This window comes from Triticum urartu, chromosome 7A (genome assembly GCF_056163025.1).
Source record: "Triticum urartu cultivar PI428250 chromosome 7A, HENAU_Tu73, whole genome shotgun sequence".
NCBI lineage: Eukaryota > Viridiplantae > Streptophyta > Magnoliopsida > Poales > Poaceae > Triticum > Triticum urartu.
The window spans coordinates 426,058,698-426,130,786 of record NC_141879.1 but is presented as its reverse complement, the minus strand read 5'-3'; the positions used below and the strand labels follow the sequence as shown (position 1 = coordinate 426,130,786).

The window sequence follows — 72,089 nt, the reverse complement described above, 5'->3', positions numbered from 1 at the left end:
ACATCTCTATGTTGATCATATATACTATATGATTCATGTTCGACCTTTCGGTCTCCAATGTTCTGAGGCCATGTCTGTACATGCCAGGCTCATCACGTTTAACCCAAGTATTCCGCATGTACAAAACTGCCTTGCACCCGTTGTATGTGAACGTAGAGTCTATCACACCTGATCATCACGTGGTGTCTCAACATGATGAACTGTCGCAATGGTGCATACTCGGGTAGAACACTTATACCTTGAATTTTTGTTAAGGGATCATCTTATAATGCTACCATCGTACTAAGCAAAATAAGATGCATAAAAGATAAACATCACATGCAATCAAAATATGTGACATGATATGGCCATCATCATCTTGTGCTTTTGATCTCCATCTCCAAAGCATCGTCATGATCTCCATCGTCACCGGCTCGACACCTTGATCTCCATTGTAGCATTGTCTTCTACAACTATCGCTAACGCATAGTGATAAAGTAAAGCAATTACATGGCGTTTGCATTTCATACAATAAAGAGACAACCACAAGGCTCCTGTCGGTTGTCAGATATCTTACAAAACATGATCATCTCATACAATAACGTTCATCACATCATGTCTTGACCATATCACATCACAACAAGCCCTGCAAAAACACGTTAGATGTCCTCTACTTTGTTGTTGCAAGTTTTACGTGGCCGCTACTGGCTTCTAGCAAGCACAGTTCTTACCTACGCATCAAAACCACAACGGTGATTTATCAAGTTTGTTATTTTAACCTTCAACAAGGACCGGCCGCAGTCAAATTTGATTCAACTAAAGTAGGAGAAACAAGCACCCACCAGCCACCTTTATGCAAAACTAGTTGCATGTCTGTCGGTGGAACCAGTCTCATGAACGTGGTCATGTAAGGTTGGTCCGGGCCGCTTCATCCAACAATACCGCCGAATCAAAATAAGACATTGGTGGTAAGTAGTATGACGATCACCGCCCACAACTCTTTGTGTTGTATTCGTGCATATAATCTACGCATAGACCTGGCTCAGATGCCACTTTTGGGAAACGTAGCATGCAATTTCAAAAAAATTCCGACACTCATGCAAGATCTATCTAGGAGATGCATAGCAACTAGAGGGGGAGAATGTGTCCACGTACCCTCGTAGACCGAAAGCGGAAGCGTTTGACAACGTGGTTGATGTAGTCGAACTTCTTCTAGCTCCGACCGATCAAGTACCGAACATACGGCACCTCTGAGTTCTGCACACGTTTAGCTTGGTGACGTCCCTCGCCTTCTTGATCCAGTAAGTTGTCCAGGTAGTAGATGAGTTCCTTCAGCACGATGGTGTGGTGACGGTGATGGTGAAGTGATCCGCGCAGGGCTTTGCCTAAGCACTACGAAGATATGGCCATGGGAGTAAACGGTGGGGTGCGCACACGGCTAGGCAATTGTCTGGTGTGTGCTAGGGGCGCCCTCCCTGATACGTCTCCAATGTATCTATAATATTTTATTGTTCCATGCTATTATATTATCAATCTTGGATGTTTTATATGCATGTATATGCTATTTTATATGATTTTTGGGACTAACCTATTAACCTAGAGCCCAGTGCCAGTTTCTGTTTTTTCCTTGTTTTTGAGTTCCGTGGAAAAGGAATATCAAATGGAGTCCAATTGAACTGAAACTTTACGACGATTGTTTTTGGACCAAAAGAAGCCCATAGAGTACCGAAGTTGGGCCATAAGAGTCCCGAGTCATCCACAAGACTGGAGGGTGCCCCACCCCCTAGGGCGCGTCCTTTGACCTTGTGGACTCATGGACCCCCCCCCTGACTTGTTATCGATGCCAACAACTCTTATATATCCCCAAACCTCCAGAACAGAACCTAGATCGGGAGTTCTACTGCCGCAAGCCTCTGTAGCCACCAAAAACCAATCGCGACCCTGTTCTGGCACCCTTCTGGAGGGGGAAATCATCACCAGTGGCCATCTTCATCATCCCGGCGCTCTCCATGATGAGGAGGGAGTAGTTCACCCTCGGGGCTGAGGGTATGTACCAGTAGCTATGTGTTTGATCTCTCTCTCTCTCTCTCGTGTTCTTGATTTGGCACGATCTTGATGTACCGTGAGCTTTGCTATTATAGTTGGATCTTATGATGTTTCTCCCCCTCTACCTTCTTGTAATGGATTGAGTTTTCCCTTTGATGTTATCTTATCGGATTGAGTCTTTAAGGATTTGAGAACACTTAATGTATGTCTTGCATGTGCTTATCTGTGGTGACAATGGGATATTCATGTGATCTACTTGATGTGTGTTTTGGTGATCAACTTGTGGGTCGTGTGACCATGTGAACTTATGCATAGGGGTTGGCACACATTTTTTCTCTTGACTCTCTGGTAGAAATTTGGGGCACTCTTTGAAGTTCTTTGTGTTGGTTTGAATAGATGAATCTGAGATTGTGTGATGCATATCGTATAATCAAACCCGTGGATACTTGTGGTGACATTGGAGTATCTAGGTGACATTAGGGTTTTGATTGATGTGTGTCTTAAGGTGTTATTTTAGTACAAACTCTAGGGTTGTTTGTGACACTTATAGGATAGCCCAATAGATCGATCAGAAAGAATAACTTTGAGGTGGTTTCGTACCCTACAATAATCTCTTCGTTTGTTCTCCGCTATTAGTGACTTTGGAGTGACTCTTTGTAGCATGTTGAGGGATAGTTATATATCCAATTATGTTATTATTGTTGAGAGAACTTGCACTAGTGAAAGTATGAACCCTAGGACTTGTTTCCAATCATAGCAATACCATTTTTCCCTCTTTTACCGCTTGTTACCTTGCTGTTTTTATGTTTTCAGATTACAAAAACCTATATCTACCATCCATATTGCACTTGTATCACCATCTCTTTGCCGAACTAGTGCACCTATACAATTTATCATTGTATTGGGTATGTTGGGGACACAAGAGACTCTTTGTTATTTGGTTGCAGGGTTGTTTGAGAGAGACCATCTTCATCCTACGCCTCCCACAGATTAATAAACCTTAGGTCATTGATACGTCTCTAACGTATGTATAATTTTTTTCATTGTTCCATGTTATTATATTATCAACCTTGGATGTTTTAAATGCATTTATATGCTATTTTATATGATTTTTGGGACTAACCTATTAACCTAGAGCCCAATGCCAGTTTCTGTGTTTTCCTTGTTTTTGAGTATCACAGAAAAGGAAAACCAAACGGAGTCCAATTGACCTAAAATTTCACGGAGATCATTTTTGGATCAGAAGTAGTCCACGGAGTACCGGAGATGGGCCAGAAGAATCCCCAGGCCACCACGAGGGTGGGGGCGCACGATGGGGGACGGGTGATGGTCTTTTCCTACCAATCTATCCCCCTAGGAGCATGCGCGTAGTACTTTGTTTCGATAACTAATAGATTTTTGCAGTAAATATGTGAGTTCTTTATGACTAATGTTGAGTCCATAGATTATACGCACTCTCACCCTTCCACCATTGCTAGCCTCTCTAGTACCGCACAACTTTCGCCGGTACCATAAACACACCATATACCTTCCTCAAAACAGCCACATAACCTACCTATTATGGCATTTCCATAGCCATTCCGAGATATATTGCCATGCAACTTTCCACCGTTCCGTTTGCTATGACACGCTTCATCATTGTCATATTGCTTTGCATGATCATGTCGTTGACATCGTATTTGTGGGAAAGCCACCGTTCATAATTCTTTCATACATGTCACTCATGAGTCATTGACATCCCGGTACACCGCCGGAGGCATTCACATAGAGTCATATTTTGGTCTAAGAATTGAGTTGTAAGTAAATAAATTGTAATGATCATCATTATTAGAGCATTGTCCCATGTGAGGAAGGATGATGGAGACTATGATTCCCCCACAAGTCGGGATGAGACTCCGGACGAAAAAAAGAAAAAAGAGGCCATAAAAAGGAGAAGGCCCAAAAAACAAAAAAACAAAAAAATCAAATGAGAAAAAAAAGAGAAGGGGCAATGCTACTATCCTTTTACCACACTTGTGCTTCAAAGTAGCACCATGATCTTCATGATAGAGAGTCTCCTATGTTGTCACTTTCATATACAAGCGGGAATCTTTCATTATAAAACTTGTCTTGTATATTCCAATGATGGGCTTCCTCAAAATGCCCTAGGTCTTCGTGAGCAAGCGAGTTGGATGCACACCCACTTAGTTTCTATTTGAGCTTTCATACACTTATAGCTCTAGTGCATCCGTTGCATGGCAATCCCTACTCACTCACATTGATATCTATTGATGGGCATCTCCATAGCCCGTTGATACACCTAGTTGATGTGAGACTATCTTCTCCTTTTTCTCTTCTCCACAACCACCATTCTATTCCACCTATTCTGCTATGTCCATGGCTCACACTCATGTATTGCGTGAAGATTGAAAAAGTTTGAGAACATCAAAAGTCTGAAACAATTGCTTGGCTTGTCAACGGGGTTGTGCATGATTTAAATATTTTGTGTGATGAAGATAGAGCATAGCCAGACTATGATTTTGTAGGGATAGCTTTCTTTGGCCATGTTATTTTGAGAGGACATGATTACTTTGTTAGTATGCTTGAAGTATTATTATTTTTATGTCAGTATTAAACTTTTGTCTTGAATCTTTCGGATCTGAAAAGTCATGCCACAATAAAGAAAATTACATTGAAAATTATGTTAGGTAGCATTCCACATCAAAAATTCTGTTTTTATCATTTACCTACTCGAGGACGAGCAGGAATTAAGCTTGGGGATGCTTGATACTTCTCCAACGTATCTATAATATTTTATTGTTCCATGCTATTATTTAATCAACCTTGGATGTTTTATATGCATTTATATGCTATTTTATATGATTTTTGGGACTAACCTATTAACCTAGAGCCGAGTGCCAGTTTCTGTTTTTCCTTGTTTTGAGTATCGCAGAAAAGGAAAACCAAACGGAGTCAAATTGACCTGAAATTTCATGGAGATCATTTTTGGACCAGAAGAAGCCCACGGAGTACCGGAGATTGGCCAGAAGAGTCCTGAGGCCACCATGAGTGTGGGGGCGTGCCCTACCCCCCTGGGCGCGCGCCCCTACCTCGTGGCCACCTCGGGGACCCCCCTGACTTGTTCCCAACTCCAACACCTCTTATATAACCCCCAAACTTCCAGAAAGAAACCTAGATCGGGAGTCCCACCGCCATAAGCCTCCGTAGCCATCGAAAACCAATCTTGACCCGTTCCGGCACCCTGCCAGAGGGGGGAATCCCTCTCCGGTGGCCATCTTCATCATCCCGGTGCTCTCCATGACGAGGAGGGAGTAGTTCTCCCTCGGGGCTGAGGGTATGTACCAGTAGCTATGTGTTTGATCTCTCTCTCTCGTGTTCTTGATTTGGCACAATCTTGATGTACCGCGAGCTTTGCTATTATAGTTGGATGTTATGATGTTTGAGTAGATGAATCTGAGATTGTGTGATGCATATATGATAAGCATACCCACGGATACTTGAGGTGACATTGGAGTATCTAGGTGACATTAGGGTTTTGGTTGATTTGTGTCTTAAGGTGTTATTCTAGTACAAACACTAGGATAGATTGAACGGAAAGAATAGCTTCGTGTTATTTTACTACGGACTCTTGAATAGATCGATCGAAAAGGATAACTTTGCGGTGGTTTCGTACCCTACAATAATCTCTTCGTTTGTTCTCCGCTATTAGTGACTTTGGAGTGACTCTTCGTTGCATGTTGAGGGATAGTTATATGATCCAATTATGTTATTATTGTTGAGAGAACTTGCACTAGTGAAAGTATGAACCCTAGGCCTTGTTTCCTAGCATTGCAATACCGTTTATGCTCACTTTTATCATTAGTTACCTTGCTGTTTTATATTTTTAGATTACAAAAACCTTTATCTACCATCCATATTACACTTGTATCACCATCTCTTCGCCGAACTAGCGCGCCTATACAATTTACCATTGTATTGGGTTTGTTCGGGACACAAGAGACTCTTTGTTATTTGGTTGCAGAGTTGTTTGAGAGAGACCATCTTCATCCTAGGCCTCCCACGGATTGATAATCCTTAGGTCATCCACTTGAGGGAAATTTGCTACAGTCCTACAAACCTCTGCACTTGGAGGCCCAACAATGTCTACAAGAAGAAGGTTGTGTAGTAGACATCAGTCATCCACTTGAGGGAAATCTGCTGTTGTCCTACAAAACTCTGTACTTGGAGGCCCAACAACGTCTACAAGGATAAATTTGCATAGTATACATCACCCCCCACATATATATAGGTGGGGGCAGAGGGGAGGCACCCAAGTAGGCTAAATTCTACTTGGGGCCTTCCTATGGCCGGCTGTCGGTGTCAAAACCGGCGGATCTCGGGTAGGGCATCCCGAACTGTGAGTCTAGGATCGATGGTAATAGGAGACGGGGGACACGATGTTTACCCAGGTTCAGGCCTTCTATGGAGGTAATCCCCTACTTCCTGCTTGATTGATCTTGATGAATATGAGTATTACAAGAGTTGATCTACCACGAGATCGTATGGCCAAACCCTAGAAGTCTAGCCTATGTGGGTATGGTAATGAGTATATGTCTTGTCCTCTTCGGACTATCCCCTTCGGTTTGTATGGACACCAAGGGGATCTAGGGTTTACACGGGGTCGGTTACATAAGAAGGAATCTTCGGTCGTCAAGCTTGCCTTCCACGCCAAGTAGAGTCCAATCCGGACATGGTGCAGTCTTCGGTCTTCATAGCCCATCAGTCTGGCCCATAGATAACAGGCCTGACGTCCGAGGACCCCTTAGTCCAGGACTCCCTCAGTAGCCCCTGAACCTGGCTTCAATGATGAGGAGTCCGGCGCGCAGATTTGTCTTCGGCATTGCAAGGCGGGTTCCCTCCTTTCGAACTCTAGAATAGTCTTCGGACGAAATAAGTGCATCTGGACCTGTTACGCACACCATACACAACCGCAGAGAGAATATGATATTTGCACGAATCCAATCTGTTGACAGCGTCTCTCCAACACGGCATCGTGTCTGTCCAGTTATAATTTTGAACCGTTTTTCTTCTGACATCCCACATTTCGAGACACGGTTGCTATTGGGACGTCTTGTCGAAACAGAGATCGTGTCTCCTTATCGTGGGATTCCCATCAATGCGGTCATGGGTAACTCAACCGTGCCGTTCATACAGCCCTAGGGAACAGGTGAATCCTAAGGCGAGTGAGGAGGCATTTAATATCTGCTGCCTTTATAAGGGGATAAGGATTCCCCCTTCCTCTCCTCGCGCCTTCTCCCTATCTTCGCCCTTCCGATCTCAAGCTCCAGCGCCCAAGTTCCCATCTTCTTTCCACTCAAGCAACCATGTCCGGATTTAGTGGCCAGGGCAAGTGTGACAGCGTGGTTTTTGCCCTCTCTTATTTGTTTGAGTTTTCATTTGAATTTTTTTGAAACTTGGAGTTTTTGAGTCTTTTCATTTGGACTTAAGCACTTGAGCATCCTTGGCTTTCACCCAAGTGTTTCACTTTTCTCCCAAACCATCATTTCACTTCTGATCCACCTCAAAATAATCTTTGGAATATTTTTCTTAAATGAAAAATATTCATTTTCTCTCTAAAACCCTAAGCCAAATCTGTTTGCTCCAAAGCAACCCTAATTTTTATGGCTCGGAAAATTCTAAGAAAATTCACAAATATTCTAGGGACCCTAGGGCACCTCCCTGAGAAAAATATTTCATCACTTTTTGGAATATTTTTGCTACAGAAAATCTTTTCTGTTCTGGACAGAAATGGGGGTTTCTACAGCAACTACCATTTTACTTGCTCCATTTGACCTGGTCTTTCTTGTGCTTATTTACCTTAGTAACTCTAAGCTAGCCTCCAAAGCATAGCTTCAAACTCCCAGCCATTTGACCATAGTAACATCACAAAGTTACTGTCCAGAAACTTACCAGACTTGTAAAACTTTCTCTATTGCACCTGGATCCAAACCAAACCGTGGTAAACTTCAAAACCACCACGAACAACATGCTAGACATGAATTTTGGACGAAGGCTGGCCTGTGGAGAGAGTTTGCGCGGTGACCACGTGTGTCCATGATGCCAGGCATGCGTGTCGACGCGCTCTGGGAGCCGCCGAGCGCTCTGTTCGCGCTTGCTCGCTTCCCCCGACTGCCAAACCTAGCCAAAACTCGCCACCATCATCGTATCGACACCCTTAACTCCACCCTAGCACTCGCCGACGTCGAAGCTCGCCGCAGCGAGCATGGGCAGGGTCCGGCCAGCCCAACAGTGTGGGCGCACTATGCTTGTTGTCACCCCCTTGATCCTGTGCTCGTCTCTGCTCGCCCACAGTGGCCGCGTGACCTCCGTCGCCTTCTCCCCCTCTCACTGACGCCGCTCGTCGCCGGGCGCCGTGGACAGGTGTCCACTGGCGGAGCCCGAAGCACCCTCACCGCTCGCCTATATATAGAGCCCTCCCCAACCTCTCCGAGCATCCTCCAGCACTCACACACACTCCACGGTCAAGTAGGAAGCCGTATCCCGGGCGGGCAGGCCTCGGGCCGCCGCCCCCGAGCTCGAGCTCGCCGGCGATCCCCTCTGGTAGTCGCGGTAGCTCTAGCCCCTCCCAGGCCTGGGAGACCTCTCCAGGGCCTCCGCCTCTCTCCGGTGAGGCCGTCTCGCCCACTTGGAGCCCCTGGAGCGGCCTCTGCTCGCCGTATTCTTCAACTCCGGCGACCTCCTCGTTCTTCCTCCGCTCGCGAGCTCGATTCCAACGCCGTCTGACCACCCAATAGCCACGCTACGGGTATGGGCAGGTGCGCCTCGACCTCCTCTTGCCATCCCTCCCTCTCGTTTTGGCCGAAGAGCCCTCGTCGCCGACGAAAGCTCCGGCGAAGCCGCGGCCATCTCTGTCTCTCTCTCCCTCTTCCCCACCTGACTAGCGGGGCCCGCTAGTCAGCCACTTAGTACGTGCGTGAAGCGGTACGAGTGGTGGCGCCCCTGGGCTTTACGCCTTCGACGTCACCCCCCAGCCTTTTTCTTTTATTCAAATTCATTTGAATTTACAGAACACTTCAAACCGTTATAACTTTTTAACCATAAGTCCAAATGAATTGATTCTTTTTGCATTGTGTTCTTTGAAAGGAAATCTAACAGCTCAACAAAGATGAGATTTTTCTGAGCTATTTAGAATTTCTGGTGAATTTTAGAAGTGTTCTTGATATTTTCTTTTTGTGTTCAAAATTATTTTCAGAGGGCGAGGCTTGTCTTGAGGATCACCAGGAGGCTTGTGAACCTCATCTGCACTAAGGCAAGCCACAACAACATTTTTATGATGCCATTGCAATATTTGTAATTTTCCCACTTGAATGAAATGATTAATCCATGAATTTAAATAATTATTGAGTAATTTGTATTCTGTTAAATGTTGAATAGTTGTTTGATTTACAGAATAGTTGAAACTAGTTTAGTGAATAAAGCAAGCTAAGATTTATTTGAGGTGATGTTAGAAATAATTTTTATGCATGGTAGTTATATTGTTACCTTCCTGAAATTGATAAAATTTGTTAGAGGATATTCTGTTAAATATTTTGTTAGATCATATTACTTTTTTTACAGAAAGTTTGAACTTAATTTAGTGATAAAGAAAGTAAGGATTGTTGATAGAAAAATCTTTTTCTATGCATATGAAAAAGTTATCGGGATTGCTTTCTTGCGTCAGAAATTAATGAAACTTGTTACAAAACTATTTTGTTTAAGTTATGAGTCATTTGAGCTAGTAAAGTAACGTGAGTTGTTGACGGTCATGCTTGGTGTATAGATGACATCGGTCATTTTCATGATGCATGTGTTGTTTTTCTTTTCATGGCATGCTATGACACCGGTCATTGTTAGTTAAAGTTGAAACTGAAAATAACTCAACTTGAATACACCGTTGACTGGGTCATGGTGCCGCTGAATCGAGTTCTTTCCAGTGCAACCACATTTGCCTTTATGGGGGGCCTTGATTCGGTCCATTGTAACGGCCTTTGGTCGGTGCCTCCATCTAGGGAAGGTTATGTCGTGTTTGCCCTGGCCCGGCAAGGAGGCATAATCTTGTGTGCTCGTTAATGAGATTATGGTACCGATTTCCCCAAGTGGGAGTTTCCCCAAGTGGGAGTTTCCCGTAGTGGGAGTTTGGCCACGATGGTGGTCGGGGTGTCTTTGGTAGACACGGGGCCACCCAGGACCAGCCCGTTGGGGCTTTGGGTCGGAGTGGCCGGGAGAGTGCTGTGGCAATGGAGGGGTTTCGTCGGAATGTCGTTGGTCCACCCGAATGGGAGTGCAAGGCCATGGGTTCTGTGGTGTGGGTACAATGTGCTACCTCTGCAGAGTGTATAATCTATCGATAGTCGCATCCACAGTTAAGGACACCTCGTAGTAGGTCCCACCATGAGTCAACGAATAATAAAAATTGCACACTAAGCTGTAAACTTTGCATTGTCAAGGATGGCAGAAGGGCCATCGAGGGATTTGGGACCAGATATTGGTCATGGTTGTGATCGCCGTAAGGATCATGAGTCATTGTGTTTACCACGTTGGTGGTGTGTTTTACCACGTTGGTGGTGGTTGTGATCTGAGGATGATCACGGTTGGTAAGTTGTCCTGAGGGACGTTCGAGCATGATCACAGCATGTTGAAATATAGTGTTGCATCATTAATAATTGGCTAAATATCATGATATTGTTTGTCATTATGATTATGCTTGTTGTGAGCTTGTAAGTACATTCAATGTACTGACCTGGCATGTAATGCCAGATTTCAGGAAAGTCTCATTGGAGAGGAGCGCTGTTCAAGTCTAGATCGTGTCCACATCGGTGTCCCTGTGAGATAGAGCTTCCTCTACGACGTTATTCCGCTGCCACATAGTTGTTTGGGTCGAGGCCCCCTTTATGTTCACTAAATAATGTACATATTGATCAACCGCACCGAGTGTGCCGCTTGGCCTCGACCGCTATTGTAATATGAACTCTATTCCGCTAGCATCAATAAAGCGATTGTTTTCTATACCAATATGTGTGTGTTGCCAAAAGACATGGTATATGGGCTGGCAATGCAGGGTAAACCGATTGCTCTGAGCCAGGGTGCCACAACGATTGGTATCAGAGCCGCGCTGACTATAGGCCACGCTAGACTATGACGTGTTAACTGGATGCTAGGCGTGAATAAATTTGAGTACCGGTAGCAGTTGTCGGCGTGGGAACGGGGGTCCCCAGACTTGCCTGCCTGCGGCCTGCGGCGTGGCTCAAGCGGGGGCCCAGCACGGCCATCTTCATCAGCTCAAGCTCAAGACCCTTGCGAGGGGCCAAGCCTCGCGGGGCGGATGACAGGAAGCTTCCTCAGAGGCAGCCTCATCAGGCAGGCTCGCGAGGAGGCAAAGAGATCAAGGCAGGGGTACCTCGCGAGGAACCCGTGACGCAAGCCATGACGATCGAGACCAGGCGGGCGCCAGGCGGGCGCCAGCCTGCGCAATGTCCTTGTTTCCCCTTTGGTGCAAAGGAGGCAAGCACAGGCCAAGGCATCAGGCAAAGGTTACCATTCCGGTGCAACGAGACCAAGACCAGCCGGACGGCAGGACGGAGGTCACCGTGGAGCCCAAGACGGCGTCATCGCCAGTGCTTTTGGCAGCCGAAGACCACCTGTGGTCAGGATAACTTGTACTAGATGTTCCCCTTCGAAATGGCCAATTGTTGGAGCCCTTCCCGCTCATTATTTGGGGAGAGGCCCGGGGCCTCTAAAAATAGAGCTAGCAACCACAGAAGGAGGGGACGGCTGGAAATCTGGTAGAACCATAGCAGAGAGGGAGAGGCGACTGAACTCACCCTAGCAGTTCATCCCACCAGCTCAAGAACACCTCTTGCGAGGCTGTTCTTCCCTTGTACTGTCCATCATCAGCCCAGAGGCAATCCACCACACCACACACTGGAGTAGGGTATTACACCACAACGGTGGCCCGAACCAATATAAACATCATGTCTCTTGTGTTGTTCATCATTTTCATCTTAGTTCGCACGAGAGGATCGGACGTAGATCGGTAGGGGAGAGATCTCCGTGCGCACCCCAGTGTTCGAACCTCAAGGGTCTGCCGGAACCCGAAACCCGACATTTGGCGCGCCAGGTAGGGGTGTGCCGGAGTCCTCCCTCCTGACGACCCGCTCTCCCCCGACATCGCATCCTGCCCTCATGGCGGACAACGCGCCGCACGCTCCAGCAACGGATGCCCACACTGGGGCCAGGGGGCTCCGGGCCTTGGCCCCCACCTTGGGCAAGTGCGGTGGCCGCGCAAGTTCAGGCCCGAGATGCCGCCGCGCTATGATGGCGTGATGGACCCGATGATTTTCCTGCTGGCGTACGAGGAGGCCGTCCTCGGGGCCGGGGGCAACGATCGGGTGATGGCGAACTGGTTACCCATGGCCCTCACCGGCATCCCGCGCGCGTGGCTCCTCCACCTGCCGGCGGCCTCTATCACCTCCTGGGAGGAGCTGCGCGACCTCTTCCTCGCCCGTTTCGCCGCACCAGCGCCGCTCGTCGTTGCAGCTCTCCTAGGTGGCTCCCAGGAACCACCCTCGAGTCATCACGTCAAGCCGTTCGCCCGCCGGATCAGCACCGCCTCCAGGTGCCAAGAACCCCCCCCCCCCCCCCGGGCTGGGTGGCGCCCGAGGCCGATCTAACCTTCGACTCGGAGGACCACTCCTTCAACCCCATTGGTTCGGGCGTCCTCCCGATGTTGTGCACCCCCACCATCTGCCAGGTAGCCGTCACCAGGACCCTCATCGATGGTCGTGCCGACCTCAACGTGCTCTCGGTGGAGGCCTTCAGCCTACTCCACGTGCCGCCGGAGCGGCTCCAACCCAGCAGGCCTTTCTCGGGCGTCGGAGCCGGTTCCACCGCCTCCTTGGGACAGATCCGCCTCCCAGTGACCTTTGGCACCTACGACAACTTCCGCACGGAGCTGATCGACTTCGACATCACCCCTATCGGCCTCCCCTACAACGCCATCTTGGGCTATCCGGCCTTGGCCCGGTTCATGGCAGCAACTCACCCGGCGTACAACCTCATGAAGATGCCTTGGAGCAGCGGCGCCCTCACCGTGTCAGGAGACACAAGGGATGCACTGCAGGTGCTCCGGCTTGTTTTCAGGGCAGCCGCGGTGGCGCAGCCCACTAGCACCGACGCCCTTGAACCCAAGGGGGCTGCGCCGGCTAAAAAGAAGCAGCTGTTCACCCAAGACAAGGCAGAAACCAAGCAGGTACCAGTCGACGAGGACAGGTCCACTAGCGCCACCTTCACCATAGGGGCCAACCTCGAGCCCGAGCAGGAGAAGGCCCTAATCAGGTTCCTGCGTGCGAACAAGAAGGTGTTCGCGTGGGAACCAGATCAGTTAGCGGGGGTCCCAAGGGAAGTGATTGAGCATCACCTCAACGTGTACCCCAATGTACGCCCTGTGAAGCAGAAGGCAAGGCGGCAGTCTACTGAGAAATAGGCTTTCATCGTTCAAGACACCCGGAAGCGAGAGGTGGCAGGGGTCATCCGCGAGGTCTGCTACCCCGATTGGCTGGCTAATCCTGTTGGCGTGCCAAAGAAGGGGGGAAAGAGCGCATGTGCGTCGACTTCACCAACCTCAACAAGGCCTGCCCGCAGGATCCATTTTCGCTCCCCTGCATCGACCAGATAGTCGACTCCACCGCAGAGTGTGACCTATTGTGCTTCCTGTATGCCTTCTCGGGATATCACCAGATCAAGATGGCAGTAGAAGACGTGGAGAAGACGGCTTTCCTGACCCCGTGTGGAGTGTACTGCTATACGTGCATGCCATTTGGGCTGGCAACGCAGGCGCGACCTTTCAGCGGCTGATGCACATCGCCTTAGGCCGGCAGCTCGGGAGGAACGCTGAAGCTTACGTTGTCGGTGTTCTGGGAACGGGGGTCCCCAGACTTGCCTGCATGCGGCCTGCGGCGTGGCTCAAAAGGGGGCCCAGCACGGCCCGTCTTCATCAACACAGACCCAAGACCCTCGCGAGGGGCCAAGCCTCGTGGGGCGGACGACACGGAGCTTCCTCAGGCACGGCCTCATCAGGCTGGCTCGCGAGGAGGCGGAGAGATCAAGGCTGGGTACCACACGAGGTGCCCGTGACGCAAGCCATGACGACCAAAGGCGCCAGGCGGGCGCCAGCCGCACAGTGTCCTCCTTTCCTCTTTGGTGCAAAGGGAGCAAGCGCAGGCGAGAGCATCAAGCAAAGGCACCCGTTTCGGTGCAACGAGACCAAGACCAGTCCAACGGCAGGGACGAAGTCATTGTGGAGCCCAAGCCAGCGTCACCACCAGAGTCTTTGGCAGGCGAGGACCAACTTTAGTCAGGATAAGTGTACCAGATGTTCCCTTTCAAAATGGCCAATTGTTGGCGCCCTTCGTGCTCAATATTTGGGAAGAGGCCCAGGGCCTTTGCCTATAAATAGGACTAGCCACCCCCAGGGTAGGGGGATCTAGAATCGGCCAACCCAGAAACAAGCTGGGATCAAGATCGGATCGGAGAGAGAATCGAGAAGAGAGAGAGAGAGAGAGAGAGAGAGAGAGAAGGGTGACTGAACTCCTCCTAGCAGTTCGTCGCCCCAGCCAAGAACAGACCCTCGCGAGGTTGTTCTTCCTTGTATTGCTCATCATCATCAGCCCAAGAGGCAATCCACCACACCACACACTGGAGTAGGGTATTACACCACAACGGTGGCCTGAACCAATATAAACCCTATGTCTCTTGTGCTGTTCTTTCCAAAGCTTAGATCTTAGCGAGGCGAAGGGGTGCAGGTAGGTAGAAGGCGAAATCTCCGCGCGCACCCCAGTGTTCGAACCTCAAGGGTCTGCCGGAACCCGAAATCTGACATTTGGCGCGCCAGGTAGGGGTGCGCCGGAATTCGTCTTCCACCACCCCGTTCTCCTCCGACCATTGCGTCCATGTCTGATGCTCGTCGGGCCCGCGCCGAGCGCCGGGCCGCTCTCACCTCCCGCGTCGCCCAAACGGCTCCTGTCGACGGGCGTCCTCGCCGTTCCCCATCACCTGCCGTCAACGCCGCTACCGGCCCGGCGGGGGACGAGCAGCAAGCATCATCCCAGCATCCGTCCGTGCGGCAAGGCGGCCGCACCGCTACTCCCTCGCTCACCCCAGCTGGTTCTTCGTCCCGCGCGCTCCACGCACCCATGGAGGCTTCAGCTGCGCTCATCGCGGCAAACGAGCTCCTGCGCTACCGTTCCGTCGACAACGTCTACAAAGAATGGCTCGACCGCGTTGCCGAGCTCGTCCGCGTCGCAGGGGGCTCTCCTGCGCTGTCCGCTCCGCTGCACCGCACCCCGCCCCGTGCGGGCGACGGAGCTCCGGGGGCGCCCCAGCCGCCTCCTCCTCAAGAAGGCACCATGGCTCCAAGGCGCGTGGCCCCTGGGCGGAACCCGCTCCGTCAGGTGCCAGCGCGGCAAGAGCAGAGCTGCCAAGAAGTCCCTAGCCCGCAAGAAGCTGCCTGGGCGCTCCCTGCTCCGGCACGCCGCGACCATGCTCCTGCTCCCGCACGTCAAGACCCCGCGCTGCTCCCAGCTGCAGCGCGTGGGGACATGCAAGACCAAGCTCTCCGTCACCCAAGGCCTCCTGTGGCCACAGCAGGCTGCTGTGCCTTCACCACCGAGCTACGCAGCGTCGTGTGGCCCGGCAAGTTCAAGCCAGACCTGCCTCCCCGTTACGATGGCACGGCCGACCCTACGGAGTTCCTCTAGCTCTATAAGCTGGGCATCGAAGCTGCCAACGGAGACGAGAAGGTCATGGCGAACTGGTTCCCCATGGCGCTCAAGGACGGGGCCCGCACCTGGCTCCTGAACCTGGCTCCAGGCACGATCTCCTCCTGGGACGAGATGCGCACCCGCTTCATCGCCAACTTCCAAGGTACTCGCGACCGGCCACCCGCCGTGAGCGACATGCGCCGCATCAAGCAACAACCCGGAGAGACCCTGCAGAAGTACATCCAGCGCTTCAACAACGCACGCCTCAAGATTCCCAAGGTGACCGAGGAGGCCATCATCTTAGCCTTCTCCGACGGCGTGCGCGATGTCAAGATGAAGGATGAGCTGGCGATGCATGAAGACCTATGCACTTCCTTGGAGTTGTTCAACTTGGCAACCAAGTGCGCCAGGGCTAAAGAAGGGCGTCTCTCCCTCCTCGAGCTGCCTGCCGCAGACCCATAAGAGAAGAAGCCTAAGGCCAAGGATGTGAAGCGCGAGGGGGCTGCCGTGCTCGCGGCAGAACCAGACACCAAGCGGGGCAGAGATCAGCCCGAATCTTCCAAGGGCAGTCGGTAATGTGTGTACCACGACCTCCACACCCACAACACCAACGAATTTCAAGAGCTCCGAGCCGTGCAAGAAGGAAGGATCGGCCGTCGCCCCGACCGCGGTGACCGGGGCTACGGCCGAGGAGGAGGAAGGAACGCAGGACGCTGGGAAGATCGCTGCCCGCGCCAAGGGTGGCGCGATCGACCTCGTGAGGATCGCTGGCAAGACCCGCCTCGCGAGGGAGACTGGAGGGATCAGCCTCGCGAGGATCGCCTGCAAGGCAACGCAGGCCTCCCTCCGCTGCCGCCGCAGCCAAGGAGAAACGAGGACCGCCATCAGGACGAGGGGGCTGGGGGCTTCCAGGAGCCGCGCGCGATCGCCTGCATCCTGGGCGGGGCTCAAGCCCCAGCCTCTCAACGCATCTTCAAGCAGTTCACCCGCGAAGTGAACGCAGTCCTCCCCAAGCTTGAAGCCACGCGCCCTCTCAGGTGGTCGGCGTGCGCCATCACATTCAGCTCAGCAGATCCGCTCAAGTGCGCGGCCACAGCCAGAGTCCTCCCGATGCTTTGTTCCCCAATCATTAGCAACGTGGTGGTCACCAGGACCCTCATCGATGGTGGGGCAGGGCTCAACGTCCTATCCGTGGAAACATTCAACAATCTCCAAGTGCCTTACAACCAGCTCCAGCCGACCAAGCCTTTCTCCGGAGTCACCGACGGCTCCACGGTCCTGATTGGGCAGGTTCGCCTCCCTGTCACCTTCGGGGCATGCGACAACTACCACACCGAGCTCATCGACTTCGACGTCGCCCACATTCGCCTGTCGTATAACGCCATCCTTGGGTACCCAGCGCTGGCCAAGTTCATGGTCATAACTCACCACGGCTGCAACGTCCTCAAGATGCCAGGGAGTGGCGGAGTCATCACGGTGCCCTATGAAGAGAAGGACGCGGTGTGTTCCCTGGAATGAGCCTTTCAGGCCATATCACTGGATGACCCGGATCACGGAAGCAGGAGGCTTGTAACGCCCTGGACACACCCGCCGATGGACGTTACTCCTGGCGGGATCTAGACTGGCCTCACAGATCAATACTAGTCTTTTTTGCGCACTTTGTCCTCACTCGTGCGCACCCGGGAGCAACTTCCTGGTCGGTCACCCATCTTGACACTACTCCAAGCTGAGCACGCTTAACTTTGGAGTTCTGTCCGAATGGGATCCAGGAAAAGAAGGAATTCCTTATTGATATGAGTAGTCTATCATCCCTAATAAGCCAGGCCATCACATACACCCCCACTCAGAGGAACCGACGTCCTTGTCGGGACACAGGAACGTTCCCTCTTGGCACATACGTCTGTGCTTCCAGTCCAGTTCATGTGACATGCCGTGTGCCACGACGGGTCACAAACGTCATGAACAACATGACCACGCACCTGTCCGCAACCATCCATGTAACCGCGAGGGTCGGCTCTGATACCAACTTGTAATGCCTCGGACACACCCGTCGATGGTCGTTACTCCTGGCGGGATCTAGCCTGGCCTCACAGATCAATACTAGTCTTTTCTGCGCACTTTGTCCTCACTCGTGCGCACCCGGGAGCAACTTCCCGATCGGTCACCCATCTTGACACTACTCCAAGTTGAGCACGCTTAACTTTGGAGTTCTGTCCGAATGGGATCCCGGAAAAGAAGGAATTTCTTATTGATATGAGTAGTCTATCATCCCTAATAAGCCAGGCCATCACAAGGCTTCCCGAGACCGGCCCCAAGAAGAAGAAGACATCGTCCGGCCCGGCCCCTCAAGAGGCAGGCCCCTCAGGGCCCGCGCCTACCCAGGGGGAGCCTCCTTCCATCGCATAGGAAAGCGCGCCCGGCGCCCTCCTCAGGCAGGGCTCGGGGGCTCTCCCCTAGAGGGCCACCGACCTGGCTAAGGTCACGAGGGAGGCGCTTGGGCACCACATGGAGGCGTGTTTCGAAGCACGTTTCCCTCAAGAAGGAGTAAGGCAAGGAGAGCCAGACCCTCAGGAGTTCGTCAGCAAGGCCATTCAGGAGCTACAGGAGTCAAGAGTCATGAAAGGCGGCCGCCGCCTACAAGCTGTGGCTCCCCATCCAGGCGAGGATGGTGGGCTGTGCGTCTGCATCGACATACCAGGGCTCAATCGAGTCGCCTCTCTGGAGCGCCTCTGGCCCTCGCGAGTGGGGCGCTGCGAAGGTCCACCCCACAGCTACGTTCGCATGCCTTACGGCTTGCCGAACGCGACTGCCACGTACCAGCGCCTCATGAGGGGTATCATGGAGGCTCAAGAGGCCAGGCGTTCCGCAGCCCTGGCAGAGATGGAGATGGTCCGCGAGGAGCCACCAGCGCCTCCGGAGCCTCCCGAGGCCCCTGGGCCTGGGGGCTCGTGAGGATCGGCTTCCGCAGCCCACCGAGTCTGCTACACCAACACTCCTTCGTCCTCAACATCATCAGGTGACATCTTTCAAGTTTCATTCTAGCTGGGAGCACCCCCCAGGGCTGCATTATTCCCAGGCCGCGTGGGTCCGTCCCTGCGGCATGTATCCCTTTTATTTCATGTTGTTAGCTTACTTTGTTGGGGGCGCCCCACGGGCTGCATCATCCCCAAGTCGCTCGGGCCTGACTCAGTGATGTCCGCCTTCCTAGCATCTATTTGAATGAATCCACTCCTTCGCGGCTAATGTGTTTGACCTAGTTGGCCGCTCAACTGACGCCAACTGACGGAGCTGCTCCCAAATGACACGACGCTTGCGCATGGGTCCATCCCTGCAACGCCGACAAACCTGAATGGCTGACCTCTGGTCGCGGCAGCCCCGCATGGCGCCACCTCGTCAAGCCTTCAGTGCCTCATCGCCCCTCGAAAGTAACCAACGGCTGACTGTCAATTGTCATGGCAACCCCTCGTTCTTTCTATGATGGGTCAACAGGATCTCCTAAAGGAGCTGCGTCAGGCGAGGCCCCTGTGGAGTCTCCTTCACTCTCATCCGTGCGAACCACTTGCACGTTAAAGGGGGGTGCCTGAGCATCGTGACTCAGGGCTCCTACTGGCTCTCCAGCCCTCACCCTCTGGCCTTGTCCACGGCATCGCGACCTGGCATACCAGCGACGGCTGAGACTCACTCGTGGGCCGGGACCCGAGGATGTAGAGCAGAAAGGGGAGCAAAGGCAAGAGGGGAGGGACACGCGAGGACCTCGCCGAGCAACCTCATGCCTGCCGATGCACGGACCTGGCGACACACTAGAGAGCAGCCCCTGATTCTCGAGATAAGTCACCACCCGGAAGCACCAGCTACCGTGGCACCATCCCCGCACCTAATGCAATCCCGTGTTAGCGACGCCGCTCTCCTTTCTCACCGAACGACGGCTGCTTGAGCGCTAAAGGGGACCTCCTGAGCATCGCGGCTCAGGGGCTCTTACCGGACCCCCGGGTCGCTCACCTCCTGGCCTTGACCACGGCATCGCGACCTGGCATACCAGCGACGGCTGAAGCCGCCTTGGGACTGGGACCTGTCGGCGCAGAGAACCAAGCCCTCGTGAGGTTCGAAAGGGAGAACTGAGCTAAGACGGAATGAGCAACTCGCATAATTCTACAACAAGGGTTATATTAACAAAACAGGATCACATGCACCTTACAAGCCCCCACGGGACGCGTCTTTGATTCCTCGCAGGGAGCAGAACCTAAAAGGACGCTAACTACACGCGCCCCTACAAAAGACGCCATCATCAACAGTGGGCCGTCAAGCACCGGCGCCAACCCCATCCAGATCAGAGTTGGCGACGGCCTAACGAGGCTGCCCTGCTCCAGGAGCGGCGCCGGCTCGGGGGCTCGTAGCTGTCGTCGCTCGTCTCTGGAGTCACGAAGAGCTCACCGGAGTCGTTGGAACCTCCGACGCCTCCGCCGCCTGAGGAGCCACCAAGGGAGTGGTCGGTGGGCCCAGTCCTCGCCGTAGCAGGGTCCCGACCACCTCTCCCGGGGCAGCACTCCAGTTGACGCCTGTTCGCATCGAAGACCTTGAAGAACATCACCGAAGCACCATCGTACTCCAAGTGGATCGTGAAGGCGCATCTTGTCCTGCAGACCCGGGCGATTCCGCTCCAGCCTCGAGTCATGAAGACCTCGCCCGAGGCAACGACCGCGACCTCTGCCTCGGTCGCGAGAGTGCTGCAGCCAAAGCTCTAGGAGTTCTCCCTGCGGGATGATGGAGGCGAAGAAGGGAGGAAGGCGAATCCAAGACTGAGGAGGCATGGCGGCGTGGAGCACGAACTCTCGGGAGGAGCCCTCGGTGTGGACCCCAGGGGGACGACCCACACCTTCGTGACCCGTCGGCGCCGACGGCGGCGCCGCCCGTGGCAATCGACATCGACTCCTTCAGAGCCCTCAATGTGGGCGTACAAGGGAAGCGGGAACCTCGGCGGTGGCCGCTCGCACCAGGGCCTCGACACCACCTGATGGGCCCCCTCGTCCCGGCCGCGGAGGGTGAGCCGTTTCTTTGGCGGGAGCGGGTCTGGTTCCTCTCGGGGAGCCTTTCCCTTCTCTGCCATCGAGAACCGGCGGATCGGAGCCATCGCGACAAGATGGAGCAAGGACCGGGAAGAAGGAGAAGCAAGAAGGGATGGACTGGAAGGGCACGCGCCGTTCCGTACTTATGGCCGGCGAAGGCCAAGCGCCGACCTCCACGATCGCAGGTAATCATGATCTGCTTTGCATGCAGGGACTTGTCCAATCCGTGTAGTTGCCGAGGCGCCTTGGGGAAGTGGAGACGCCCACGTCCAATCAACCGCCACGCGGCGCCCAAGGCCGCAGGCTGTTAGGGCCCGCGGCGCTTCGCTCTTGCCCTTTCGCCTCCCTGCATGGCCAAGTCCGGGTGCGCCTTGGGCCCGGGGGCTACTGTCGGCGTTCTGGGAACGGGGGTCCCCAGACTTGCCTGCCTGTGGCCTGCAGCTTGGCTCAAAAGGGGGCCCAGCACGGCCCGTCTTCATCAACACAGACCCAAGACCCTCGCAAGGGGCCAAGCCTCGCGGGGCGGACAACACGGAGCTTCCTCAGGCACGGCCTCATCAGGCTGGCTCGTGAGGAGGCGGAGAGATCAAGGCGGGGTACCTCATGAGGTGCCCGTGATGCATGCCATGACGACCAAAGGCGCCAGGCGGGCGCCAGCCGCGCAGTGTCCTCCTTTCCTCTTTGGTGCAAAGGGAGCAAGCGCATGCGAGAGCATCAAGCAAAGGCACCCGTTTCGGTGCAACGAGACCAAGACCAGTCCAACGGCAGGGAGGAAGTCATTGTGGAGCCCAAGCCAGCGTCACCACCAGAGTCTTTGGCAGGCGAGGACCAACTTTAGTCAGGATAAGTGTACCAGATGTTCCCCTTCAAAATGGCCAATTGTTGGCGGCCTTCCCGCTCAATATTTGGGAAGAGGCCCAGGGCCTTTGCCTATAAATAGGACTAGCCACCCCCAGGGTAGGGGGATCTAGAATCGGCCAACCCAGAAACAAGATGGGATCGAGATCGGATCGGAGAGAGAATCGAGAAGAGAGAGAGAGAGAGAGAGAGAGAGAGAGAGAGGGAGAGAGAGAGAGAGAGAGAGGGAGAGAGAGAGAAGGGTGACTGAACTCCTCCTAGCAGTTCGTCGCCCCAGCCAAGAACAGACCCCCGTGAGGCTGTTGTTCCTTGTATTGCTCATCATCATCAGTCCAAGAGGCAATCCACCACAACTCACACTGGAGTAGGGTATTACACCACAACGGTGGCCCGAACCAGTATAAACCCTGTGTCTCTTGTGATGTTCTTTCCATAGCTTAGATCTTAGTGAGACGGAGGGGTGCAGGTAGGTAGAAGGAGAAATCTCCGCGTGCACCCCAGTGTTCGAACCTCAAGGGTCTGCCGGAACCCGAAATCTGACATACGTCGATGACATTGTGGTGAAGTATTGTGAGGCAAGAACCCTGATACAGGACCTGGAAGAAACCTTTGCCAGCCTCAACAAAGTGGACCTACAGCTCAACCCGGAGAAGTGCGTATTTGGAGTCCCCTCGGGCAAGCTCCTGGGTTTCCTCGTATCCCACAGGGGCATCGAGGCCAACCCGGAGAAGGTTAAGGCAGTCGAAGATATGAGCCTGCCGAGGACCCTCAGAGAAATGCAGAAGCTCACCGGGCGTGTGACTGCGTTGGGGCGCTTCATCTCCCAGCTGGGGGAACGAGCCCTGCCCTTCTTCAAGCTGATGAAACCCAACAAGGCATTCCAAGACCTCAAGAGGTACCTTACCAGTCCGCCAGTGATGGTAGCTCCGCGTCCTCGGGAGCCCCTAGTGCTCTACCTTGCAGCCACCCCCTACTCCGCCAGCGCAGCCCTGGTGGCAGTCAGGGAGGAGCGTTGTGCCAAGCCCGCATTGATCGTCCGAACTGAAGCAAATCAGAGCCAGGAGGGCCTCATGAAGGCCGCAACCACAGTCGGAAAGGGACAGCCACAGCAGGAGAACGTACTCGGAGCAGGAGAGGCCTCTTCAGGTGACCAAGCCTCGGGGGCTCCGTCGTCTCCAGAGACGCCTCGACCTATGGAGGATGCAAGTAGCGCCAACACCCTCAACCTCGTCGAGCATCCCGTGTACTTCGCCGGCACGGTGCTACGGGACGCAAGGGCACGGTATCCCATGCCTCAAAAACTCCTCCTCGCGCTACTAGGGGCCTCGCGCAAGCTGCGCCACTACTTCCAAGGACATCCCATCAAGGTCGTCTCAGCATACCCCTTGGAAAGAGTGCTCAGGAGCCCCAACTCAGCTGGAAGGGTCGCTGAATGGAACATTGAGCTACAGGCATTTCAGCTAGAATTCAGCACGACCAGAGTTATCAAGGGAGCCGCACTTGCAGATTTCATGGCAGAATGGGCAGAAGAGCCGGGTCTCGAGGCAGGCGAAGACCGATCACTTTCCCCAGGAAGTGAAGCACCGGACGGCTGGGTTGTGTACTTCGATGGGGCGTTCTCCCGACACGGTGCAGGAGCTGGCGCAGTGCTTGTGTCCCCTACCCAGGACAAACTCTATTACATCGTGCAACTCTGCTTCCAGCACGGAGAGAAGGTCTCCAACAACATAGCAGAATACGAAGGCCGGATAGCAGGCTTGAAAGCCGTGATCGCCTTAGGGGTAAAGCGCCTCACCATCAAGGGATATTCACAGCTCCTTGTCAACTTCTCCAACAAGATATACAAGCCGAAGGACGAGCACACGGAAGCTTACCTCGCTGAAGTCCGCAGGATGGAGAAACAGTTCTAGGGGTTGGAGCTGTAGCATGTGCCTCACGGCACCAATCAGGAGGCTGACAACATTGCCAAGAGGGCGTCTAGGCGGCTGCCGCAGGAACTTGGCATCTTCGAGGAGCGGCTCTTCAAGCCCTCGGTGGCGCCGTTGCTATCAGGCGCGGTGCAACCAAGGGAGGAGCCTCCTCAGCCGCCTGCCTCGGGAGCTCCGCTTTGCGGCCCGGCATCAGGGGCATGCCTGCTCCTGGCGTTGGAGCCTCAGGAGGGATGTTGGATCCCAGAGCTCAAGGACTGCCTGATGCAAGGGATTCTGCCGGAGAACGAGGAGGAGGCAGAGCGTGTGGCACGGTAGGCCACGGCTTATTCAATCCAGGATGGCGAGCTCTACAGGAAGCGGCCAAATGACGTGTCCCTACGTTGCATTTCCAGGGAGCAAGGAAAGGAACTACTGGCAGACATACACAGCGGAGACTGCGGGCACCACTCGTCGTCACGAACCCTCATCGGCAAGGCGTTCCGCAGCGGGTTCTACTGGCCCACAACACTCAGCGACGCCATTGAGCTGGTGAAGGCATGCGAGGCCTGCCAGTTTCACGCTAAACAGATCCATCAGCATGCGGGGGGGGGGGGCTGCAGACCATACCCCTCTCCTGGCCATTCGCAGTTTGTGGGTTGGACATTCTGGGCCCGTTCCCTCGGGCGCCAGGGGGCTATCGCTACCTCTACGTCGTTGTGGACAAGTTCACCAAGTGGGCCGAGGTGGAAGCTGTCCGCACAATCCCGGCAGGCTCGGCAGTCAAGTTCATCAAGGGCCTCGTGAGCCGGTTTGGGGTGCCTAACCGCATCATCACTGACAACGGTTCGCAATTCACCAGTGATCTCTTCAAAACGTACCGTGCTAACCTTGGAACACAGATATGCTACGCTTCGGTAGCACACCCCCGAAGGAATGGCCAGGCTGAACGAGCCAACGCGGAGGTCCTGACGGGCCTCAAGGCTAGGACCTTCAAGAAGAAGCTGGAGGCCTGTGGCAGGGGCTGGCACGACGAGCTCCAATCCGTGCTATGGTCAATCCGCATGACAGCGACCAAGTCGACTGGCGAGACCCCGTTCTTCCTCGTCTACGGAGCGGAGGCTGTTCTCCCTCACGAGGTCAGACGTCGCTCCGCATGGGTCCTGGCATTCGACGAGGCTCAGCAAGACGCCATGCGGGGGATGGATCTCGTGCTGGGGGAGGAACACCGTCGGGAAGCCGCACTACGAGCGGCAAGGTATCAATAGGCGCTACGACGATACCACAGCCGCAACATCTTCCCCAGGACCCTTGAGGTAGGGGATCTCGTGCTCAAAAGGGTTCTCTCCAAGGAGGGGCTGCACAAGCTCTCTCCCATGTGGGAGGGCCCGTTCAAGGTTGTTCATGTTTCCAGGCCTGGCTCCGCGCACTTGGAGACTCCGGAGGGAGTACCCATCTAGAACCCATGGGACATTCAACATCTCCAGAGGTTCTACCCCTGAGTGAAGCCGCTGCATTTTGGAAAAGGCCCGGTGCCTGTGAAGAAGGCGAATACCTGTGAAGCCGCTGCGTTTTGGAAAAGGCCCGGTGCCTGTGAAGAAGGCAAATGCCTGTGAAGCCACTGCGTTTTGGAAAAGGTCCGGTGCCTGTGAAGAAGGCGAATGCCTATGAAGCCACTGCGTTTTGGAAAAGGCCCGGTGCCTGTGAAGAAGGCGAATGCCTGTGAAGCAGCTGCGTTTTGGGAAAGGCCCGGAGCCTGTGAAGAAGGCGAACGCCTGTGAAGCAGCCGCATTTCAAGAAAGGCCCGATGCCTGTGAAGAAGGCCAATGCCTATGAAGCTCGCCGCCTGTGACACTCTCACGTAATAATGAGTGGGGCTGTACACGCCCCGGAGTCTACGGAGTGCCGCCCTCGGGCCTCGGGGGCTCCCGCCTACGCACAGTGGCAGCACTTAGCTCCGCGCTGGTGAGAAGACGTCGAAGACTAGAATAGGCGCCGTCGCGGCTTTCCCATTTGCTTTCTGCAGTTGGCGTGTTTATTCCCGTTTGAAGTTTTTATTGGAGTTGCTGACGTTCCTGGCTTGTGGCTCTTTGTCTTTCTCGCTCGCTCACCTCGTTTTCTCTCGCGAAGCCTCGCGAGGGACGATCACGAGCGCCCTCGCGAGTGTTTTCTGCCTGATCGTTTGGAGCTTTCCTATCCGTGTCCTCTGCGGGAGCACCCCTCCCAGTCCGTGCCCCACGGGCATCGCGACACGAGCGCAGGACCTGGGCCGATCGCCCCCACAGCTAAGACCATAAGTTACCCCTCCTACTGATCCTTGCAGGGCACGAAGCGCATGAGGAGGCCACGGCCTCGGGAGGCGAGGACCGCGCCAAGCCCGACCGAGCTAAAATAGTTCCCGCACATGGGAGCGCGGCGCGAAAACAAGGCACAAAAATAGCGGAAACAGCGCGATGGTTAAACAGCAACAGTTCTAATACGCCCCCGCAGGGCCCTACATTACTTACTATTTTTGCGCAGGATAAGAAAGAAAACAAAACGGGCGCGATTCGTCCTGCGCCAACCCATAGCGAAGGCTCGAGCTGCTCCGGGGGCTCAGGCGGATCCCTCCTCTTGCTTCACCGGGGCGCGACGGCGGGCTGACCCGCTACCTTCACCCAAGCAGGCGCAACGGCGAGGAGGCTGGTCGTGGCCACCGCTGGAGGAGCTGTTGCCTGAGAGGGGGTTGCCGAAGCTCGGCGAACCCCGAGCACCACCGCATGTACGCTAGTCGACATCTTCATCCTAGTTAGAGCCAGGGCTGGGCAGGCAGCCTCGGTCGTCGTCTTCAGGGCAACACCCGGCACGGCGACCGTCATCCTCGAACACCCTCACGTACAGGGTGGCGTCGCCATCAAACTTGAAGTACAGGGTGCACCACCGGCTCAGGCCACGCGCGCGGGCAAACGTTTGCCAGCCGTGTGTCAGAGCCCCATTCCCAGAAACGGAGACCTCCAGCGACGCCCAGGAGGCCCTGCTGCAGCATCCGTCTGCCTGGAGCCAGAAGCCGCACCGGGCGCTGGTCGGCAGTTCATCTATGAAGAAACGGGGGAGCTGGAGCCTGGTGCTCAATGGGTCTGCCGACCACACGATGAACTCCGGCAGCACCTCCGTAGAGCGAAAGCGTGGCCTAGGGGGGCGCACACCCATGGCGTGCCCCCCGTCGGCAACCTGGCGCCCACCACCGCGCCGGGAACCGCCTCCATGGCCGCGGGAGGCCACCACGGGGACCGTGGTATACTTGCAAGGGCGGCCTCGGCCGCGCTTGGCCAGGGGGGAGTCAGGCCCAGCCTGGGGGGCCTTTCCTTTCTCCACGCCCGAGAATCTCTTTGGAGCCATGGGAGCGACGAGTAATCGAGAAGAAGGAAAGGAGCATCAAGGAGGGACGGGCTGAAGGGGGTCGCCCAGCCCCGTACTTATAGCCGGAGGAGGCCAACCGCCGTGCACCACGATCGCAGGTAATCATGACCGGTTTCTCTGCATGCAGGGACTTATCAAGTCATGCGGTCGTCGAGGTGTCGTGGGGAAGCGCAGTCGCCCACGTCCAATCAATCGCCACGCGGCGCCCAGGGCCGCAGGCTGATAGGGCCCGCGGCGCTTCGCGCTTGCCCTTTCGTTTTCCTACTAGGCCAAGCCCGGGCGCGCCTTGGGCCCGGGGGCTACTGTCGGCGTTCTAGGAACGGGGGTCCCCAGACTTGCCTGCCTGCGGCGTGGCTCAAGCGGGGGCCCAGCGCGGCCCATCTTCATCAGCTCAAGCTCAAGACCCTCGCGAGGGGCCAAGCTTCGCGGGGCGGATGATAGGAAGCTTCCTCAGAGGCAGCCTCATCAGGCAGGCTCGCGAGGAGGCGGAGAGATCAAGGCAGGGGTACCTCGCGAGGAACCCGTGACGCAAGCCATGACGATCGAGACCAGGTGGGCGCCAGGCAGGCGTCGGCCTGCGCAGTGTCCTTGTTTCCCGTTTGGTGCAAAGGGGGCAAGCACAGGCCAAGGCATCGGGCAAAGGTTACCATTCCGGTGCAAAGAGACCCAGATCAGCCGAACGGCAGGACGGAGGTCACCGTGGAGCCCAAGACAGCGTCATCGCCAGTGCTTTTGGCAGCCGAAGACCACCTTTGGTCAGGATAACTTGCACTAGATGTTCCCCTTCGAAATGGCCATAACTTGCACTTGAATGAAATGATTAATCCATGAATTTAAATAATTATTGAGTAATTTGTATTCTGTTAAATGTTGAATAGTTGTTTGATTTACAGAATAGTTGAAACTAGTTTAGTGAATAAAGCAAGCTAAGATTTATTTGAGGTGATGTTAGAAATAATTTTTATGCATGGTAGTTATATTGTTACCTTCCTGAAATTGATAAAATTTGTTAGAGGATATTCTGTTAAATATTTTGTTAGATCATATTACTTTTTTTACAGAAAGTTTGAACTTAATTTAGTGATAAAGAAAGTAAGGATTGTTGATAGAAAAATCTTTTTCTATGCATATGAAAAAGTTATCGGGATTGCTTTCTTGCGTCAGAAATTAATGAAACTTGTTACAAAACTATTTTGGTTAAGTTATGAGTCATTTGAGCTAGTAAAGTAACGTGAGTTGTTGACGGTCATGCTTGGTGTATAGATGACATCGGTCATTTTCATGATGCATGTGTTGTTTTTCTTTTCATGGCATGCTATGACACCGGTCATTGTTAGTTAAAGTTGAAACTGAAAATAACTCAACTTGAATACACCGTTGACTGGGTCATGGTGCCGCTGAATCGAGTTCTTTCCAGTGCAACCACATTTGCCTTTATGGGGGGCCTTGATTCGGTCCATTGTAACGGCCTTTGGTCGGTGCCTCCATCTAGGGAAGGTTATGTCGTGTTTGCCCTGGCCCGGCAAGCAGGCATAATCTTGTGTGCTCGTTAATGAGATTATGGTACCGATTTCCCCAAGTGGGAGTTTCCCCAAGTGGGACTTTCCCGTAGTGGGAGTTTGGCCACGATGGTGGTCGGGGTGTCTTTGGTAGACACGGGGCCACCCAGGACCAGCCCGTTGGGGCTTTGGGTCGGAGTGGCCGGGAGAGTGCTGTGGCAATGGAGGGGTTTCATCGGAATGTCGTTGGTCCACCCGAATGGGAGTGCAAGGCCATGGGTTCTGTGGTGTGGGTACAATGTGCTACCTCTGCAGAGTGTATAATCTATCGATAGTCGCATCCACAGTTAAGGACACCTCGTAGTAGGTCCCACCATGAGTCAACGAATAATAAAAATTGCACACTAAGCTGTAAACTTTGCATTGTCAAGGATGGCAGAAAGGCCATCGAGGGATTTGGGACCAGATATTGGTCGTGGTTGTGATCGCCGTAAGGATCATGAGTCATTGTGTTTACCACGTTGGTGGTGTGTTTTACCACGTTGGTGGTGGTTGTGATCTGAGGATGATCACGGTTGGTAAGTTGTCCTGAGGGACGTTCGAGCATGATCACAGCATGTTGAAATATAGTGTTGCATCATTAATAATTGGCTAAATATCATGATATTGTTTGTCATTATGATTATGCTTGTTGTGAGCTTGTAAGTACATTCAATGTACTGACCTGGCATGTCATGCCAGATTTCAGGAAAGTCTCGTTGGAGAGGAGCGCTGTTCAAGTCTAGATCGTGTCCACATCGGTGTCCCTGTGAGATAGAGCTTCCTCTACGACGTTATTCCGCTGCCACATAGTTGTTTGGGTCGAGGCCCCCTTTATGTTCACTAAATAATGTACATATTGATCAACCGCACCGAGTGTGCCGCTTGGCCTCGACCGCTATTATAATATGAACTCTATTCCGGTAGCATCAATAAAGCGATTGTTTTCTATACCAATATGTGTGTGTTGCCAAAAGACATGGTATATGGGCTGGCAATGCAGGGTAAACCGATTGCTCTGAGCCAGGGTGCCACAACGATTGGTATCAGAGCCGCGCTGACTATAGGCCACGCTAGACTATGACGTGTTAACTGGATGCTAGGCGTGAATAAATTTGAGTACCGGTAGCAGTTGTCGGCGTGGGAACGGGGGTCCCCAGACTTGCCTGCCTGCGGCCTGCGGCGTGGCTCAAGCGGGGGCCCAGCACGGCCATCTTCATCAGCTCAAGCTCAAGACCCTTGCGAGGGGCCAAGCCTCGCGGGGCGGATGACAGGAAGCTTCCTCAGAGGCAGCCTCATCAGGCAAGCTCGCGAGGAGGCAAAGAGATCAAGGCAGGGGTACCTCGCGAGGAACCCATGACGCAAGCCATGACGATCGAGACCAGGCGGGCGCCAGGCGGGCGCCAGCCTGCGCAGTGTCCTTGTTTCCCCTTTGGTGCAAAGGAGGCAAGCACAGGCCAAGGCATCAGGCAAAGGTTACCATTCCGGTGCAACGAGACCAAGACCAGCCGGACGGCAGGACGGAGGTCACCGTGGAGCCCAAGACGGCGTCATCGCCAGTGCTTTTGGCAGCCTAAGACCACCTATGGTCAGGATAACTTGTACTAGATGTTCCCCTTCGAAATGGCCAATTGTTGGAGCCCTTCCCGCTCATTATTTGGGGAGAGGCCCAGGGCCTCTAAAAATAGAGCTAGCAACCACAGAAGGAGGGGACGGCTGGAAATCTGGTAGAACCATAGCAGAGAGGGAGAGGCGACTGAACTCACCCTAGCAGTTCATCCCACCAGCTCAAGAACACCTCTTGCGAGGCTGTTCTTCCCTTGCACTGTCCATCATCAGCCCAGAGGCAATCCACCACACCACACACTGGAGTAGGGTATTACACCACAACGGTGGCCCGAACCAATATAAACATCGTGTCTCTTGTGTTGTTCATCATTTTCATCTTAGTTCGCACGAGAGGATCGGACGTAGATCGGTAGGGGAGAGATCTCCGCGCGCACCCCAGTGTTCGAACCTCAAGGGTCTGCCGGAACCCGAAACCCGATAGAAGTCAAAGCTGGCTATTGCATTCTAGTAATTTGATTATTATTATGCTAACATGCTAATGGTTGTGAGTGTAGATGGCTCGGGTGCCGTATCCGTGCCAGCTGTAGCTGATGCCGTACACGTCACCACACCTTCTCCGCAACGTGTGGCGTCGGATGTACACTCACGAAGACGAACCAGTCTACCGTGTGTACTGGGAGCGTCTAGCAGACTCAGTGTATGAGTATCACGCAGTGGTTACTCTGCACACCAGTTCCGATTCCGGCTCTTACACTCGCACTTCTCGGAGCGGTTACGCCTCCACCGCTTCTCAGGCTATCCAGTTTGCCGCATTTGAGGTCCTTGTCGAGCTTTGTTATACGAGGTTCAAATGCAGCAGCACCCAGGTTTCTATTATTACCCATCTCTGCACGACAACAGTCGTGTCCGTTTTCCTCTCATTGATCCGGAGTCTGATAGTGTTGCTAGCAATCTTGCTCGTTATATCACCACTAGCTATCTGATGATCCATGAGCTGGCTCGAGAGCTGAGTCGTGCCTGTACTGCTTTAGCCACTACCTTGATCACTACTAGATCCACCACTACTCCGTCCTCACTGGAATTTACCCCGTATGTCCCAGTTAGTTATAGCTCCCCTATTTCACCGATTACTCCCCCGAGTAGCATAGGCGCCTCTGCCGTGAACCCTCTCAGTGCTCCTGCCGAGTGGGTCTCACTTCTTGCTACCCCTGCGGCCCCGATGCTTCATCCTACCCCTGCCCCGGAGGGAGAGCCCTCGAGGCAGCGGCATCGCGTTACCTTTGACCCGGAGGTTTCCGTTAACCACGTCAGTTCGGGATCTGAGACCGCTTCAGGGGGGACACCGCAGCACCAGCAGAGCAGTAGTGTCTTTGAGTATTCGCAGTCATCTAGATGGTGTACGGATGTAGTTGTATGAGTCATGATGCTTCATGTATGAGAGTAGTGGAACCAGCCATGTTGTTTAATTTTCATGTATGAGTCTATGTATAATTATGTTGGGACTTCAATTGTCGTATTTTCTTCGCTCTTTTTGGTCTTTTTCGAGAGTTGTTGCTGGCTTTTCCCCAATTTTATTCTTGGATGTCTCTCATCCTGATTGCGTTGCCTTGGGAAAAATACTCAATAGGATGACGCAGGGAGGCAGCAGTAGCAACGTTCGCGAGAGAACTCATGTTCGTCGTTCCGCACGACAGGCAGGATATTCTCCTGAGCCGGACGTTCCGCCACCACCTCCACCGCCTGATCCTCCCTCCACCGAGCAAGTTCTGTGTATGTTTGAAGAGAAAAGGAACAATGATCTGATTGAAATACCAAGAAGTGTGCAAGCTATGGTTGGACAGAATGGAAATCAGAATGGTCACCACTCAAAGCTGTCAGATTTTCAGAGAACCAATCCACCCAGTTTCAGTCAAGTTGTTGACCCATTGGATGCAGACGATTGGTTGCGCACCATGGAGAAAAAGCTTGAGATCGCCCGTACTGAAGGAAATGATAAAGTCCCATTTGCAACCCATTACCTTGAAGGCGCAGCTGCCATATGGTGGGGAAATACAAAAGCAATGTGGCCGATTGATGAGGAAGTCACCTGGGAAAAATTCAAGGCTAAGTTCCGCAAGTATCACATCCCTACTGGAGTTATGAAGGCCAAGCAGCGTGAATTTATCGCGCTCGTCCAAGGAAATCAGTCTGTGGCTGAGTATCTGCAAAAATTCAATCATTTGTCCCGTTACTCTCTGTATGACGTGGCCACTGAAGAAAGAAAGATTGATAGATTTCTTGGAGGTTTAAATCCACAACTTTGGTGTGCTCTCAGTATGTTTGATTTCACCGATTTCCAAACTCTCGTGGACAAGGCATTCATTGCTGAGCAGGAGCACAAGCTTATATCGGATAATAGGCCTGCTAACAACGACAACAAGCACAAGTTTGAGCCAAAGAAGGATGGACAACCTGTGCAAAAAGCTCATACCTGGCAGCCGACTCAGGTGGAATACAGGCCAAATTGGCAGCAGAATGTTAACAGGACCACCACTCAAGTCAAGAATATTGTAACCAGTCCAACACATGAGGAGCGCCAGCGCAATAATACTTGTTTCATTTGCGGGCAGCCCGGACATTATGCCAAACAATGCCCCAAGAACAACAAGGTGAATGCTTTGAGCAGACCACAAGTCAACTTTATGGAGTCAGGGCCAACCCAGCAAAACTTCATTGGGCACGTAAATCATATCTCCGCCGATGAAGCCCAAGAGAAGCCAGAAGTCATCATTGGTATGTTTTCTGTTAATGACGTACCTGCAGTAATTTTATTTGACTCTGGGGCTTCCCATTCTTTTATTTCTCAGAGTTTTGCCGCCCAAAACAATTTTCCTTGCACCATTTTGGGCAACAATATGCTGGTACAAATCCCGGGATCTATAATCAAGAGCAATCTAGTCTACCATGATCTGGAGATCAATATCAATGGGATCCACTTTCCAACATCTCTGATAATCATTGAGTCTGAACAGTTGGATATTATATTGGGGATGAATTGGCTGACCAAATATCAAGTCTGTATAAACTGCGCAACCCGAGAAGTCAGTTTGACCAGTCTAGATGGGCAGCTCATCAAATTCTATGCTCGCAAGCATGTACCCAAGCCAGAACTAGTTTGCACCACTGTGGTTGAGTTGGAATTTATTCCTGTGGTGAGTGAGTACCCTGATGTGTTTCCAGAAGAACTGCCAGGCATGCCACCAGATCGAGAACTGGAATTTGCCATAGATCTTGTGCCCGGAACCGCACCAATATACAAGAAGTATTACCGGATGCCCTCATCAGAATTCGTGGAACTAAAGAAACAGCTTGACAAATTACTCCAAAAAGGTTATATTCGTCCCATCTCTTCACCGTGGGGGTCACCTGCAATTTTTGTGGGCAAAAAGGATGGCAGTCTCCGTATGTGCATAGATTACCGTCAGCTGAATGAGGTCACCATCAAAAATAAATACCCACTGCCAAGGATTCATGATCTGTTTGATCAGCTCAGTGGGGCTAAAGTATTCTCAAAAATCGATTTACGGACCGGATATCATCAGCTCAAGATTAAAAAGAAAGATATTCCTAAGACCGCATTCACTACACAATACGGTCTTTACGAATATACTGTGATGTCCTTTGGTCTCACCAATGCCCCTGCCTTCTTCATGCATATGATGAACAAAGTATTCATGGACTTCCTCGACAAATTCGTGGTAGTCTTTATCGACGATATCCTCATTTACTCCAAGAGTGAAGAAGAGCATAAGGATCACCTCCGAGCATTGCTACAACGGCTCCGCGACCATCAGTTATACGCCAAGTTCAGTAAGTGCGAATTTTGGCTGAAGCAAGTCGGGTTTCTCGGACATGTACTATCCACCAAAGGTATAGCCGTGGACCCAAGCAAAGTAAAGAATGTGCTCGATTGGGTACCGCCCACGACCGTAACACAGATCCGGAGTTTTCTCGGATTAGCTGGATACTATCGTCATTTCATTGAAGCGTTTTCCAAAGTTGCTAAACCTATGACGGAACTTCTCAAAAAGGATACAAAGTTTGAGTGGACAAAGGACTATGAGAAGAGTTTTAATGAGCTAAAGACACAACTGACAACCGCACCGGTATTGACTCTTCCAGACATTTATCGCAGCTTTGATGTGTACTGCGATGCCTCCAGACAAGGTATTGGTTGCGTGCTGATGCAAGACAGCAAGGTAGTAGCCTATGCATCACGATAGCTACGACCACATGAGGGAAATTATCCTACTCATGATTTGTAATTGGCTGAAGTGGTTCATGCATTAAAAATTTTGAAACACTATCTCATTGGAAAAAGGTGCCAAATTTTTACCGACCACAAAAGCCTCAAGTACATCTTCACTCAGCCAGATTTAAATCTCCGACAGCGAAGATGGTTAGAGTTGGTCAAGGATTATAACCTTGGAATAAACTACCATCCAGGCAAGGCCAACGTCGTTGCCGATGCGCTCAGTCAAAAGCCCGTCAGCTTAAATGTCGTGTTAACATCATTGCCTACTGAACTTCAAGAGGAGATTGCTCAGCTCAACTTGGTCATCATGGACGCTGGTCTCACTAATATTTTGGAAGTTACCCCCACACTTGAGATGGAAATCCGCAAGGCCCAGCCAGATGATGCCGAGCTACAAAAACATGCAAGGCAACTCCCATATTTCTTCAAGGACAACTTCGGTACCCTCCGATTCCGTGGACGAATTTGTGTACCAAATCAACCGGACTTGAAGAAGAAAATCTTGTCAGAAGCACACGAATCCTCGTATTCCATTCATTCGGGAGGTACGAAAATGTATGAAGACCTTAAGCAAATATTCTGGTGGGATGGGATGAAGAAAGACATTGCCTATTTTGTGGCCTGTTGCGACATATGCAACAAGGTGAAAGCAGGTCATCAGAAGCCAGCCGAACTTCTCCAACCGATGCCAGTTTCACAATGGAAATGGGATGATGTTTGCATGGATTTCATCACCGGATTGCCTAGGACTCAGCGAGGCAAAGACGCAATCTGGGTTATAGTGGACACCCTCACCAAGGTTGCTCACTTCATCCCGATCAGCACCAGATACAGAGCAGATGAACTTGCACAACTGTATGTATCCAGAATCGTCAGTCTGCATGGAGTACCCCGGACAATCACTTCCGACCAAGATTTTGTGTTTACCTCCGCTTTCTGGTCCCGTCTCCATCAAGCCTTGGGGACAGCACTAAAATATAGTACTGCTTATCACCCTCAGACGGATGGTCAGACAGAGCGAGTAAATCAAATACTCGAAGATATGTTGCGAGCCTGTGTGGTGGCCAACAGAGCTAAATGGGAAGATTGCTTGCCATACGCCGAGTTCTCGTATAAAAATAGTTTTCAGACCAGTCTAAAGATGTCACCATATGAAGCTCTATATGGTCGTAAGAGCCGCACTCCTCTAAATTGGTCTCAAGCTGGAGATAGCCGTATCTTTGGAACCGATCTCATGATGGAAGTTGAGAGACACGTCAGGGAAATCAGAGACCGACTGCAATTGGCCAAATCCCATTAGAAGAGTTATTATGATGCAAAACATATGCAGGTCAGTTTTGAACCCGGAGGAAACGTGTACCTCCGAGTCACTCCTATGAGAGGAGTTAAGCGATTTCAGACTCGTGGAAAGCTGGCACCCAGATTCATTGGTCCATTCCCAATTATGTCTCAAGTGGGTACGGTTGCATACCAACTGGAACTACCCCCGGAGTTGTCAGATATACACAATGTATTCCATGTCTCGCAATTGAGACGACGCATATCCCCGCCTGAGAAAAAGACTGCAATGACTGAGATAGAATTGGCAAAGGATTTAACTTATGAAGAAAGACCGTTCAAAATTTTGGATCAATTGGAAAGGGTCACTCGCAACAAAGTCAGAAAAATTTTCAAAGTTCAGTGGGAGCATCACACAGAGTCAGAAGCAACTTGGGAGCAGGAGGATCCTTAAGAGTCAGTATCCAGAGTGGTTTTCCTAAGCAACCGAATCTCGAGGACGAGATTCATTCTAAGTGGGGGAGGTTTGTGATAGCCTGGTTTTTGCCCTCTCTTATTTGTTTGAATTTTCATTTGAATTTTTTTGAAATTCATTTGGACTTAAGCACTTGAGCATCCTTGGCTTTCACCCAAGTGTTTCACTTTTCTCCCAAACCATCATTTCACTTCTGATCCGCCTCAAAATAATCTTTGGAATATTTTTCTTAAATGAAAAATATTCGTTTTCTCTCTAAAACCCTAAGCCAAATATGTTTGCTCCAAAGCAACCCTAATTTTTATGGCTCAGAAAATTCTAAGAAAATTCCCAAATATTCTAGGGACCCTAGGGCACCTCCCTAAGCAAAAATATTTCATCACTTTTTGGAATATTTTTGCTACAGAAAATCTTTTTTGTTCTGGACAGAAATGGGGGTTTCTACAGCAACTACCATTTTACTTGCTCCATTTGACCTGATCTTTCTTGCGCTTATTTACCTTAGTAACTCTAAGCTATCCTCCAAAGCACAGCTTCAAAATCCCAGCCATTTGACCATAGTAACATCACAAAGTTACTGTCCAGAAACTTACCAGACTTGTAAAACTTTCTCTACTGCACCTGGATCCAAACCAAACCATGGTAAACTTCAAAACCACCGCGAACAACATGCCAGACATGAATTTTGGACGAAGGCTGGCCTGTGGAGAGATTTCGCGCGGTGACCACGCATGTCCACGATGTCAGGCATGCATGTCCATGCGCTCTGGGAGCCGCCGAGCGCTCTGTTCGCGCGTGCTCGCTTCCCCCAACTGCCAAACCTAGCCAAAACTCGCCACCATCATCGTCTCGACACCCTTAACTCCACCCTGGCACTCGCCGACGCCGGAGCTCGCCGCAGCGAGCACGGGCAGGGTCTGGCCAGCCCAACAGTGCGGGCGCACTATGCTCGTCGTCACCCCCTTTATCCTCTGCTCGTCTCTGCTCGCCCACAGTGGTCGCGTGACCTTCGTCGCCTTCTCCCCCTCTCACTGACGCTGCTCGTCGCCGGGCGCCATGGACAGGTGTCCACCAGCGGAGCCCGAAGCACCCTCACCGCTCGCCTATATATAGAGCCCTCCCCAACCTCTCCGAGCATCCTCCAGCACTCACACACACTCCACGGTCAAGTAGGAAGCCGTAGCCCGGGCGGGCAGGCCTCGTGCCGCCGCCCCCGAGCTCGAGCTCGCCGATGATCCCCTCTGGTAGCCGCGCCAGCTCCAGCCCCTCCCAGGCCTAGGCAACCTCTCCAGGGCCTCCGCCTCTCTCCGGTGAGGCCGTCTCGCCCGCTTGGAGACCCTGGAGCGGCCTCTGCTCGCCGTCTTCTTCAACTCCGGCGAGCTCCTCGTTCTGCCTCCGCTCACGAGCTTGATTCTGACACCGTCCGACCACCCCTAGCCACACTACGGGTACGGGCAGGTGGGTCTCGACCTCCTCTTGCCATCCCTCCCTCTCGTTTTGGCCAAAGAGCCCTCGTCGCCGGCGAAAGCTCCGGCGAAGCCGCGGCCATCTCTGTCTCTCTCTCCCTCTTCCCCCACCTGACTAGCGGGGCCCGCTAGTCAGCCACTTAGTACGCGCGCGAAGCGGTTCGAGTGGTGGTGCCCCTGGGATTTACGCCTGTGACGTCCCCCCAGCCTTTTTCTTTTATTCAAATTCATTTGAATTTACAGAACACTTCAAACTGTTATAACTTTTTAACCATAAGTCCAAATGAATTGATTCTTTTTGCATTGTGTTCTTTGAAAGGAAATCTAACAGCTCACCAAAGATGAGATTTTTCTAAGCTGTTTAGAATTTCTGGTGAATTTCAGAAGTGTTCTTGATATTTTCTTTTTGTGTTTAAAAATATTTTCAGAGGGTGAGGCTTGTCTTCAGGATCACCAGGAGGCTTGTGAGCCTCATCTGCACTAAGGCAAGCCACAGCAACATTTTTATGATGCCATTGCAATATTTGTGGTTTTCCCACTTGAATGAAACGATTAATCCATGCATTTAAAGAATTATTGAGTTATTTGTATTCTGTTAAATGTTGAATAGTTGTTTGATTTACAGAATAGTTGAAACTAGTTTAGTGAACAAAGCAAGCTAAGATTTATTTGAGGTGATGTTAGAAATAATTTTTATGCATGGTAGTTATATTGTTGCCTTCCTGAAATTGATAAAATTTGTTAGAATATTCTGTTAATTATTCTGTTAGATCATATTACTTGTTTTACAGAAAGTTTGAACTTAATTTAGTGATAAAGAAAGTAAGGATTGTTGATAGAAAATCTTTTGTGATGCAGATGAAAAAGTTATCGGGATTGCTTTCTTGCGTCAGAAATTAATGAAACTTGTTACGGAACTATTTTGGTTAAGTTATGAGTCATTTGAGCTAGTAAAGTAACGTGAGGTGTTGATGGTCAAGCTTGGTGTATAGATGACATCGGTCATTTTCATGATGCATGTGTTGTTTTTCTTTTCATGGCATGCTATGACACCTGTCATTGTTAGTTAAAGTTGAAACTGAAAATAACTCAACTTGAATACATCGTTGACTGGGTCATGGTGCCGCTAAATAGAGTTCTTTCTAGTGCAACCACATTTGCCTTTATGGGGGCCTTGATTCGGTCCATTGACACGGCCTCTGGTCGGTGCCTCGATCTAGGGAAGGTTATGTCGTGTTTGCCCTAGCCCGGCAAGCAGGCATAATCTTGTGTGCTCGTTAATGAGATTATGGTACCGATTTCCCCAAGTGGGAGTTTCCCCAAGTGCGAGTTTCCCCAAGTGGGAGTTTCCCCAAGTGGGAGTTTCCCCAACTGGGAGGTTGGCCACAACGGTGGTCGGGGTGTCTTTGGTAGACACGGGGCCACCCAGGACCAGCCCGTTGGGGATTTGGGTCGGAGTGGCCGGGAGAGTGCTGTGGCAATGGAGGGGTTTCGTCGGAATGTCGTTGGTCCACCCGAATGGGAGTGTGAGGCCATGGGTTATGTGGTGTGGGTACAGTGTGCTACCTCTGCAGAGTGTATAATCTATCGATAGCCGCATCCACGGTTAAGGACACCTCGTAGTAGGTCCCACCATGAGTCAACGAATAACAAAAATTGCACACTAAGCTCTAAACTTTGCATTGTCAAGGATGGCAGAAAGGCCATCGAGGGATTTGGGACCAGATATTGGTCGTGGTTGTGATCGCTGTAAGGATCACGAGTCATTGTGTTTACCACGTTGGTGGTGTGTTTTACCACGTTGGTGGTGTGTTTTACCATATTGGTGGTGGTTGTGATCTGAGGATGATCACGGTTGGTAAGTTGTCCTGAGGGACGTTCGAGCATGATCACAGCATGTTGACATATAGTGTTGCATCATTAATAATTGGCTAAATATCATGATATTGTTTGTCATTATGATTATGCTTGTTGTGAGCTTTCAAGTTCATTCAATGTACTGACCTGGCGTGTCATGCCAGATTTCAGGAAAGTCTCATTGGAGAGGAGCGTCGTTCAAGTCTAGATCGTGTCCACATTGGTGTCCCTGTGAGATGGAGCTTCCGCTATGATGTTATTCCGTTGCCACGTAGTTGTTCGGGTCGAGGCCCCCTTTATGTTCACTAAATAATGTACATATTGATCAGCCGCACCGAGTGTGCCGCTTGGCCTCGACCGCTGTTGTAATATGAACTCTGTTCCACTAGCATCAATAAAGCGGTTGTTTTCTGTACCCATATGTTGTGTGTTGCCAGAAGACATGGTCTCTGGGCTGGCAATGCAGGGTAAACTGGTCGCTCTGAGCCGGGGTGCCACAGCAAGTGGATGGTCTCCTCTGTCAAGGAGGAGGACATTACTAAGCTCTGGGCGGCCGGATATTTGGCAAAGGAGATCGCCCATCATCTGCCAGCCGGGGGACAAGTCGTACCCACGTCGGAGCCACAGAGAGAGTAGTCTTCATCCCCCATTTCCTCTGCGGGCTAGGGCTTCCACTCCACCCTTTCGTCCGCGGGCTGTTGTACTATTACGGGATAGATTTCCATGATCTGTCCCCGAATTCCTTCCTCAACATCTCGGCGTTTATCGTCATGTGCGAGGCCTTCCTCCGCATCCATCCCCACTTTGCGTTGTGGCTCAAAGTCTTCAACGTGAACCCGAAGGTGGTGGATGGTCAGCACGCGGAGTGCGGAGGGGCCATGGTGAGCAAGTTATCCAACGTCTCCTAGCCCAAAGGAACCTTTATAGAGATAGTAAAGAAATGGCAAAAGCAGTGGTTCTACATCACAGAACCTCGTGGCACCACCTGGGCCGCAGCTACCGAATTCCGTGCTAGTGCTCCCATGCGGCTCACCTCCTGGGTCGAGAAGAGTCCGGACTGGTGTTCTCCTAACGAGCTGGTAGCGCTGCAGACACGTGTTCAAAGCATGGTGACCAAGGACGTCAAGCTCATCGACGTTATCCAGGTGATGCTGGTCCGTCGGATTCTTCCGTGCCAGTGCTGAAGCCGCCCTTTATGGGAGTTCAATTTGAAGAAGCACCAGGCCCTGAGAAGGCTCTTCGACACATCTCATGAAGGGGCCTGGAAGTCTCTCTTTAAGGGCAATGAGAAGTCACCGGCCACGGACTCGGACCGAGGTCACAATTGTAAATGCCCCACCAACGAGGTATGTTTCTCTTGACGTATTCCCAACTTGAATGTTTCGAGGATGATGTCTGAGATTTAGTATTGCTCCTTCAGGACTGGGTGGAGAAGGCACATCGGATCCAGTGTCCGGCGCCGCTACCCAAGGAACCGGCCATCCCGCACCTGGCGAGGATGCTGGTGCCGGCGCCATATACGGCATCGGAGAAGAAGGCCAAGGGGGCCAAGAGTGGCCCCCGTCGCAAGGGCGCTTCGGACGCGACGTCCAAAGACGACGAGGCCCATTGCTCCGTCCCCAAGGACAATGACGAGGAAGAGGACGAGGAGGAGGAAAACAACCCTCCTCCCGAGGAGGAAAAGAAGAAGAAGAGGGTGGCCCCAACACATCCGGAGGCGAAAGCGCCCAAAAAGGGGAAGGGTGCCCCAGTGGTAAGCGACATGGCTCATTTACGCGCATATCCAGCCCTTTCTTTTTATTATGCTGACATGGTTAATCCACACTTTTGTAGACCGTCCCGTGACCTTATCCAGTGTTCCTCATCTAGAGGTTTGCTGGCTTTGTCGGAGATGGCGAGCATGTCGTCACCTGTAACGCCCCGAGACCTTTGCGCCAGGTGTCTTCCAGTTATGCGCCATCGTTGCCTTGTCTTTCGCTTGCGTGTTGCATTTCATCATGTCATCATGTGCATTGCATCATCATGTTTTCAAAACTTGCATTCGTTCGGGTTCCCCCAGTTCCGTCCGTTGTCCGTTCTGAGCCCAGACACACTTGCACGTGCCCGTGAGACGTCCGAAATATTATTTTATAAGTGGCCGGAAAATGTTCCCGGAATGGGTTGAAAGTTGGCATGCGGTGTTTTTATGTTGTCAGTAGGTCGTCTGCCAAATTTCATCGCATTCGGAGTCCGTTTGACGCCCCAACGGATAACTATAGCGGCAGTATAGCCGGTCTAACGTCGGACGTTTTCGGTCTCCGAAAACAGTCGTTGGGTCTCTCTCTCTCTTCTCTTCTCTCAGTCCAGAGCTTTCTGCATAGTCCGCTATCAACCGCCGGGCCCCGAAACCCCTCCTTGCACAATGCATCGACCCCCCTCACGTGTGCGTCCGAAAGCTGTCCCGAACCCCCCCCCCCCCGGGGCAGTTGTCACCGTTGGACTCAGAACATCCCCAAACATCTACAAAACGTCTCCATTTTTCTTTTTGGGCCACCTAACCTATTTTTCCCGTCCGTCCAATTACGATCGGAGGGACCTAACCACCCTAAACCGTTTTCATCTGCTAAATATAAGCCCAACCCTAGATCCTAGGGGTCTTGTCCCATCGATCCCACCGCGCCGCCACTCCACCTGGTTTCCTCGGGATCCCTCCCGGACCAACCAGCAGCTTCCTCCCTAATCCGAAAAATCATCTCTCGTTCTCCACCAACCAACTGATTCATCCAATCCAGTAGCCATTTCCTCCTTTCTCCTCTGCCTTGACCGGAGCAAGGCTCCCCCTGATCATGGCGCCCGAGCTCCACCTTGTGTGCCCGCCTCCTCGTCCTCCCAGCCGTAGCAGATGAAAAGGAGGCCTCGCGGATGCCTCCTCTCACTTCTCGTTGACCCAAGGAGTCGAAAGCCTCCCTTCGGCGCCAACCGCGCTGCCGGCGGAGCTCGCCGGAGTAGCTAGCCCTCAGGCGTTCTGGCTCCTTCCCGTCTCCCCAGCAGCTTCCTCTCCCTTCCTTCTCTCTCTCACGATATCTCTCTCTCTCATGCTGTTCACAGGAAGCGCCTCCTCCTCCCTGCACCAAGCCACAGTGTCGCTGCCCATGGAGCTCCACCACCCACCGGATCTGGTGCCCCAAGGCCCGATCCGTCCATTCCAGCCGCCGCCGGACCAGCAAGCCTTCCGCCGGAGCCCTACAGTCCCGTTGTCGCCGTTGCCAAGCCCATGCCTCTGCTTCTTTTGAACCAGGGAAGAGGACGAGCAACGCCAGGCTGCGTTGACCTTTCGATCGAGCCAAACAGGTCGGCCCAGCGCGCCCCTGCCAGCCTCCTCCTCTCCACAGTTCTGGGCCAAGGCCCGTGGTGAGCAGCACCCGAGCCCCCCTGTACTATTGGGCTGCCCAGTTTCGGCCCATGCGTATTTTTTCCTGTTGTGTTTTTTTCCTTTTATCCCAGAGTTTGCAGTTTTACAGAAAAGCCCCTAGACAACATGCATATAATAACTCACATACGGTGCATCATATTAAAACAAACTTAATATGAAACTTGCTTAGAATTTCATCTAGTTTAATAATATGTCATTTTCATCCATGTTTAAAATGTTTAAACATGCTGTTTGGTTAAATTTGTCCCTATGCCATGTTAAAATGATTTAATTCATAACTAAATAACCGTAACTCAGATTTTAATAAACTTTATATGTAAATGGGGTGGAAAATGCCTAGTTTAACATGGTGGCATCACTTTGCATGTTTAACAAATATAAAATTGTGTTTAGGACAGAACAGTACCGAACCTAATATATGCATATGGGGATTTACCGGAATTGTAGTTCGTTGCTTCCGGCCTCATTTAAACTTGACTAGATAGGTAGTTTTATTTTGCTTCACCCTCTTGCCATGTTAATAAACATTCAATATTGTTGGGTACACAAACGGGAGAGAACTAAATAATTGTTGTGGTGTTTCATCAATATGAAACTCGTTGCATATTGAGCTCCACTTAACTTGTAGTGTTGCTTGTGCACTTTGCCATGCCATGCATAATTAAACCGGACATGCATCATACTTGGTTGTGCATCATGCCATGTTGATGTGATGGTTGTTTACTATGTTGTTTGCTTCTTCATGGTGTTGCTTCTTCGGGTTAGTTCCGATAACGTCGCGTTTGTGAGGATTCATTCGACTTCGTCCGCTTGTCTTCTTCATGGACTCGTTCTTCTTCCTTGCCGGATTTCAGGCAAGATGACCATACCCTTGAAATCATTTCTATCTTTGCTTCCTAGTTTCTCGCTCTTTTGCTATGCCTATGCTGCGATACCTACCACTTTCTATATCATGCCTCCCATTTTGCTAAGCCAAGCCTCTAACCCACCTTGTCCTAGCAAACCGTTGTTTGGCTATGTTACCGCTTTGCTCAGCCCCTCTTATAGCGTTGTTAGTTGCAGGTGAAGATTGGAGCTTGTTCCATGTTTGAAACATGGTTATTTTGTTGGGATATCACAATATCTCTTATTTAATTAATGCATCTATATACTTGGTAAAGGGTGGAAGGCTCGGCCTTATGCCTGGTGTTTTGTTCCGCTCTTGCCGCCTTAGTTTCCGTCATATCGGTGTTATGTTCCCGAATTTTGTGTTCCTTACACGGTTGGGTTATAATGGGAACCCCTTAACAGTTCGCCTTGAATAAAACTCCTCCAGCAAGGCCCAACCTTGGTTTTACCATTCGCCACCTAGCCTCTTTTTCCCTTGGGTTAGGCCAGCCCAAGGGTCATCTTTATTTTAACCCCCCCCCCCAGGCCAGTGCTTGTCTAAGTGTTGGTCCGAAACAGAGCCACTTGCGGCGCCACCTCGGGGAAACTTGAGGGCTGGTTTTAGTTGTACGTAGTGTTCATCTGGTGTTCCCCTGAGAATGAGATATGTGCAACTCCCATCAGGATGTCGGTGCATGGGGCGGTCTTGCTGGACTTGTTTTACCATTGTCGAGGATGTCTTGTAACCGGGATGCCGAGTCTGATCGGATTGTCTTGGGAGAAGGAATATCCTTCGTTGACCGTGAGAGCTTGTGATGGGCTAAGTTGGGACACCCCTGCAGGGATTTGAACTTTCGAAAGTCGTGCCCGTGGTTATGGGTAGATGGGAATTTGTTAATGTCCGATTGTAGAAAACTTGAAGTTGATCTTAGTTAAAATACATCAACCACGTGTGTAACCGTGATGGTCTCTTCTCGGCGGAGTCCGGGAAGTGAACACGGTGTTGGAGTTATGCTTGACGTAGGTTGTTCTAGGATCACTTCTTGATCATAGTTTTATCGACCGTACCTTGCCTTCTCTTCCCGCTCTCATTTGCGTATGTTTAGCCACCATATATGCTAGTCGCTTGCTGCAGCTCCACCTCATACCTTTTCCCTACCTATAAGCTTAAATAGTCTTGATCGCGAGGGTGTGAGATTGCTGAGTCCCCGTGACTCACAGATACTTCCAAAACCAATTTGCAGGTGCCGATGATATCGTGCAGGTGACGCAACCGAGCTCAAGGAGGAGCTCAATGAAGATCTTGTCCTTTGTGTTGTTTCGTTCTAGTTGATCAGTAGTGGAGCCCAGTTGGGATGATCGGGGATCTGTGTAGCATTTGGGGTAGTCTTCTTTTATTTTGGTTTCGTAGTCGGACCTTGATTGTATATGGATGATGTAATGCTTTATTCATGTTTTGTGTGAAGTGGTGATTGTAAGCCAACTATGTATCTTTTTCCCTTATGTATTACATGGGTTGTGTGAAGATTACCTCACTTGCGACATTGCTTTCAATGCGGTTATGCCTCTAAGTCGTGCTTCGACACGTGGGAGATATAGCCGCATCGAGGGCATTACAAGTTGGTATCAGAGCCTTCCCCGACTTTAGGAGCCCCCTGCTTGATCGAATCGCTGGTGTTGTTGAGTCTAGAAAAATGTTTTGAGTCATTTAGGATTATATACATCGGAGAGTAGGATTCTTTTTACTCCTCAGTCCCTTCGTCGCTCTGGTGAGGCATCCTAACGTAGAGTTTTGACTCTTCTCTTCTCAAATTTCACTAAAAAATTTAGGATCACACGGGTATCTTGGAATCGTTTCGATGGTTTTGTGACAAGAACATTGTTCTTGGTGCCTCCTGACATTTAGGAGTTGTGGCAGTGTCCCAGGGACTTGAGCTCTGAGGTGTTGTCGTCACAATTTTATCGTTGCAGTTCTGGAATACCTGAGTTCGCCAACATCGAAAATCTCTTTTATGCAGTTGTTGGTGAGATAACCTCGATGCCACCCAGTACTGGGGCGGGAGTTCGGGAGTATTGCCATAACTGTATAACGGATGCTTTTCGAAGGTTGAGGTAAATGATTTCCGAAGGTTTCTTGGTTATGTGTTGAAGGATGGATACAGCTGGATGTAGGATTTGTTAGTTTTGGGTGAGATATTATGCTTCCCCTATATCCCCAACACCTGATTGCATAACCGGGAGAATTTTGGGAGTTTATAAGTGGGAATTCAAGTAGCTCTTAGGATATCTTTCCGACAAATGTATGATATGAAATTGGGGTTCGACGTCTAGTGGTCCGCCTATCCACGGTTGGTTTTATAGTGGTCTCGTTGTGTCTTAAAGAGTCCTTGGCTATGCCGACTCGGGGATGCTTCGTATGTCATGTGCACTGCCTTGTACATGATGGTGATGTACGATCGAGCCCGTGTAGGCCCCACCACAAAAACTTCGGACGAAATCTCTATCATATGTTTGTTCTAGCTTATTCTGCAAGCCAATCCTTGTTTTTGTGTTGAGTTGTGGTATTCGAGTTGCTTCAATGTCAAGTGTTGATTCCATACCTTTCTTAAACGATGTTCTCATACTCCGATGTGAATACCAACCCTTCATGATAACCGAGATTGTCATGTCAATCCTTTTCACCGGTGTGTTTTCTCTTCAAGTGGATCCGATCATTTCAACATCCGCAAGATCAATTATCAATTATTCTCAACGGTGTTTGTTTTTCATCCGTCTCCAAGTTGTCTTTGTTTTCCCACCCTCCCACCCTTGTTTCTTCAAGGACTCGGATTTCTTAATCAAGTATCATCTTGTTGATATGAAGTCTCCCCATTCTTTTCCGTCAATGTTCTTACCCGGTGATGCTCATGAAGATTCTAACGGAGCCTCAAGTTCGTCATTCTTCATTCCTTTCATCTCCGGTGGTTTCAATTCAAGCTTTGGTATTGAGCATAGTCTTTTCTTTTTGTCGAATGCTTTTCTTATGCCGGTGCACCTCATAATCATTCCCCGCTTGCTGTTCAATTGTTCCGGAGTGCTCAAGATATATCGAAGATTCATGTTTCCACTCTGCTTTCGTTCAAACTCTTTCGAGGATGTTATCTCATTCAAGCCTTTTAATTCAACCGGCGCAATCTATCTTTTAAATCGTTCAACGGTGTTTCTTTTGAGTGGACCCTAACCCACAGGTCTTTTCCCAAGATCTTACCTGACTCTTCTAATTTTCCCAGAGCTTCTCAAATTCTTTTACAAGTTTGACGTAAGAATGATTCATCATCAGTCATATGTTTTTCTCCAAGATCTTTCAAATTCTTTTCATCGTTGGCTAAACCTTTCCATTCTTCATTCCGGTGTGCCCAATAATTATTGGTGGTTTTTCTCGTCGTCATTCTCAGATTTTGAAGACCGAAGAAGAGTTTCTCTTAAATCTTGCTCCATTCTCTTCAAGATTCGTGATTCTAGCTTGTTGCCATCCTCTCATAATTGTATTCGATTGTGGGAATTCTTTTCACCTATCCGGAGCAATCAAGAGTCTTCTCAGTTTGATTTTACGAAGTCCATCAATTCAGGTTTATTCATTATCATCTTTCAGTTATCATTCTCCAATCTTACCAGTGCTTCATTCAAGTGATCTCTAATCAGCTCGTGATCTCTTCATTCTCATGGATCTAAATTCACTCAAGCATCTTCGTTCATTTGCTAATTCTTCCCGGTGTTTCTTTATCTTTACTTCGTTCATTTCCAATTCTTACGGTGGTTCGTTCAAGAGTTCTCTTCCTTGGTTATCATATCAATTTATTCGTTCTTCCAAATCCTAACGGTGGTTCGTGGAAGACATTCTCAAGTTTATGTTATATCTCTCTTAATCTTTTTACGAGAATAAGTAATATGTCAAATCCGTTGATTGTCATTAATTTAATTGGTGAAGGATAAGCATAATGTAATTCTTATTCTTATTTCATCGAGTGAACTCAATTCCCTATTCTGGAGGCTCATCAAATTCCTGATTTCAATTGTTTCATCTTCTCTTTTTCCCAGAGTTCCAACCTTTTCAATTATTTCACCACGGAGATTCATCTAAATCGGTACAAGGATTCACCTTGTGTTTTCAACTTCTCTTTCTTTCTGTTTGATCATTCTTTTGTTTACCGGAGTTCTTCATCAAGGTTATACATGATGGTTCATCAAGGATTTAATTCCTTCTAGAAGTGTTCATCAACATTCTTTTCAAAGGAGCTCAAGTTTCTTCATCTTGCAATCCGAAGTGCAATTCTTTCTTCCATATCATCGGAGGTGGTATTATGTCATTCTTGATAATTTCCCTTCGTGTTTCATGGATCACAAGTTTTTCAAGAGTGACATATCTAAATCCATCATTTTCTCTTCGCTCAAGACATCTTTTCAACAAATCAACCTCTTCATTGGATTTATCTTGGGTTATACTTCACCTAAAACTTTCCCTAAGGATTGTTGCTAATTATGGTGCTTATAAATGACTCAAGTTCTTCATTTATCCTTCCGGTGAGATAAGCTTCTCATCTCCTTGTTTATATCAATCCAATCTATTATTTTTCGTTAGTGGCAGAATTTCACCTCATAGTTTTGAGATGTTTTCCATAAGCCCACAACGAGCTTATCCTTTTCGTTGTTGTTAATCCAACAAATCCGCTCTAGCATTTGTGGTAAGCGTGATCTTACAAAGATCTTGTTTCCTTTCGATCATTCCATCCATTCTTTCTTTTCTTCCGGTGGCATTGTGATGTTTCTCTCTTCTCTCATCATCTCAAGTTGTGAGGATCGTCTTCTTTTCGTGCCTATCCATTTAACCGGAGTGTTATCGTAATTGATCCTTATCGTTCCTTGTTACATCTCTTTTCAACCGGAGTGCTGTCTGAATTTGTTCTTCCTTGTTCCTCTTTTTCTAATGGAGGTTTTCAACTTTGCTCATCTTCATTGTATTCTTTCTTTCAAATTTTCTCAACCTTGCAAGGTTCTTTAGTTTCACTTATTTGTCAAAGAAGCAACTTAGTTTTACCTCTTCTCTTTCTCTTACGTTTTCCCTCTGGTGCCATTCTAGATCTCGGGACGAGATCCTCTCGTGGTGGTGGAGTGTTGTAACGCCTCGAGACCGTTGCGCCAGGTGTCTTCCAGTTATGCGCCGTCATTGCCATGTCTTTTGCTTGCGTGTTGCATTTCATCATGTCATCATGTGCATTGCATCATCATGTTTTCAAAACTTGCATTCGTTCGGGTTCCCCCAGTTCCGTCCGTTGTCCATTCTAAGCCCAGACACACTTGCACGCGCCCGCGACACGTCTGAAATATTATTTTATAAGTGGCCGAAAAATGTTCTCGGAATGGGTTGAAAGTTGGCATGCGATGTTTTTATGTTGTCAGTAGGTCTCCTGCCAAATTTCATCGCATTCGGAGTCCGTTTGGCGCCCCAACGGATAACTATAGCGGCAGTATAGCCGGTCTAACATCGGACGTTTTCAGTCTCTGAAAACAGTCACCGGGTCTCTCTCTCTTCTCTTCTCTCAGTCCAGAGCTTTCAGCACAGTTCGCTATCAACCGCCACGCCCCGAAACCCCTCCTTGCACAATGCATCGACCCCCCTCACGTGTGCGTCCGAAAGCTGTCCCAAACCCCCCTCGGGCAGTTGTCACCGTTGGACTCAGAACATCCCCAAACATCTACAAAACATCTCCGTTTTTCTTTTTGGGCCACCTAAACTATTTTCCCGTCCGTCCGATTATGATCGGAGGGACCTAACCGCCCTAAACCGTTTTCATCTGCTAAATATAAGGCCCAACCCTAGATCCTAGGGGTCTTGTCCCATCGATCCCACCGCGCCGCCACTCCACCTGGTTTCCTCGGGATCCCTCCCGAACCAACCAGCAGCTTCCTCCCTGATCCAAAAAATCCTCTCTCGATCTCCGCCAACCAACTGATTCATCCAATCCCGTAGCCATCTCCTCGTTTCTCCTCTGCCTCGACCGGACCAAGGCTCCCCCTGATCATGGCGCCCGAGCTCCACCTTGCGTGCCCGCCTCCTCGTCCTCCCGGCCGCAGCAGATGAACGGGAGGCCTCGCGTCTGCCTCCTCGCACTTCTCGTTGACCCAAGGAGTCGAATGCCTCCCTTCGGCGCCAACCGCGCTGCCGGCGGAGCTCGCCGGACCAGCCAGCCCTCAGGCGTTCTGGCTCCTTCCCATCTCCCCCGCAGCTTCCTCTCCCTTCCTTCTCTCTCTCACGATCTCTCTCTCATGCTGTTCACAGGAAGCGCCTCCTCCTCCCTGCACCAAGCCGCAGTGTCGTCGCCCATGGAGCTCCACCACCCACCGGATCCGGTGCCCCAAGGCCCGATCCGTCCATTCCAGCCGCTGCCGGACCGGCAAGCCTTCCGCCGGAGCCCTGCAGTCCCGTTGTCGCTGTTGCCAAGCCCCTGCCTCTGCTTCTTTCGAACCAGGGAAGAGGACAAGCGACGTCAGGCTGCGTTGACCTTTTGATCGAGCCAAACAGGTCGGCCCAGCCTAGGGATGGCACCCCATACCTTTACCCATCCCCTCTAAGCTTACCCATCACCCTTACTCATACCTGTCAATGGGTATACTTTTTTCCCATACCTGTTACCTGACAGGGTAGATGGGTACCCGTGGATAAAATTACCCATGTTTGCAAAGCATCGCTTTGAACAACTCATTGTCATAAAAGACAATATATAATTATAATCTATAAACAACAATAGATTATAACAACAACGCACATTTTTAAACAGCAACACATCATAAACAACAATATATTTAATAAACAACATCACTTTCTTGTAAACAACAACACATCAAAACATCAGCATATTGTCATATATTTTGAGTTCACAAATTCATGACAAAGTGAAGAGATAATTTCGAGTTCATATGAATTTTATATGGGTACATGGGTACGTGGTATGGGTTATACGATCCCATACCCGTACCCGCTCTACCCGATGGGTTTAACATTTCCCTATTTATATATCCATGGATATTTTTTGTCCCATACCCTTACCCTAATAGGGTTTTTACCCGCAGGGTACGTGGGTAATGGGTACCCATTGCCATCCCTAGGCCCAGCGCGCCCCTGCCGGCCTCCTCCTCTCCACAGTTCTGGGCCAAGGCCCGTGGTGAGCAGCACCCGAGCCCCCCCCCCCCCCCCGCACTATTGGGCTGCCCAGTTTCGGCCCATGCCTGTTTTTTTCCTGTTGTGTTTTTTTCCTTTTATCCCAGAGTTTGCAGTTTTACAGAAAAGCCCCTAGATAACATGCATATAATAACTCACATACAGTGCATCATATTAAAACAAACTTAATATGAAACTTGCTTAGAATTTCATCTAGTTTAATAATATGTCATTTTCATCCATGTCTAAAATGTTTAAACATGCTGTTTGCTTAAATTTGTCCCTATGCCATGTTAAAATGATTTAATTCATAACTAAATAACCGTAACTCGGATTTTAATAAACTTTATATGTAAATGGGGTGGAAAATGGCTAGTTTAACATGGTGGCATCACTTTGCATGTTTAACAACTATAAAATTGTGTTTAGGACAAAACAGTACCAAACCTAATATATGCATATGGGGATTTACCAGAATTGTTGTTCGTCGCTTCCGGCCTCATTTAAACTTGACTAGATAGGTAGTTTTATTTTGCTTCACCCTCTTGCCATGTTAATCAACATTTAGTATTGTTGGGTACACAAACGGGAGAGAACTAAATAATTGTTGTGGTGTTTCGTCAATATGCAACTCATTGCATATTGAGCTCCACTTAACTTGTAGTTTTGCTTGTGCACTTTGCCATGCCATGCATAATTAAACTAGACATGCATCATACTTGGTTGTGCATCATGCCATGTTGATGTGATGGTTGTTTACTATGTTGTTTGCTTCTTTCCGGTGTTGCTTCTTCGGGTTAGTTCCGATAACATCGCATTTGTGAGGATTGTTTGACTTCGTCCGCTTGTCTTCTTCATGGACTCGTTCTTCTTCCTTGCGGGATTACAGGCAAGATGACCATACCCTCGAAATCATTTCTATCTTTGCTTGCTAGTTGCTCGATATTTTGCTATGCCTATGCTACGATACCTACCACTTGCTATATCATGCCTCCCATTTTGCTAAGCCGAGCCTCTAACCCACCTTGTCCTAGCAAACCGTTGTTTGGCTATGTTACCGCTTTGCTCAGCCCCTCTTATAGCGTTGTTAGTTGCAGGTGAAGATTGGAGCTTGTTCCATGTTTGAAACATGGTTATTTTGTTGGGATGTCACAATATCTCTTATTTAATTAATGCATCTATATACTTGGTAAAGGGTGGAAGGATCGTCCTTATGCCTGGTGTTTTGTTCCACTCTTGCCGCCCTAGTTTCCGTCATATCGGTGTTATGTTCCCGGATTTTGCGTTCCTTACACGGTTGGGTTATAATGGGAACCCCTTGACAATTCGCCTTGAATAAAACTCCTCCAGCAAGGCCCAACCTTGGTTTTACCATTCGCCACCTAGCCTCTTTTTCCCTTGGGTTAGGCCAGCCCAAGGGTCATCTTTATTTTAACCCCCCCCCCCAGGCCAGTGCTTGTCTAAGTGTTGGTCCGAAACAGAGCCACTTGCGGCGCCACCTCGGGGAAACTTGAGGGCCGGTTTTAGCTGTACGTAGTGTTCATCTGGTGTTGCCCTGAGAACGAGATATGTGCAGCTCCCATCAGGATGTCGGTGCATCGGGCGGTCTTGCTGGACTTGTTTTACCATTGTCGAGGATGTCTTGTAACCGGGATGCCGAGTCTGATCGGATTGTTTTGGGAGAAGGAATATCCTTCGTTGACCGTGAGAGCTTGTGATGGGCTAAGTTGGGACACCCCTGCAGGGATTTGAACTTTCGAAAGCCGTGCCCGTGGTTATGGGCAGATGGGAATTTTTTAATGTCCGGTTGAAGAAAACCTGAAGTTGATCTGAATTAAAATACATCAACCGCGTGTGTAACCGTGATGACCTCTTCTCGGCGGAGTCCGGGAAGTGAACACGGTGTTGGAGTTATGCTTGACGTAGGTTGTTCTAGGATCACTTCTTGATCATAGTTTTATCGACCGTGCCTTGCCTTCTCTTCTCGCTCTCATTTGCGTATCTTTAGCCACCATATATGCAAGTCGCTTGCTGCAGCTCCACCTCATACCTTTTCCCTACCTATAAGCTTAAATAGTCTTGATCGCGAGGGTGTGAGATTGCTGAGTCCCCGTGACTCACAGATACTTCCAAAACCAGTTTGCAGGTGCCGATGATACCATGCAGGTGACGCGACCGAGCTCAAGGAGGAGCTCGATGAAGATCTTGTCCTTTGTGTTGTTTTTTTCTAGTTGATCAGTAGTGGAGCCCAGTTGGGACGATCAGGGATCTGTGTAGCATTTGGGGTAGTCTTCTTTTATTTTGGTTCCGTAGTCGGACCTTGATTGTATATGGATGATGTAATGCTTTATTCATGTTTTGTGTGAAGTGGCGATTGTAAGCCAACTATGTATCTTTTTCCCTTATGTATTACATGGGTTGTGTGAAGATTACCTCACTTGCGACATTGATTTCAATGCGGTTATGCCTCTAAGTCGTGCTTTGACATCTGGGAGATATAGCCGCATCGAGGGCGTTACATCACCGCCTGCTTGCTCCCCCAGGGCCAGTGACGACACCAAAGTGTTATCTCGGAGGGCCATTCCGAAGGGAGGAGCTCAAGACATTGTCCGGGGGTGCCACAAGGCGGGACCTCCGCTGCCGGACAGGTGGGGGAGCAGATCCCCAAGGAGACCGGGAAGAGGACCGTATTCAATTCAGCCCTCAGCTGGATACGATTCCGGAGATCCATATGGCTCCAGAATCAGGCGAGCACCCTCCTTCGAAGGAGGAGGGTGTGCCAATTCCACCGGTGGCCCCTGTCCACCCAGGGGTGCCGGATGACCTGATGGAGGCGCTACAAGGCGCCTCCGTTGTGGACGAGCACCGCTTCCTTATGGGTGCGGTGATCGAGAAGGTTCAGTTCGCCAAGAGTGGACTAGACAAAGCCTGCAGCAATCTATTGATGGGTTTCGAGGTAAGTGACATAGAAAGAGGAAAACCCCATGTATTAAGTAGCCCCCGAGACACTATCTGGAGTTCGGAAAGAAGAACTGGACAGAGGATCAACCTCTTATTGTAGGAGACTAACAGAATATGTACAAATAAGCAGGCGTCGCTGTTGGCCGCGACCTCGCATACTGCTGAGGTCTCCGAGCTGAAGCGGAAGCTGGAGCGGACCGAGAACGATCTCGGCAAGATTACGGTTCGGCTCCAAGAGAAGCAAGGTGAGGAACGACTTGCTATATGTTCGGGAAAGGATAAGCGATGTGTAGTGACAGTGGTATCATTATATGTGCAGAAGCCGCGACCGAGGTCGAGGCCCTGAAGAAGGCCCTAGGTGAGGTCGAGGAGAAGGCTATCCAGCAGCGAGCCGCCCGTAAGAAGCTCAAGGCCCGGGCCAAAGAAGTCCAGCAGGAGCTCTAGGATGCGGTGAAAAATGTGAGGCCTTGGAGCATGATGCGTCGGTTCAAGGGACCGAACTCGCCAAGGCTCGTCAAAGCGCGGAGACTTCCCGGAATGAGGTCCGGGCCGCCCTCCAGGAGATCCAGGAGGCCAAGAAGATCACGGCGGGTAAGGCATTTAAGATGCAAAGCAAGTATGCGGAGAAGCAGTACCTTTTACTAACTCGAGTTCGGAGTTCCCCAGGGGCCTTTGCGGATTTGCCACGCAGTGTATCCGATGCCGCGGAGTTCTATCGAGCCGAAGGAGGGGGTTCCATGGATAGGCTATTCTGGTCGCATTATGCGGCGCCGGAGCATCCCGTGTCCTTCACCGATCAGCTGAAACAGCTGGTGGAGCTGCATAGGGTGGCCGAACTAGCCATTAAGGATTTGATAATCCGGCTATGGCCAGCCGAAGCTATGCCAAGCAGCTACTTCGGACTCGTGAGGCGGGTGGTGAACGCCTGTCCTCGGCTGGACATCGTGAAGCGCTCGGCCTGTATTGAAGGTGCGCGCATGGCCTTCACCCGTTGCAAGATGTGGTGGGCGAAGGTGGACGTCGTCGAGGTGACCAGGGGGCCACCGGAGGGCATGGAGCTCCGTACACCGGAACGGTATTTTGCGGATGTCCTGGAGGGGTCTCGCCTTGCGGCAGCACAATGTTCACAGGACATTGTGTTTGAATGAATGTATTCATGTTGCCTTTGCCTTGTATTATGATAAACAAACCATGTTTTGTTAATGCAATTTTATTATGCTTTGATTGTTTCCTCCTGTGCGGCCGTGTTATATGTAATCTGAGGGTTGGCCAGTCGTCGGCTTCTGCCCTCACGTAGATAGTACGGAGGTGTTCAAGATGGAATCTAAACAATCTTGATCCAATTACATGGTCCTTGAAGGAGTTGTTTAGCACAACAAACAAGGCAATCGGACTATTCGGCTTAAACGCCCTCACTTAGCTATAGGAGTTTTATAATAAAGCATGGGTGCAGCCCCTGGTTCGAGCCAGAGTGTTGTCATCATCTGATCGGAAGTGCCAATCTTTCTCATAATGCGAATAAAATCTTCGACGATTTGTAACCCTCGAGTAGCTAACCGGCTCTCACCGTATCATGACAGTCAGTTTTCGGCTTTCTCTACTGAGGTGCTCGTCCGGTCCAAGCCAGGGCACAATCGCAGTAGTTCTCCCTTTACTACCCTAGCCGATGGAGCGGAACATAGGGTAGCAAGCACAGGAGCCGGGCAACCCAACTATTGACCAAAGACATGATTCGGAGCCAATGCATATAATGCTAAAATTCGGGGTGCCGAGCTTATGTATAAGAATTGTTCGGACTGTGCTGCCATATTGTGGGGCGATAGGCAACCCCTGGCGAATATGAAATGTAAAAGAGTGTCGATGCAGCAGATAGGCAGATCGAAATAAAACAAAGTAAGAAGCGAAAAACACAGAGACTAGGCCACGAACCATTTTTATTATAATTGGATGGATAAGTCAAGGCGTATCTTGTACAGATGGTGCTAGAAGTATCCGGCCATTTAACGTGCCGGAATCAGTATGGCGCAACGTGCGGGTCCTGAGAAAGAAGTGTGAATACCGTCAGGAAGAACGTATAAAGGTTACCCTACACACCTGTGTTGCTTGCCTCCGTTGCGTTCCAGTCCTTCTAGAGGACTTGATATCGGGCCTGCGAGAAAAGGTGCCTGTAATGAGAAAAATAAGTAAAAGTATGTGTGTCCGGTATCGGTTTTGCCGAATTGCAGCCCCCGGGTTATCTCGTGCCTCTGTCGATGTCCATGGAATTTTGAGTGCGTAATTGTGTATGCGTGGTACGAATGCCACTGCCTCACTAGGGCTGGGACAGAGGCCGAATTGCTAGTCGAGCTCTTGACGAGCCATGCTGTCCTGTTGCAGTGTAGTCCGGACCCTCTTGATGGTGTCCAGGGGCTCGGCAGCTGGATTACAATGCTGCTTGAGAAGGCCGCTCTGTACTTCTGCTGCCAGGGCGGCGGTTTGCTCCTCTGTTCGGAGGGAGCGTTCCGTATTGCCATTGACTGTTATGACGCCGCGTGGACCGGGCATCTTGAGCTTGAGATAAGCATAGTGTGGCACTGTGTTAAATCTAGCAAACGCGGTTTGTCCGAGCAGTGCGTGGTAGCCGCTGCGGAAGGGGACGATATCGAAGATTAACTCTTCACTTCGGAAGTTGTCCGGAGAATCGAAGATCACCTCCAGCGTGATTGAGCCCGTACAGCGGGCCTCTACACCTGGTATGAATCCTTTAAAGGTAGTCTTTGTTGGTTTGATTCGTGAGGGATTAATGCCCATCTTCCGTACTGTATCTTGGTATAGCAGATTGAGGCTGCTTCCGCCATCCATCAGGACTCGTATGAGGTGGAATCCGTCGATGATTGGTCCAAGGACCAGTGCGGCCGAACCGCCATGGCGGATACTAGTCGGATGATCCCGTCGATCGAAGGTGATCGGAAATGACGACCATGGATTGAACTTGGGGGCGACTGCCTCTACCGCGTAGACGTCCCTTAGTGCTCTTTTGCGCTCCTTTCTAGGGATGTGCGTGGCATATATCATGTTCATCATTTTAACTTGGGGGGGGGGGGGGTTTCTTCTGTCCCCCGGTGTTCAGCTGCCGGGGCTCTTCATCATCGTCCTCACTTTGTGATCCCTTTTCTTTGTTTTCGGCATTTAACTTGCCAGCCTGCTTGAAGACCCAACAATCCCTGTTGGTATGATTGGCTTGCTTATCCGGGGTGCCGTGAATTTGGCGTTGTTTCTTTTGTAGGGCTTCTTCCGTTGGCCGGACTTGGAGCCACTGAATCCGGCGTTGATTGTGGTGTCCTCGGTGTTGTCTCCATTGCTTCAGCGTTTGTGTCTATTGCGCCGGAGCTTGCCGGTGTTGTTCTTGGCCTTGGTGGGGCCTGCCTCGCTGGCTGTGTTTTTGCTACGAGCCAGCCAACTGTCCTCGCTTGCGCAAAAGCGGGTCATGAGTGCCCTAAGGGCTGCCATTGACTTCGGTTTTTCTTGTCCGAGGTGGTCTGCTAGACATTCGTCATGGATGTTGTGTTTGAAGGCTCCTAGGGCCTCAGCATCCGGACAGTCAACGATCTAGTTTTTCTTGGTTAGGAACCTAGTACAGAATTTTCTGGCTGATTCTCCAGGTTGTTGGAGTATGTGGCTTAGGTCATCGGCGTCTGGTGGTCGGACATAAGTTCCTTGGAAGTTGTCGAGGAAAGCCTCTTCCAAGTCTTCCCAGCTGCCGATGGAGTTCTCAGGCAGGCTATTTAACCAGTGCCGAGCTAGTCCTTTGAGCTTTAATGGGAGGTATTTGATGGCGTGGAGGTCGTTTCCTCGGGCCATGTGGATGTGGAGGATGAAATCCTCAATCCATATTGCAAGATCGGTTGTGCCATCGTATGATTTGATATTGACGGGCTTGAACCCCTCAGGGAATTCATGATCCAATACTTCATCTGTGAAGCAAAGCAGGTGTGCGGCGCCTCTGTATCGGGCCGCATCATGGCGGACCTTCGAGGGAGTCCATCTGCGGTATTCGGCCCGAGTGTTGTTAGGTTTGTCTCGTCTGAATAGGAGGACGTCGTCGTGCCTCGAAGCACGTCCTCGTGATCCATAGATCGATCTTGTGTGTCCTGCTCTACTGTCTAGTGTCTGTCGGAGGTCGTACATGTGACTCCAGACTTTTCCGTCTTTAATATGGCGGGGTGGTGGGGCGGTCTGTTGTTCGGCCTGAGTTGCCACTTTATCCCGACCGTGGGGTGGCCGTTCGGCCGCCCTATCCCGACCACGTGGTGGTCGGTCCGCATTACGCGAGGAAGATATGTGCTCTGGCGCCTCCTCATCGAATTGAGGTAGCAGTCTGCGTTTCGGGTAGCTCTTGGCTGGGCGGTTGAGGTCGTATTCCTCGGCTGTCAGGACATCAGTCCATCTGTCGACGAGCAGGTCCTGTTCGGCTTGAAGCTGTTTTTGTTTCTTTTTCAGGCTCCTTGCGGTGGCTATGAGCTGAAGCTTAAAGCGCTCCTACTCGAGAGGATCCTCAGGCATGATGAAGTCTTCGTTGCCAAGGCTTGTCTCATCCTCAAAGGGTGGACGGTAACTATCATCCTTCGAGTCATCTTCTATGGCCTGTTCGTCAGGGTTGTCTTGCCTGCCGTCATGATCCTGTTCGGATGTACCCCCGATAGGGTCTTTGTTGTTTTCGGCGTCGCCCGGGGTACTATTTTCTCTGGTGCCAGTGTTGCCGTCCTTTGAGCGGCGGGGCATGGGGCGGCGTTTGGGCCGCCGACGCTTGGACTGTGTCTCAGAGGCTTTATTCACATCTGGCTCTTCTTTGTCGTCGCCAGATCCTTTAGGTGTATCAACCATGTACACGTTGTATGAAGAGGTAGCCGTCCAACGTCCAGTGAATGGCGGGTCTTAGCCCTGCTCCTTGTCAGCATCGTCGTCCATACCGTCGATGTCTTCGGAGCCATAGTCAAGCATGTCAGTTAAATCATCCACGGTGGCTATGAGGTGGGTAGCGGGTGGGAAGCAAAATCCTCATCATTCGTTTCTAGCTCGAACCGGACATAGTTCGGCTGTGAGTCCTTCTCCAAGGACAAATTCTTAAAATATTTTAGCACGTCGCCCAAAGGTGAGTACTGGAAGACGTCAGCAGCGCTAAACTCGAAGATCGATAACCGATCTAGCTCGGTGTCCGCGGGCGTACACAGTCCAGAACTTACAGCCGGAGACGAGTCTGAAGTTCCGTTAAAGCGAATGTTGCAGGGCGTTGAGTCCATGTGCGGACCCAACTCCGCGGACTCTGAGGCCTCGGATGGCTCGATCTGCTTTGGCTCTAAGGTCGTTGCAGCCGTAGGAACCATCTCCTGGGTGTGATCCGATGACAGATTTAAGTCACGTTCATCGGGATGAGGGGGAGTGATCGTCGCAGGCTCAAATCCCTTGAAGATCCGACCTGATGGCCGGGGGCGTAGCTGTCGATCTGCTCCAGATGGCCAAGCGAGTTGGCCCGTAGTACGAAGCCGTCGAATACGAAGATCTGTCTGGGGAGGAGGGTTCCTCTTTGGACAGCGTCATTATTGACGATTGAAGGGGCCATCGAGCCTCTTGTCGACGGCACAATGGAACTCTCAATGAAAGCACCAATGTCGGTGTCAAAACTGGCGGATCTCGGGTAGGGGGTCCCGAAATGTGCGTCTAGGATCGATGGTAACAGGAGACGGGGGACACGATGTTTACCCAGGTTTGGGCCCTCTCTACGGAGTTAATACCCTACTTCCTGCTTGATTGATCTTGATGAATATGAGTATTACAAGAGTTGATCTACCACGAGATCGTATGGCTAAACCCTGGAAGTCTAGCCTATGTGGGTATGGTAATGAGTATATGTGTTGTCCTTTCCAGACTATCCCCTTCGGTTTATATAGACACCGAGGGGATATAGGGTTTACACGGAGTCGGTTACATAAGAAGGAATCTTCAGTCGTCAAGCTTGTCTTCCACGCCAAGTAGAGTCCAATCCGGACACGATGCAGTCTTCGGTCTTTATAGCCCATCTGTCCGGCCCATAGATAACAGGCCGGACGTCCGAGGACCCCTTAGTCTAGGACTCCCTCACCGGCGCCCACCCCCTTTCGTTAACTGTGGAGGGGGAAGGAAAGAGAGGGGAGAGGGAAGGATGGGGGAATCCTATTCTCTCTTTTTCCTTTCCCTTCCCCTCTTTCCTTCCCCTTCTTGGCCAGCCCATATGGGGGGCGCACCAGTCCATTGTGGCTGGTGTGTTTCCCCTCTTGGCCCATAAGGCCCATATCTTTTGTCGGGGGTGTCCGGAACCCCTTCCGGTGACCCGATATGTACCCGGTACCCTCCGAAACACTTCCAGTGTCCGAATACCATTGTCCTGAACGAAATATGCCCTACAGGCAATAATAAAGTTGTTATTTATATTTCCTTATATCATGATTAATGTTTATTATTCCTGCTAGAATTGTATTAACTGGAAACTTAGTACATGTGTGAATACATGGACAAACAGAGTGTCCCTAGTATGCCTCTACTAGACTAGCTCGTTAATCAATGATGGTTAAGTTTCCTAGCCATAGACATGTGTTGTCATTTGATGAACAGGATCACATCATTAGAGAATGATGTGATGGACAAGACCCATCCATTAGCTTAGCACTGTGATCGTTTAGTTTATTGTTATTGCTTTCTTCATGACTTATACATGTTCCTATGACTATGAGATTATGCAACTCCCGAATACCAAAGGAACACTTAGTGCGCTATCAAACATCACAACGTAACTAAGTGATTATAAAGATGCTCTATAGGTGTCTCCGATCGTGTTTGTTGAGTCGGCATAGATCGAGATTAGGATTTGTCACTCCGATTGTCGGAGAGGTATCTCTGGGCTCTCTCGGTAATGCTCATCACCATAAGCCTTGCAAGCAATGTGACTAATGGTTTAGTTGTAGGATGATGCATTACGGAATGAGTAAAGAGACTTGCCGGTAACGAGATTGAACTAGTTATGATGATACCGACGATCGAATCTTGGGCAAGTAACATACCGATGACAAAGGGAACAACGTATGTTGTTATGCGGTTTGACCGATAAAGATCTTTGTAGAATATGTGGGAGCCAATATGAGCATCCAGGTTCCGTTATTGGTTATTGACCAGAGATGTGTCTCGGTCATGTCTACATAGTTCTCTAACCAATAGGGTCCTCACGCTTAACGTTCGATGACAATTTGTATTATGAGTTATGTGATTTGATGTACCGAAGTTTGTTCGGAGTCCCGTATGAGATCACGGACATGACGAGGAGTCTCGAAATGGTCGAGACATAAAGATTCATATATTGGAAGGTTACATTCCGACACCGGAATGGTTCGGGTCATTTCGGATGAGTTTTAGAGTACCGGGGGTTACCGGACCCCCCCCCCCCCCGGATGTTATTGGGCCTCATGGGCCTACTTGTGGAAGAGAGGAGGCGGGCCAAGGAGTGGCATGCGCCCCCCTAGCCCAAACCGAATTGGACTAGGGTTGGGGGCGGCCCCCCTTTCCTTCTCTTCTCCTCCTCCTTCCCCCCTTCTCCTTATGGGAATAGGAAAGGGGGTGAATCCTACTTGGAGTAGGACTCCCCCCTCCCTTGGGCGCGCCACACCTTGTCCGGCCTCCTCCCTCCCTCCCCCCTTTATATATGTGAGAGGGGGGCACCCCAAAAACACACCAAAGTTTCTCTTACCCGTGTGCGGTTCCCCCCTCCACAATTACACACCTCGGTCATATCGTCAAAGTGCTTAGGCAAAGCCCTGCGCCGGTGAACTTCATCATCACCGTCACCATGCCGTCATGCTGACGAAACTCTCCCTCGGCCTCAACTGGATCAAGAGTTCGAGGGACGTCACCGAGCTGAACGTGTGCAGATCGCGGAGGTGTCGTATGTTCGGTACTTGGATCGGTTGGGTCGCGAAGACGTTTGACTACATCAACCGTGTTACTAAATGCTTCCGCTTTCGGTCTACAAGGGTACGTGGAAACACTCTCCCCGCTCGTTGCTATGCTTCTCCTAGATAGATCTTGCGTGATCATAGGAAAATTTTTTGAAATACTACGTCCCTCAACAGTGGCATCTGAGCCAGGTCTATGCGTAGATGTTATATGCATGAGTAGAACACAAAGATTTGTGGGCGATAATAGTCATATTGCTTACTAGCATGTCATACTTTGATTCGGCGGTATTGTTGGATGAAGCGGCCGAGACCGACATTACATGACTGCGTTCATGAGACTGGTTCTACCATCGTACTTCGCACACAGGTGGCTAGCTGGTGTCAATTTCTCCAGCTTTAGTTGAATCGAGTTTGACTATGTTCGGTCCTTGTTGAAGGTTAAAACAGCACACTTAACGAAAAAATGTTTTGGTTTTCATGCATAGGTAAGAACAGTTCTTGCAAGAAGCCCGTAGCAGCCACGTAAATTTGCAACAACAAAGTACAGGACGTCTAACTTGTTTTTGCAGGGCTTGCTGTTATGTGATATGGTCAACCCGTGATGATATATAAATTGTTGTATGAGATGATCATGTTTTGTACCAGTTATCGGCAACTGGCAGGAGCCATATGGTTGTCGCTTTATTGTATGAAATGCAATTGCCATGTAATTGCTTTACTTTATCACTAAGCGGTAGCGATAGTCGTAGTAGCAATAGTTGGCGAGATGACAACAATGCTTCAATGGAGATCAAGGTGTCAAGCCGATGACGATGGTGATCATGACGATGCTTTGGATATGGAGGTCAAAGGCACAAGATGATGATGGCTGTATCATATCACTTATTTGATTGCATGTGATGTTTATCCTTTATGCATCTTATTTTGCTTAGTTCAACAGTAGCATTACAAGATGATCTCTCACTAAATTTCAAGGTATAAGTGTTCTCCTTGAGTATGGACCGTTGCTACAGTTCGTCATGCCGAGACACCACGTGATGATCGGGTGTGATAAGCTCTATGTTCACATACAACGGGTGCAAGCCAGTTTTGCACATGCGGAATACTCGGGTTAAACTTGACGAGCCTAGCATACGCAGATTTGGCCTCGGAATACTGAGACCGAAAGGTCGAGCATGGATCATATAGTAGATATGATCAACATAGTGATGTTCACCATTAAAACTACTCCATCTCACATGATGATCGGACATGGTTTAATTGATTTGGATCACGTGATCACTTAGATGATTAGAGGGATGTCTATCTAAGTGGGAGTTCTTTAGTAATATGATTAATTGAACTTTAATTTATCATGAACTTAGTACTTAATAGTATTTTGCATGTCTATGTTGTTGTAGATAAATGGCCCCTACTACTGTTCCTTCGAATTTTAATGTGTTCCTAGAGAAAGCTAAGTTGAAAGATGATGGTAGCAACTACATGGATTAGGTCCATAACTTGAGGATTATCCTCATTGCTGCATAGAAGAATTACGTCCTGGAAGCACCGCTAGGTGCCAAACCCGCTGCAGGAGCAACTCCGGACGTTATGAACATCTGGCAAAGCAAAGATGATGACTACTCGATAGTTCAGTGTGCCATGCTTTACGGCTTAGAACCGGGACTTCAACGTCGCTTTGAACGTCACGGAGCATATGAGATGTTCCAGGAGTTGAAGTTAATATTTCAAGCAAATTCCTGGATTGGGAGACATGAAGTCTCCAATAAGTTCTATAGCTGCAAAATGGAGGAGAATAGTTCTGTCAGTGAAAATATACTCAGAATGTCTAGGTACCACAATCACTTGACTCAACTGGGAGTTAATCTTCCTGTTGATAGTGTCATTGACAGAGTTCTTCAATCACTACCACCAAGCTACAAAAGCTTTGTGATGAACTATAATATGCAAGGGATGGATAAGATGATTCTTGAGCTCTTCGCGATGCTAAAGGCTGCAGAGGTAAAAATCAAGAAGGAGCATCAAGTGTTGATGGTTAACAAGACCACTAGTTTCAAGAAGAAGGGTAAAGGGAAGAAGGGGAACTTCAAGAAGAACGGCAAGCAAGTTGCTGCTCAAGTGAAGAAGCCCAAGTCTGGACCTAAGCCTGAGACTGAGTGCTTCTATTGCAAAGGGACTGGTCACTCGAAGCGGAACTGCCCCAAGTATTTAGCGGATAAGAAGGATGGCAAAGTGAAAGGTATATTTTATATACATGTTATTGATGTGTACCTTACTAATGCTGGTAGTAGCGCCTGGGTATTTGATACTGGTTCTGTTGCTCATATTTGCCACTTGAAACAGGGGCTACGGATTAAGCGAAGATTGGCTAAGGACGAGGTGACGATGCGCGTGGGAAATGGTTCCAAAGTCGATGTGATCGCCGTCGGCACGCTACCTCTACATCTACCTTCGGGATTAGTTTTAGACCTGAATAATTGTTACTCCCTCCATTTTTGTATACAAGGCCACAAACTCGGATTATAGGTACCAATGCAAAATTTAATGCCTGCTTTATGAGTCAACTTTTTTTCTTGTTTACTCGGATCATTAATACTCCACATGCATGCAAAGAAACTGAGTGGAGAAAGTAGCCGACTATCATTATGACTGCATGCATGCAAGTATTAAACAGGTTGTTAGTACGAGAAAATATCATTAACTTTGCCTCGATTACTGTTGGTTGCCTTGTATAGATGCAAAATGTATATTCCATAGTGGCCTTGTATATAAAAAAGGAGGGAGTATTTGGTGCCAGCGTTAAGCATGAATATTATATCTGGATCTTGTTTGATAGGAGACGGTTATTCATTTAAATCAGAGAATAATGGTTGTTCTATTTATATGAGTAATATCTTTTATGGTCATGCACCCTTGAAGAGTGGTCTATTTTTATTGAATCTCGATAGTAGTGATACACATATTCATAGTATTGAAGCCAAAATATATAAGTTTAATAATGATAGTGCAACTTATTTGTGGCACTGCTGTTTAGGTCATATTGGTGTAAAGTGCATGAAGAAACTCCATGCTGATGGGCTTTTGGAATCACTTGATGCTTGCAAACCATGCCTCATGGGCAAGATGACTAAGACTCCGTTCTCCGGAACAATGGAGCGAGCAACAGACTTATTGGAAATAATACATACTGATGTATGCGGTCTGATGAGTGTTGATGCTCGCGACGGGTATCATTATTTTTTGACCTTCACATATGATTTGAGAAGATATGGGTATATCTACTTGATGAAACATAAGTCTGAAACACTTGAAAATTTCATAGAATTTCAGAGTGAAGTAGAAAATCATCGTAACAAGAAAATAAAGTTTCTACAATCTGATCGTGGAGGAGAATATTTGAGTTATGAGTTTGGTCTTCATTTGAAACAATGCGGAATAGTTTCGCAACTCACGCCACCTAGAACACCACAGTGTAATGGTGTGTTCGAACATCGTAACCGCACTTTATTCGATATGGTACGATCTATGTTGTCTCTTACTAATTTACCGCTATCGTTTTGGGGTTATGCTTAAGAGACGGTTGCATTCATGTTAAATAGGGCACCATCTAAATCCATTGAGACGACACCATATGAAATGTGGTTTGGCAACAAACCCAACTTGTCGTTTCTTAAAGTTTGGGGCTATGATGCTTATATTAAAAAACTTCAACCTAATAAGCTTGAACCCAAATCGGAGAAATGTGTCTTCATAGGATACCCAAAAGAAACTGTTGGGTACACCTTCTATCACAGATCCGAAGGCAAGATATTCGTTGCTAAGAATGGATCTTTTCTAGAGAAGGAGTTTCTCTCGAAAGAAGTGAGTGGGAGGAAAGTAGAACTTGATGAGGTAATTGTACCAGCTCCCTTATTGGGAAGTAGTTCATCACAGAAATCAGTTCCAGTGATTCCTACACCAATTAGTGAGGAAGCTAATGATGATGATCATGAAACTTCTGATCAAGTTACTACCGAACCTCGTAGGTCAACCAAAGTAAGATCCTCACCAGAGTGGTATGGTAATCCTGTTCTGGAGGTCATGTTACTTGACCATGACAAACCTACGAACTATGAGGAAGCGATGATGAGCCCAGATTCCGCAAAATGGCTTGAGGCCATGAAATCTGAGATGGGATCCATGTATGAGAACAAAGTGTGGACTTTGGTTGACTTGCCCGATGATCGGCAAGCCATAGAGAATAAATGGATCTTCAAGAAGAAGACTAACACTGACAGTAATGTTACTGTCTACAAAGCTCGACTTGTTGCAAAAGGTTTTTGACAAGTTCAAGGAGTTGACTACGATGGGACCTTATCACCCGTAGCGATGCTTAAGTCCGTCTGAATCATGTTAGAAATTGCCACATTTTATGATTATGAGATTTGGCAAATGGATGTCAAAACTGCTTTCCTTAATGGATACCTAAAAGAAGAGTTGTATATGATGCAACCAGAAGGTTTTGTCAATCCAAATGGTGCTAACAAAGTGTGCAAGCTCCAGCGATCCATTTATGGACTGGTGCAAGCCTCTCGGAGTTGGAATATACGCTTTGATAGTGTGATCAAAGCATATGGTTTTATACAGACTTTTGGACAAGCCTGTATTTACAAGAAAGTGAGTGGGAGCTCTGTAGCATTTCTAATATTATATGTAGATGACATATTGCTGATCGGAAATGATGCTGAATTTCTGAATAGCATAAAAGGATACTCGAATAAGAATTTTTTCAATGAAAGACCACTGTGAAGCTGCTTATATATTGGGCATCAAGATCTATAGAGATAGATCAAGACGCATAATTGGACTTTCACAAAGCACATACCTTGATAAAGTTTTGAAGAAGTTCAAAATGGATCAAGCAAAGAAAGGGTTCATGCATGTGTTACATGGTATGAAGTTGAGTCAGACTCAATGCCCGACCAGTGAAGAAGATAGAGAGAACATGAAAGTCATTCCCTATGCTTCAGCCATAGGTTCTATCATGTATGCAATGTTGTGTACTAGACCTGATGTGTGCCTTGCTATTAGTTTAGCAGGGAGGTACCAAAGTAATCCAGGAGTGGATCACTAGACAGCAGTCAAGAACATCCTGAAATACCTGAAAAGGACTAAGGATATGTTTCTCGTTTATGGAGGTGACAAAGAGCTCGTCGTAAACGGTTACGTCGATGCAAGCTTTGACACTGATCTAGATGACTCTAAGTCACAAACCTTACATATTTATATGGAATGGTGGAGCTATAAGTTGCTGCAGTTCCAAGAAGAGCGTCGTGGCGGGATCTACGTGTGAAGCGGAGTACATAGCTACTTCAGAAGCAGCAAATGAAGGAGTCTGGATGAAGGAGTTCATATCCGATCTAGGTGTCATACCTAGTGCATCGGGTCCAATGAAAACCTTTTGTGACAATACTGGTGCAATTGCCTTGGCGAAGGAATCCAGATTTCACAAGAGAACCAAACACATCAAGAGACGCTTCAATTCCATCCGCGATCAAGTCAAGGAGGGAGACATAGAGATTTGCAAGATACATACGGATCTGAATGTTGCAGACCCGTTGACTAAGCCTCTCTCATGAGCAAAACATGATCAGCACCAAGACTCCATGGGTGTTAGAATCATTACTATTGGGGGTATAACTATTTGGTATGACCCGCCCAGGACGGGCCGGGTTATACTAAAAACGGTTCATCAAGACGAAGCCCGTGAAGATGTTGAAGATGGCGGTTCATGAAGCAGACTTGCTAAGGGCCCGAAGCCCAAAGGTGACTTAAGGCCCATAGGTGTAAACCGCCATATATGTATGACTTGGATGGTAAGGCAAGTATAATTAGTCACCGAGCCGGACACATTGATGATGAGCCGGCCGGGACTCTGTAAGTCACCGGGTGTCAACCTATGTATAAAAAGGGATGACCCGGCGACGGCTTAGGACAAGAAACAAGAGAGATCGAAAGCTAGGTTAAGCATATTCGCTCCCTGGTAATCGAAACCCAAGAAACACCACCTCAACTGGAGTAGGCTTTTACCTTCATAGTAAGGGGTCGAACTAGTATAAACTCCCCTCCTTTGTCCTGTTTAACCTCATCAAGATAACCTAGTTGCAATGGCTCCACGACTAAGTCCTTCCGCTAGGACATCTGCCGTGACAATTCCATGATAGTTGGCGCCCACCGTGGGGTTCGCGCATGATGGTTTTGAGTTCTTGAAGGGCAGCTTCGAAGGGATCAAGGGATACGTGATACGTCTCCGTCGTATCTATAATTTTTTGTTGTTCCATGCCAATATTCTACAACTTTCATATACTTTTGGCAACTTTCTATACTATTTTTGGGACTAACATATTGATCTAGTGCCCAGTGCCAGTTCCTGTTTGTTGCATGTTTTTTGTTTCGCGGAATATCCATATCAAACGGAATCCAAACGGGATAAAAACTGACGGAGATTTTTTTTGGAATATATATGATTTTTGGGAAGAAAAATCCACGCGAGACGGTGCCCGAGGTGGCCACGAGGCAGGGGGCGCGCCTGCCCCCCCTAGGCGCGCCCCTGACCCTTGTGGGCCACCTGTAAGGCGGTTGACGCCCTTCTTTCACTGCAAGAAAGCTAATATCCGGATAGAGATCGTGTTAAAATTTCAGCCTAATCAGAGTTACGGATCTCCGGGAATATAAGAAACGGTGAAAGGGAAGAATCTGAGAACGCAGAAATAGAGAGAGACAGAGTGACAGATCCAATCTCGGAGGGGCTCTCGCCCCTTCCGTGCCATGGAGACCATGGACCAGAGGGGAAACCCTTCTCCCATCTAGGGAGGATGTCAAGGAAGAAGAAGAAGTAGGGGGCTCTCTCCCCCTCGCTTTCGGTGGCACCGGAGTGCAACCGGGGGCCATCATCATCACCACAATCTACACCAACACCTCCGCCATCTTCACCAACATCTCCATCACCTTCCCCCCTCTATCTAGAGCGGTCCACTCTCCCGCAACCCACTGTACCCTCTACTTGAACATGGTGCTTTATGCTTCATATTATTATCCAATGATGTGTTGCCATCCTATGATGTCTGAGTAGATTTTCGTTGTCCTATCGGTGGTTGATGAATTGCTGTGATTGATTTAATTTGCTTGTGGTTATGTTGTTGTCCTTTGGTGCCCATCATATGATTGCGCGCGTGGATCACACCTTAGGGTTAGTTGTATGTTGATAGGACTATGTATTGGAGGGCAAGAGTGACAGAAGCTTCAACCTAGCATAGAAATTGATGTATACCGGATTGAAGGGGGACCAATATATCTTAATGCTATGGTTGGGTTTTACCTTAATGAATGTTAGTAGTTGCGGATGCTTGCTAATAGTTCCAATCATAAGTGCATGGAATTCCAAGTCAGGGATGACATGCTAGCAGTGGCCTCTCCCACATAATACTTGCTATTGGTCTAGTAAAGTAGTCAATTGCTTAGGGGCAATTTCGCAACTCCTACCAACACTTTTCCACACTCGCTATATTTACTTTTATTTACTTGCTCTTTATTATCTTGCAAACCTATCCGAAAACACCTACAAAGTACTTCTAGTTTCATACTTGTTCTAGGTAAAGCGAACGTCAAGCGTGCGTAGAGTTGTATCAGTGGTCGATAGAACTTGAGGGAATATGTGTTCTACATTTAGCTCCTCATTGGGTTCGACACTCTTACTTATCGAAAACTGTTGCGATCCCCTATACTTGTGGGTTATCAAGACCTTTTTTGGCGCCGTTGCCGGGGAGCAATAACGTGGGGTGAATATTCTCGTGTGTGCTTGTTTGCTTTATCACTAAGTAATTTTTATTTGTTGTTCTTAGTTGTTTTCTATCTTCAGTTATGGGTAGGAAACGCAAAATACCAAAAAAATTAGTTGTACCTACTAAACCAATGGTTGAAGAACCACTCAAAATCTATCACATTGCTGAAGCTTATTACTTGGATCATCTTCGATCCCTAGGTGCTCGTGCTGAAACCCCAACTAGCTTAGTTGAGGGCAAATCTTTAGATGAGCATGCTTGTTATGTGCGACACCGAATATCTGAAAAAGGGAAACTTTTACTGGATCAAATTCATCATTTGCAATGCTATGCTTGGAATTTATGTGAAATATATGATTTTACTTGTTGTTCTGAAAACCCTAAGAAGCACCTTCCCTATCAATGTGAGTTTAGTGATAATGGAATCGTATCTTCATATGATAAGGGTGTTCATAATTACTATGATGTTCAACAAATTAAAGAATTTGTTGCTTTTAAGAGCGCTTACGAAATTGCTTCTTTGATTGAAAAGTATGATGCTACTCTTTACAAATCTGAAAATTTTGTCATACTTAAATATTGCTATCATAATTATGCTTCTAATGCCTATGTTGAACCATATATTGAGGACTACTCCGCTGTCCAAGAAGAGACTAATATTTTGCAGGAGTCTATGGAAGAAGAAATTGATGAAACTGTGAGCTCATTGGATGAAAAAGATGAGGAGGAGAGCGAAGAACAAAAGGAGGAAGAGCGTATTAGCTACCCGTTCCCACCTTCTAATGAGAGTAACTCTTCAACTCATACATTGCTTAATTTCCCTTCGTGCTTACCGAAGGATGATTGCTATGATGATTGTTATGATCCCGTTGATTCTCTTGAAATATCCCTTTTTGATGATGCTTGTCATGCTTGTGGCCAAGATGCCAATATGAATTATGCTTATGGAGATGAACTTGCTATAGTTCCTTATGTTAAACATGAAATTGTTGCTATTGCACCCACGCATGATAGTCCTATTATCTTTTTGAATTCTCCCGACTACACTATATCGGAGAAGTTTGCACTTATTAAGGATTATATTGATGGGTTGCCTTTTACCATTGCACATGATGATTTTGATGAATATAATATGCATGTGCTTGCTGCTCCTACTTTCAATTATTATGAGAGAGGAACTATATCTCCACCTCTCTATGTTTCCAATACAACAAAATTGCAAGAAACTGTTTATACTATGCATTGGCCTTTACTTTGTGTGCATGAATTGTTCTTTTATGACATGCCGATGCATAGGAAGAGAGTTAGACTTCGTCATTACATGATATATGTTACCTTGTGCTCACCACTAAATTACAAATCATTGTTAATTAAAATTGGCATTGTTATACCTTGGGATCCGGGTGGATCCATTACTTGAGCACTATATGCCTAGCTTAATGGCTTTAAAGAAAGCGCTGCCAGGGAGACAACCCGGAAGTTTTAGAGAGTCATTTATTTCTGTTGTGTGCTTTTATAAAGTTTATAAATAAAAATAATGTGCCAAGGTTTGCCTTTAGGATGTTTACATTTGCTTGATGGTTTGTACGGTGCAGGACAGAAACTTTGGCTGTAGTGCGCGATTTTACATTTTTAGCTGGAACGTCAAATGGTTCTGATTCTTTTTGAACTGTCTTCCTATAAAAATTGTTTATTTTTCCTAATTTTTTTAGAACTTTTCAAGTATCATAATTATGGTGAATGTTCAGATTATTACAGACTGTTCTGTTTTAGACAGATTCTGTTTTTGATGCATAGTTTACTTGTTTTGATGAAACTATCAATTTATATTAGTGGATTAAGCTATGAAAAAGTTATATTACAGTAGACACAATGCAAAAACAAAATATGAATTGGTTTGCAACAGTATTTAGAGTAGTGATTTGCTTTATTATACTAATGGATCTTACCGAGTTTTCTGTTGAAGTTTTGTGTGGATGAAGTGTTCGATGATCGAGAAGGTCTCGATGTGAGAAGAAGGAAGAGAGGAAAGAGCTCAAGCTTGGGGATGCCCGAGGCACCCCAAGTAAATATTCAAGTAGACTCAAGCGTCTAAGCTTGGGGATGCCCCGGAAGGCATCCCCTCTTTCTTCAACAAGTATCGGTATGTTTTCGGATTCGTTTCGTTCATGCGATATGTGCAATCTTGGAGCGTCTTTTGCATTTAGTTTTCATTTTTATTTTATGCACCATGCTGGTATGAGATAGTCCTTGGTTGATATATAGAATGCTCTTTGAACTTCACTTATATCTTTTGAGTATGGCTTTATAGAATGCTTCATGTGCTTCACTTATATCATTTGAAGTTT

The 72,089-nt window shown here is 49.4% G+C and overlaps 1 protein-coding gene across 1 annotated transcript; it reads left to right on the top strand.

Moving 5' to 3' along the window:
* Positions 1 to 31,984: 31,984 nt before the first annotated feature.
* LOC147959831 (uncharacterized) lies at positions 31,985 to 54,404 on the top strand. The gene is made up of 5 exons (XM_087532938.1): positions 31,985 to 34,004; positions 34,641 to 34,889; positions 53,741 to 53,955; positions 54,091 to 54,205; positions 54,280 to 54,404. The coding sequence occupies exons 1-5, from the start codon at positions 31,985 to 31,987 to the stop codon at positions 54,402 to 54,404; spliced, it is 2,724 nt and encodes a 907-aa protein (XP_087389064.1).
* The last annotated feature ends 17,685 nt before the right edge of the window (positions 54,405 to 72,089 follow it).

What these genes read in the sequence shown, in the direction of transcription:
- LOC147959831 (XM_087532938.1), top strand. Translation starts at nt 31,985, where the DNA reads ATGGTTGGACAGAATGGAAATCAGAATGGTCACCACTCAAAGCTGTCA. An exon ending in TTTCTTCAAGGACAACTTCG is followed by an intron (nt 34,890 to 53,740) that starts GTACCCTCCGAT and finishes ATATGGCTCCAG; the next exon opens with AATCAGGCGAGCACCCTCCT. An exon ending in ATCTATTGATGGGTTTCGAG is followed by an intron (nt 53,956 to 54,090) that starts GTAAGTGACATA and finishes ACAAATAAGCAG; the next exon opens with GCGTCGCTGTTGGCCGCGAC.